At 32.6% G+C, this 67,383-nt stretch overlaps 6 protein-coding genes and 1 long non-coding RNA gene across 8 annotated transcripts; 5 read left to right on the forward strand and 2 right to left on the reverse strand.

Moving 5' to 3' along the window:
* The first annotated feature begins 4,297 nt into the window (after window positions 1–4,297).
* On the forward strand, window positions 4,298–6,405 carry LOC124532316. The gene is made up of 3 exons (XR_006966636.1): window positions 4,298–4,505; window positions 5,734–5,873; window positions 6,236–6,405. It is a non-coding gene; the product is annotated as an uncharacterized LOC124532316 (long non-coding RNA).
* A 307-nt stretch (window positions 6,406–6,712) lies between these two features.
* Window positions 6,713–10,057, forward strand: LOC124532438 (sphingomyelin phosphodiesterase-like). Its single transcript, XM_047107342.1, has 7 exons — window positions 6,713–6,877; window positions 6,962–7,324; window positions 7,711–7,886; window positions 8,110–8,304; window positions 8,620–8,790; window positions 9,161–9,338; window positions 9,683–10,057. Exons 1-7 carry the CDS (start codon window positions 6,713–6,715, stop codon window positions 10,028–10,030), a joined length of 1,596 nt encoding a protein of 531 aa, XP_046963298.1. The 3' UTR covers window positions 10,031–10,057.
* Window positions 10,058–10,749: 692 nt separating this feature from the next.
* On the reverse strand, window positions 10,750–13,307 carry LOC124532306 (ubiquinol-cytochrome-c reductase complex assembly factor 1). Of its 2 annotated transcripts, none has more exons than XM_047107154.1 (5): window positions 13,199–13,307; window positions 12,761–12,928; window positions 12,350–12,628; window positions 11,307–11,501; window positions 10,750–10,891 (listed from the first exon to the last, which is right to left on the reverse strand). In XM_047107154.1, exons 2-5 carry the CDS (start codon window positions 12,845–12,847, stop codon window positions 10,811–10,813), a joined length of 642 nt encoding a protein of 213 aa, XP_046963110.1. In that variant the 5' UTR covers window positions 12,848–12,928; window positions 13,199–13,307; the 3' UTR covers window positions 10,750–10,810. The 2 variants fall into 2 exon arrangements, with proteins under 2 accessions (XP_046963110.1, XP_046963109.1); XM_047107153.1 differs by having other exon boundaries at window positions 13,006–13,306.
* A 1,837-nt stretch (window positions 13,308–15,144) lies between these two features.
* On the forward strand, window positions 15,145–16,852 carry LOC124532628 (ATP synthase subunit beta, mitochondrial-like). The gene has a single exon (XM_047107650.1). It carries the CDS (start codon window positions 15,248–15,250, stop codon window positions 16,793–16,795), a length of 1,548 nt encoding a protein of 515 aa, XP_046963606.1. The 5' UTR covers window positions 15,145–15,247; the 3' UTR covers window positions 16,796–16,852.
* Window positions 16,853–17,898: 1,046 nt separating this feature from the next.
* Window positions 17,899–24,078, reverse strand: LOC124532629. Its single transcript, XM_047107651.1, has 10 exons — window positions 23,938–24,078; window positions 23,305–23,492; window positions 23,024–23,185; window positions 22,456–22,743; window positions 21,961–22,126; window positions 21,414–21,561; window positions 21,175–21,334; window positions 20,387–20,594; window positions 19,469–20,296; window positions 17,899–19,354 (listed from the first exon to the last, which is right to left on the reverse strand). Exons 2-10 carry the CDS (start codon window positions 23,482–23,484, stop codon window positions 18,015–18,017), a joined length of 3,480 nt encoding a protein of 1,159 aa, XP_046963607.1. The 5' UTR covers window positions 23,485–23,492; window positions 23,938–24,078; the 3' UTR covers window positions 17,899–18,014.
* A 158-nt stretch (window positions 24,079–24,236) lies between these two features.
* Window positions 24,237–27,457, forward strand: LOC124532528 (NEDD8-activating enzyme E1 catalytic subunit). The gene is made up of 7 exons (XM_047107463.1): window positions 24,237–24,340; window positions 24,470–24,877; window positions 24,957–25,117; window positions 25,407–25,575; window positions 25,874–26,123; window positions 26,664–26,883; window positions 27,174–27,457. Exons 2-7 carry the CDS (start codon window positions 24,540–24,542, stop codon window positions 27,386–27,388), a joined length of 1,353 nt encoding a protein of 450 aa, XP_046963419.1. The 5' UTR covers window positions 24,237–24,340; window positions 24,470–24,539; the 3' UTR covers window positions 27,389–27,457.
* Window positions 27,458–29,544: 2,087 nt separating this feature from the next.
* Window positions 29,545–31,769, forward strand: LOC124532556 (signal peptidase complex catalytic subunit SEC11A). Its single transcript, XM_047107512.1, has 4 exons — window positions 29,545–29,736; window positions 29,818–30,077; window positions 30,693–30,870; window positions 31,386–31,769. Exons 1-4 carry the CDS (start codon window positions 29,689–29,691, stop codon window positions 31,434–31,436), a joined length of 537 nt encoding a protein of 178 aa, XP_046963468.1. The 5' UTR covers window positions 29,545–29,688; the 3' UTR covers window positions 31,437–31,769.
* Window positions 31,770–67,383: the final 35,614 nt, after the last annotated feature.

Raw genomic sequence — 67,383 nt, forward strand, 5'->3', positions numbered from 1 at the left:
AAATATATTTATTTACTATAGCTTATTATCATGTCTGCTACATGCAAATTTCTTTTCATCCTTATTCTTCACAGCTATAGCATGACGGATTTGTAGAATTAGCCTTTCAATTTGAGCGGCATCCGTAGGTCATACATTGTTGCAGACAATTTGCCGCCAATTTTTACACACCATAAATTCATCCGATTTATAACGTCCTATCCAACTTGCAAAATTTATCCAAGATACCGGACATCAGAGCGGAGAGACCGCCGAAATCACAGAGCATGTACTCGGTTTTGGTTCCGTTCAGTTTCAAGCTTATACTCTCCAGCCTTTGCCACTACCTCTCGAAAATACTCTGAATCTTAATACCACTTTTGGCAATCGTTGTTATCGGCGAATATTACGTACCTCTTTTTCGAAGTCCGACTTCAAAGCGTCTAATGTCATGAAAAAGAGGTACCTACGTCCTCAACCTTCTATTTATAACGCATACAATTATTAAGCTTGTAGCAATTGTTATGGCTTATTTTTTTTAAACCTAAAAAGTGTACATACTCGATATTAAACAAGCCTGCAATCAGATAACAACTATACCTACTTTGTAGACAGCCATCTATGTTAATAGATATCATATGATCGTCCTGTTTATGACTGATGTGGTTTGTTATTGTTGTTGCTTGTTTCTCATTCAAAATTATGGAAGTATTTAGTGGCCACGTGGATTCTTCTTCAATATAGTACGTCCTGTACTTTTAACAATGTAAACTATAAGATAGCAAAGTTCAATACATCTTTTCAACACCAGTAGATTTGATGTTCTATATTATTCAGATTTCTCGGTATAATACTCAACGATACAAAGAATTCATTATTAAAATACGTAGTTTGCTGCATAGGCTCTTATCTCATGATGGAATATATAAAAATTGTAATTAAATATGACCTTAAAGTGTTGCCCTGATCACATCGAAAGTTTAATGTAGAAATATTATTGATAAACTTGTATTAGTGGCGCATTTTATATGTTTTTTCCTAATTAAATCTACAATACTATTATAAAGAGGAAAAATTTGTATTTTTGTGTGTGTGTGTGTATTTTTGTAATGAATAAACACAAAAACTACTGTGCCGCTTTCAAAAAATCTTTCACCACTGGAAAGCTACATTTACCTTGAGTATCGCAGGCTATGTTAATTGCTAGAAAAGATTAGGGACCCTAACTAAACTTAAGTTAAAACGTCTAGAACACCTCGTTACTAGAGATCGCTTAGTGTATCCGATAGTAACGGGAAACTGTTTTTGAGAAGCACGACTTGTATAAGCGTATAGTAACGACACAACTCAGATGTAGCATTGGTAAAATTCGTTAAACCGATCACATCTATCCGAAATTATCAATATTTATTTCTTATGTGAATGTGATCTTTACACAAACGTAATAACTTGTCATATCATACGACCTAAAATATTCGTCAATTTTACACGTCACTGACGCGAGAATCTATAGCGATGAATAGCGTCGAATGGCGCGATAGGGAGCTATTTCTATTGGTTGTGTAAATCGGCAGGAATCGGTTCTATTGAGTTTAAGTTATGTCATACTATATCTATCTGTAGTAAGCAATCTGTCCTACCGATGACGGGTGGCTAGTTTCAATGGGAAATGCTAACCGTCGATAGGTTATTGAAAAGAAAGTACGAGCAAAAGAACAGATTTGGCTATCTTTTTTTCTGAAATTAGGTACAAACGGTTAAATTGGGTGTAAAAGTTATTGAAAACGGCCGTTAACACGTTCACTGCCACCTAAATTTTTCCTATGCTTATAGCGATGCCGGCATACATAATGCCGCGAACACGCTAAGCGTGTCCCCGGCATCGCTAGATAAATTGTATGGACAAGCGTAGCGTGTCCACTGGCACAGGAACAAAAAAATTATTATTTTTTTGTTAAAACGGTCTTTGTTAGTTAATATTTCTTGTGTTATGCAATAATTAAGGTGTTTAGAATAATGTTGTCAGTGTTTTATCCTGGATTATGTCAAAAAACCGCTTTTATGGTAAGTAAACATCATAATGTAATCAGTGGTTGTAAAACTTTTTAATAAATTCCCACATATCATATTTATATTGGTGTCGAATTTGATATATACTTTTTATCGCGTTATGATTTAGTTCTTATTTCAATAAAAAAATTGTTCATGATATCTACTGTTACCTGTTATCTACTGTTGTATCCCTGCAAATGACGCGGGTCAGTTTGAAAGTAGCAAGGTATAATCAAATAAAATAAAATAGAACTTTCAATACAAATTAAAACAGAGTTTAAATTTCGCTTCATAAAATGTCCATAAAAATCCACCTTCTTTTTTTTGTTTTCTCAAATACATACTTATTAATTTCTAAAATCAATTTTTATCTCACTTGTTTCGTTCACTTTCTTATTAGTTGCTAGAAATGTTCAAAGGTCATAGGATATCGATTCGGTGCACATGTCTTGATATATAATAATAAAGAACAGTTAAATAAGTAATAATTAATAAACAAATAATTAAAAAATAATCAAGCTTCTTGTAAGCTAAATAGTCCAGGAATTTTAGCACCAAAAATCGGTCCGCTCTACATAAAATCCTTCTACGTGATTTTTCGATTGGATTAGGTCGGAGAGCATGAAATTTTCTACTAATTTTATATAAAACTTTTTGTACACACTTTTTTTACTAATTTTATACAAAAAATATTGATTTACTTTACAAAAACAAATAATTTGGTTTTTATTTACTTAAATATCTCGGAAAATATCAACAATAGAAGGAAAAGTTTGGTATGAAAGAGGTGGGAAATTTTGTTTTCTACAAGAAAGATCTCTTCGGTTTTTGACGTAAAACTTACCGTTTCCGAGATATATGCAAAAAAAACGTTGTTCAAGATGGCGGCTAACGCTCGCGGTTTCGGACGACAGAAACTCGATTTTATACTTGGGGGGCACCCTCCGACATAATCCAATCGAAAAATCACGTAGAAGGATTTTATGCAGAGCGGATATCTAAAATCTTGGACTAAAACTCGTTTTATTGTTTAATTACTTCAATTCTTGTAACACGAATTTGAAGTTGACATGAGTTTACATTTTTAAGGTAAATCAGCCTTATTTAGTGTTTAATTTTATATATTTGGTGTATGTATGTGGTAGTTAATGATTAATCGAACTAACATATAGGTACTTGTAATACATAATCAGTATCAGTATCAACATAACACAAAGTAAGACAGTTTACTATAAACTTTGTCATTAAATAGGAATGGCAGAATTACGGCTTATATAGTTTTACTACAAAGGTGTATAAATTTTTATAATAATAGATATTTGTACAAAAAAAAATGTAACAAAGTTCCGCAAATTTGAGAAAACAATAACAAAATTAGTTCAATTGTCACCAAATAAGCCATAAATAAAATGTGGTTTGTTGAAAAAACAGTTTGACAATCTATGATTATCCTTAATAAGTGAACAAGCCTAGCGTGTCGCCGGCATTACAAAAGACATTTTTTTTCTAAAATAAAAAAATATATTAATTTTAACGGACCACTTAAAAACTCAGTAGCTTATCGCTTGAAGATTGCACACAATTAGTTTGAATGAATAATTTAGCCTAGTTTTTAAGATATCACTGAAATTCTTAGAACAAGCCTAGCGTGTTCCCGGCGTGGCTATAGAAATTCGCATGAACACGCTAGGCGTGTCGCTGGCACTGAACGTGAAAATGTAAAGCGAATATAGTTTCGGTCAGTAGATTCTACAGAAAAGAAGCAGTAAGAAACTCAGTACGTACTCTTTTCCACCATTTTAATTAGAGTATGCCAAAAATACAATTAAATTTACCAATATCCTGCCTGGAAATCAACAAAGACCACGCTTCTTTATTATCAGAGGGTAAAGAAAAACATCTATAGTCTGATATTGCGTAATACGCCTTATTTATGTATATATTTTTTTAAATGAGGTTCAATTTATAATACGCCAAGTTAAAAACAATTGTAGAATCTTAATGTGGAAATAAACATCGTGCCCTAGGAAGGCTGAGGAAAATGACTTTACGAAAAGAGAAACCAGACATTTTTAATTTCCATTTCCTCCTTGTGTCTGTATGATCGTCACCGTTTCTTTCAAAAATATCATTGTGAACATACACGTGTAAGTATAAATATAAAAAAAAAAACAGATTTAATCGCACCAGTAAAGAAAACAATTTAAAAAAGATTTTGATTGCAGTATTTAAGAGATAATACATTGTTTGATTATATCAGATTAAATTCCGAAATACATAAGAAACGCTGCACACTGGCTTACTTACGATATACGATGAGATATCATTAATTGATACGATTTTTTTAAGTAGTTCTAACGTGTTTCAAATAAGAAAGAAATATACAATTGTGAGGACAACACTTACGATGAAAATATTTATTGGGGTACTGTTCATACTAAATTTTAGTGTTGCTACCAGACTTATAACCTCAGGTAAGTTGAAAATATTTCCAGTTTAGGATTGTATTAAAAATATTTTAATATGTTATATTAAAAATATATGTATCGATATATAAGGAAGCATTTGTAAATATTAATTAAACAAAAGAAAACTATAGTACCTGAAAAGAAAGAAAAGTGCTAGGTATAATATATTTAAACCTTGTTTTCATGTCATTATTTTTTACGTATAAGGTTTATGCAAATTAGTTTAGTAGTTCTTTTTAGTTAAAAACTCAAAAAAATATCTCACAATACAAAAACTTGAAAACAATATATAAATATTTATTATACTTTTAGAGTTCGTGTTCACACCGTAGTAAATATTGTTTTGTCTTGCTTTGAATAATATTGACTTCAAAAATAAGTAATTTAAAGGTTTTAGTTGAGCCTATTTTATATAATTTCTTTTTTTATACGCAAAACAGTGTTTACATTCTCAGTGTTGTTATACAATGTGTTATGCAAAATTTTTCAAAGTTCTTGAATCTGTATTACAATATTTTATATGTAATTTAATCAAGTTGATACAATAGGCCAACAGAGAATTTAAATTGCATCATCAACCAAGAAATAATGTATCTTGTACCAGCATTTTAGTCAACCTACTAAAGTATTGCTTCTTCCAGATAGCATACATGTTGAATGGATGGTACCTACTAACAGTAACTCGCACATAGTTCTCTCATTAATTAAACTAAATGCTTTCAAGAGTACATCAATTATAACTAGTTTCACAATTTCGGCTTTAACCTTATTTATATATGAAATTGTATCGAAATTCTTGATAATATGATAAGGATATCGTTCATACATGTTTTATCTTAGCTTCATTTTTATGTAAAGACAAAATATCAACAAATCTAGCAAGTTAATTTTAATCTACTATTAACTGTCGCGTCGATTATAAACTATAAAATAATTCATAGGGACATTTTCGTACAAAAATAAAACTAAGTAATGGTGCAAATTTAAGCATAAAGATCTTGGGATGATTTCGTAAATTGCATTATTTAAAAAAAAACAACTAAGGATCTATCATGTCCGTCCATATATTAGTGAAAAACTGACGGACTACTTCCAGAATTCAAGAAAGCAAACTTTTATATATTTAAAATAAGCCTTGAAACCCAGTGACGAATAAAATAGGTCTATCACAAAAAATCTTACATCGAAGACAAGAAAGTAAATTATTATCTTAATTTTTTTAAATTATTTTTAGACGCACTTCAAAATTTATTTCTTAAAGTAGTAAAGAACGAAACCACAGACACTGACTTGAAAACGATTCAAGATGTTTTCGAAATCTACAGACCGGCTTCTGCTGCTTTTGATACGGGATATGAAACAAATAGCAGATCAGTGAGTATTATTCAAAAGTACTTTTGAGGGAAAGATTATAATTACATTGTAAAATCGTCAAATCAAATCAAATTCATTTACATTAATCTCATTAGTTTCCACAAATAGTTCAATTCAAAAAGTCTGAAAAACAATGGACAGCCGACGATCAAGTCTAAATCGGTTATTTGGATGATAGGTTATTTGTGACGTAACAATCAACAAAGTTTTTTTTTCAGTACATTACAGTACAGTTTTGAAGTTCTATAGCCTTTAGATATTAAAAGATTCTAATTATTATTATTTATATTCTGTACACAATACATACATGCTTAGTGTTCTATCCACTGTATAATATCCAATTATATTTTCTTTTATTACAGAGTGTTATCTGTCTAATATGCAGTAGCGCATTTGCTGTACTGCAATATCTGGTTCAGGAAGGTAACACTGATGAAAATATTATAGAGACGTTTACACCTCTTTGCAATATAATTTTAATAATTAGTTATAAAAGTTGCTCAGGAATTATGAGACTAAATATCGTAAGTACTTTTTTTTATTACGATAAATAAATGTGAATGAGCCTGTAATATGTATTAAATATAATTAAATTGAAGTATTTGTTTGTAATATTATATATACATGGGACTTATATATTTTTTTTACAATTTTTGTCTGTCTGTCTGTTTCGGCTAATCTCTGAAACTCGTACACCGATTTTAATGGTAGATAGCTGATGTAATAAGGAGTTACTTAAATAAACAAATCAGTGATTAGAATTAATTATTTTAAATGAAAATCGTAGAAAAATAATATTACAGAGTGTTTGCTTTTAATAGCCTATAATATCACACATAATGAGGACAACGCCGGAGGCCGCGCCTAGAACATTTTGTGGCCTCCTGTTACAAACTGCCGATGATCCGAACACCTGTACTTTCAACGATCCTAGATTTGAATGGACAATCGACTTACCTGAAAATATTGCGATAAAAGATGACACAGCAAGTGATTATTTAAAGGTATTATCAGTATTAAATAGCTTAACAAAAAGTAATAAAAATGTCTTAAAAATCCTATTGTTCATTAGTGTATTTTGCACCTAGATTTCTACAAAAAGCAATGATCCATTGACAATAGCTCTGATCGCGGACACTCACGTCGATCCCTTATATGAAGCGTATGGCGTTGCTGATTGTAGCGAACTGACTTGCTGTAGAAAAGGCCAAACTCCAAGATCACATGATTATAACATTGATATAGCAGATTCAGTATTCAGGGATCGAATATTTGAAATTGGAGATGACTTTATATTGGATTTAGATCTAGCAAACGACATCAGAAATTTATCAAATGCCAAAAGAAGAATTAGAAATTCAGCGCCAGCTGGATATTGGGGAGACTACAGGCGTTGCGATACACCGCAATGGGCGTTTGATGATATCATTGAAACAGTTTCGAAACACAAGGTAAATAAAAATTTAGAAAAAATATACTATGAAAATTTTACTATATAACTAAATGCATTGTTAGTGTTGGTGCTGATGTAAAACTTCCTGAGTTAAATTCTGTGTCGAGCTAATGAAAGCTTAATGGTTTCCGAAAAGAAATTATCAGCAGCCACACATTCGAAAAGTTATTTGTCTTTTGTTTTTTGCGTTAAATACCAGCTACTTTATTATTAAATAAATAAATAGTGGGTAACACCACATACATTACTCTGATCCCAATGTACGTAGATGAAGCACTTGCGTTATAGAACATTTAGAAATAACAGCTGTACCACAAACTTCCACACCACTGTACACACTACTCGACCACGGAGGTCGTCTAACTTATTATACCTTTTTTTCAGGATATAAATATTGTTTACTACTTGGGAGATAATATCGACCATCACATATGGGAAACAACGTACGAACTTATCAATGAAGTTAACTCATACATTGTCGACAAGATGAGAAAAGAATTTGATGACAATGTTTTAATTGTACCTTGTATTGGAAATCATGAATCTCAACCTACGAACCAGTAAGATAATAATCAAAATAGAGATATAAAAAAATATTTTTGTTACTTCAATCAGTATCCAGATATTATTTAAATATTTAACTTTAAATGTAAACAGTCAAATTAGATTTTACGACAAGATGAAAACACTCAAAAGCCAACCATAAATTACAATTGATAAACCGATTTTTCAGTTTATTTCACAATTGATCAGCAAAGTGCATCATTAATACTTTCTTCGCAGATTTGCACCAAGTTCAATTAAAGACGACAAACTGAACACGACATGGTTATACGAATCCTTTGCTAGTAAATGGGATAGCTATTTGACAGAGGATGCTAAGGCCACAGTTCGGGAACACGGTGGCTTCTCTATGCTCGTCAGGCCTGGTTTACGAGTTATTTCTATTAACAACAATATTGCTTATAGGTATAATTGGTAAGTATGAATGATTTTTTTACATAAATGTAATGCATTATTAAATTTTAACTGTAACGCTATTCTGTAAGAGGTAACTCGAAACTCACCGCTCAGAATCGTAAACTATAAAAAGTGATATGTGACATTGTCGGTGTTTAATAGAAAAGATACAATTTATAAGATTTAAAGGTTCCAAATAGTCTTAACATTTTTCAAGATACGAAGTAAGTTTTTACAGAATAAATCTGTGTTTAAAGATTCTTATTACAAATAAAAGTCAGTTCGCTCAATTTTTGAAATTTTGTATAAAATTTTTTTGGGTTTCATTTACAGGTGGTTAGTCTACGATCCGTTAGATTCTAAAAGGCATCTGGAATGGCTTGTTCGCGAGCTACACAAAGCTGAATTAGCAGGTGAAAGTGTCCATATTCTGGCTCACATTCCGCCTGGAGTCCAAGACCTCATATATACATGGACCAGAGAATACAACAGAGTCGTTACTCGGTAAGGCCATATTTGCTTCTTGAAAGATTTGTTTGTCTATAATTTCTGTCAACATGTTGTCATTCTTGATATAATATGCTTACTTACTTTTACTTACGATAAATAATATGATGAAATATTATATGTTCCTTATGTTAAAAAAGGTCTTCACTACTATCGACAGTATGAACGTTATGATCAAAATTATAGGCAAAGGCGATAATACCAATTAATAACATACTTTCAGAAAAATTAATGCATTCTGTGTAATTTAAAATAATAAAATTTCTATTGTAGCTTGGCAGATATCCCATTTGTCTAATTATTACACAATCTACTAGACTCTAATAGATCGAACTTAAAAGTATAGTCGATTAATGTGTTCTTACAGTTTCTCGCGAACAATAAAAGGAGAATTCAACGGTCACACACATTCTGACTCATACAAGATATTCTACAGCACAGAAAACGGTTCACCCATTAATATAGCGTGGGTAACCGGCGCTGCTACTGCTTATTCGTTCTATAATATGAACTATAAGATAGCTACATTCGACCCAAAATCTTTTGTAAGTATAAAGCTCTTTGCGTTGGATGTTTTGAAATAGAAACTAAAGCAAACGTCTAATTAAAAACGATAATCTCAATTATCACTTATTACTTATTAGAATGGCTTTTAGTTATGTAGGCATAGAGTAAGACTCCATACGATAGAAGTGACAGATTAGGAAATTTCAATTAATTACTAGGAAAATTTAAAGTCTTTACAATCAAAGAGTGATAGGTTAGTCTCAAGAATCTGAAAAGTAAAATTTTTTGACGGCAGCTAAAAAGCTGCTTCACAAAAATTTTATATTTTAAACATACAGATGTAACCTGTGCATACCTTGTATATATCGTAAATATGTTTTAGGAATTGAATAATATTGTGAACTACGTATATAACCTCACCGAAGCTAACCTCACGCCACATAGAAGACCGCACTGGTTCCAACTTTACGACATGAAAAACAGTTTCGGAATCAACGACCTATCAGCTGCTACTATGAATGACTTAACTTATGATATGGTGACAACTAAACTAGACACATTAGATCTTTATTCAGCGTTTTTCTCAAAACTGAGTGACGAACGATGGCCGAATTGCGATAGTAATTGTAAAATTAACATTATATGCAGGACCGTTGTGACAGTTCTTTGGGAGCGTGAAAAGTGTGATGAACTACGTGAACTGTACTTTTCCCATAATAACATAACATAATTCTAATTAATAAATAAAATATATAATATAAAATCATCTATTTTTCTTTAATTTGATGTCTGCATGCGTTTTGTTCAGATTAAAAGATCATATAATAAATGTTGTACAATAGTAAGAATTCAATGCTCTGACGACCTCCATGGTCGTGTGGTGTGCACGCCGGTTTTCATGGGTACGCCACTCTGAGGTCCGGGTTCGATTCCCGGCCGAGTCGATGTAGATTACTATTAGTTTTCTATGTTATCTTGGGTCTGGGTGTTTGTGGTACTGTCGTTACTTCTGATTTCCATAACATGAGTGCTTCGGCTACTTACATTGGGATCAGAATAATGTATGTGATGTTGTCTCATATTTATTTATTTATTAAAATGCTGCACATTTTTATAAAATCTATTTTTTTTTAATTTATGTTATGTACAGTGACTTCAGCAAACTTTATACAATGACTAAAAATTATGACTTTTAAATTAAATATAAAAAAATTAATAATTTGCTTTTATGACTCAAAATCTAAATATGTCCACATATATTTTAATTTTAATCAAATTTCATAATTTATTTTACACTACCTAAAATACCCTACTAACAGTGTAGTAATTATATTACAGTAATTTTCGGCCAGGTGAAAAGTAAGAAAATACATAGATTTAAACCGGTCCATTATCTATTAAATAAGCTTTTTCATTATAAAGGGTTACATTTTGTAAATAAAATAACAATAGAGCTTCACTTACTTTATAACAGACTTCAACAAATATTTTTTAACAACCAATATTAATTTTAATGTTTCATTATACTCAACCAGTTGACTTCAGGTTTCCATCTCAATTTTTCACTAGAAATTTTATCTAATTCAGACAACTGAAACAACAAAAACATGATAAAAAGTCAATCCAAAACCATCCAAATTGCTATTAAAATACTTGGTTAGTTTGTCAAAACAGTAACTGAATTAACCTACTTGTTAAGAGCTAACAAACATTGTACAAACCAGAAGGTTTTTGACACTTAAATAATTAAAAACTGGCTGTGTTTGATTTCTTGTCCATATAGATAACACGTGTGTATGGGCGAGACTTGTGTGACATTGTGCAAACCTCAACAAGATTCAAGAATATTAGCATCACCAAGTTCAGGTGGATAGACGGCCTTAAACAAGGCAATCAAAAATATGACTGCGTTATGATTTGGCAAAAAAAGACAAACACAGATTGAATTATAAGAGTGCTTGATCAGATTGAGGCTATTTTGCTCTTTATATTCGTGTAGAAATTACCTGATGTCTTATGAAGTGAACAATTTTGACAACATTCTCTGCTTTTGTGTCTTCAGACAGCGAATAGAACCTCCTCCAGACAGCTGCAGCCATTACTTTGTCATCGCTAATTCCTTCATCATATCCAATTAATGCAGCTTGGAACTGTTCAGATAGTTCTGTAACTTGCTTTCTTGCTATTGCTGGATTTGCTCCCTAGAATTATTTCAAATATTGGAGCTTAACTTAATTAAAGTAAAAAAGTAAAGTAACAGCCTGTAAATTTCCCACTGCTGAGATAAGGCCTCCTCTTCCATTAAGGAGAGGGTTTGGAATGTATTCCACCACGCTGTTCCAATGCGGGTTGGTGGAATGCACATGTGGCAGAATTTTGATGAAATTAGACACATGCAGGTTTCCTCACGATGTTTTCCTTCACCGCCGAGCACGAGATGAATTATAAACACAATTAAGCACATATATATAGTGGTGCTTGCCTGGGTTTGAACCCGTAATCATCGGTTAAGATGCACGCATTCTAACCACTGGGCCATCTCAGCTCTCAACTTAATTACTTAAAATAAAATAATATATAAATATATTTTTAAATTTATAACAATATAAATCATGGCATCCTTGTATAGTATACTGTATGTTATTAATATTTTGTAAAATAAAAGGATTCTAAAAAGAATGAGTACACTGATCATACCAATGTGACCTCTATCATATAACTATATTAATCCAGTGCCATGCACTGATCCAGTGGCTTAGGCCAACCATGGGTACCCAATCATTATTGAACTATTCAATTTATTATTAAATTAATTAATATTATTCTTCACTTAAAATTAGACTTGTATCTATGACTATTACCTAATTGATGTTAATTATTTTTATCATAAAACAGTTCTAAATATTTGTAAATTTAATGAATTAATACATTAAATCAAATGACATACTAAATTTTTTAAATAGCGGTAGCTTAACTTTATATTGTTTGTTAAATCATGATTTAAAAGACTAACATTACTTAAAATGAAAGTTATTAAGCAGTTAATTACCTCCAATAATTTAATTCTATTTGCAACATCAGCCCATAGCGCTTCTATAATACAATTTCTGACAAAATGTCCATCACCTTTAACATATTTATTTTTTTGTCCACTTAATGAAGTTACATCTTCTGCCATATAACGTACAAGCAGTAACCACACATGAAGTTCAGTTATAATAAACCAGGATGCAAATGTGTCTGGGAGTTCTAGAATCTCAAACCATTCATTGTATGCAACTTTGAGAGGTACACATTCATAGAGAAAGTATCCGGTTAATTTTAAACGCTGAAAAAATACAAAATTGGAATCATTTTATTAAATTATTGTGAAAATTTTTTTTACTCTGAATGGAAAAATGTATCGGATCATTAAAAGTGAGGTTATATGAGCCTGTGCTGAGGTTGGGTTCTAACTTACTGTCCTATCTTGGTCCATCCATCCTACAGCATTCATAAATTTCTTAATATAACTTTCCTTGATCGCTACTGTGCCTTGTTCTCTCATATTTATTGAATTCGTACACAAACGAATTGCACTAGGTCTTGCATAATCGATTTTACTTATTGCTCCATGTCGCCATAATATCTAAAATTATTTATATGATTACAAATACTTTCGGTTTCTGATTCTTAACTATAATTATAACATAATTATATGCTTACTCGTGTTAAAATTCTATTTCGAAACATTATAATATTTAACACAATTTATCGCCACTAAAATATTTTTGTTTTAAACAACATGAAACATGTTGCAACTTTCGAAATATTAAGGAAAGTACGTTTAATATTAATATAAAATATTTTTTTTCCCTTAATTATTAATTATTTTAACATATAATATAAACAAACAAACTTTTAACTGTAAAGAAGACGAACTATTTTTTAAGATCTCTGCAAGATATTTTAGATTCTATTACAAGTAACTATGAACTAAAATAAGCAAGTACATATTCCCGAATTGTAATGACATTTAAAATACAGATCTTATAAGCAAAGCAAGTCATAAACATTGATATTTGATAAAATTGATATACATTTTTAGACATTATACATTATATAAGTCACAACACTTGTGGAAAACGCAAGAAAGGGGAAAGGTAAGGTGTAAGACTATTATTATGCCACTTTTTTTCTTCGTGGTAAATTATTGATAGTGATTTTATTACCTTTAAATTTAAAGAGCTCGGATTTAAAGGGGGGTAAACCTAGGTACGAGCCTGATGGGGCACCAAATCCACCAGTAGAAAGTTGTAATATTTTTGTGTTTTTTCGGTTTCTGTTTTTTAATTTGTTAAAGGATTATTTTTTTTAATAAATAGTCATAAATTTACTACTCCAACTACAATTACATTAATTGGCATTACAAACTTAACACTTTTTCCCAAACACTGATGGGAGAGGGCGCCACTTACAAGGTTTTGTCTCGGTTCCAAAATATCACAGATACGGACCTGGTAACTTTACCTTAAATTTATTTTGTAAAATGACCATGAGGTATAATAATTACGTTTAAGGTACGTAATAAGACACTAAGAAAACTGCTGAGCTATGGGGTAGTCCAATAATAGTATAAAAATCTACAATACAATACATCGCCCCATTTGTAAAGATTAATATCAAGCTGAAACTATACGAGTAACAATTTTTATGATTTTATATTAACTGGCCGATTTTCGGAATATAAATTTGTTACATACATAAATAATATACAAATAAAATGTAGTATGTAGAAAGGTTGAAGCACACCGTTACTTGAATACTTACTTTTTGGACTAAAGTGCGTTACATGAAAGACAAACTAAAATAAAGCCTGGTGTTTCAACTTATAAAGCACATCTTGTAAAGAATAAACATGACAATATCAAGTTATAGTTAACATGACATTGTCATGTTTTCAGAATTAGTTGTTTCAGTCATTTTAACTTTAAAGAAATCAATAAGATTTATGGGAATACGCCAGTGAAGCTATTACGGTTGTTGTTTGTTGCATGATAAATACTGCTGTGGATAAATCATTATTATGGAGTATTATAGTATTGCTTAGTTCCATAATAGTAAAATAGCCATTAGCCAGTGCAAAACAGAGTTTTTGCACTACATGAAAACATCACAACACATACTCAAAAAAACTGTTCTCAACAAAGTGTAAATTGAATTAAACAAATCATGTTTATTATATTTTGCAAGAATGCTTAATTATGTGTACCTAGTATAATGACTAGCTACACGGATAAATTTTCTTTTTACTTAATAAATCTATAATCGATTGATTAATAATTTTATAAAAAATAATATATGCGTCGACCTCCATATATTTCACATTATATCTTAATTACTTAGCCACTATTTTTAGGTAAAACATAGTATGCTTCAATTTTCACTATTTTGATGAAGTAATAATAGAATAAAGCTTTCCTATAAATCTTTGTAGACAGTTGGTTACTTATCATATCATAACACACTGATATACATTCACATTTTTGTGAATTATATTGTTATAGAAGTTAATTTTCTCGTAGATTGCGGCGATATTACCTACTTACAAATACTACATTAATGATAAATGTGTCTTTTAAATCAGACAAGACACTATCAACGATTTATACTGTAATTCGAAAAACACTACAAAAATACCTAAATTGTATTTTTGATGACTAATACATCATTTCAGCTTATTATTTTTTATCTAAGGATAGCTTCATTCGCTTCATCTGTATTAAATCTAATATTATTGATATTTTAATTGCGATTTTAGTTTTAACTCGTCTTAATTTTAATTTTTATCTGTGGTGTATTTTCACGTCGGCGAATGATCGACTGTACGACTAGATAATTTTATAGGTTACATAATTTTACTTAGCGACCGCCCGTACACTTTGCCCGTTTGCTCAATCTTAAAAAAATGTTAGGGGCTGTAAGTAGGGTTGGTGGCGGCTTTTTAGCCGCAAAATCAGTTGCCGAAAAAGCTCTAGCCGAGTGCGGCAAAATTGTTGCTGTTTCTGGAAACAAGAGGGATTATGCAGCAAAAGCCTCCGGAAAAGGGCAAGGTAAGGTGGTCGCAGTCATTGGTGCCGTAGTAGATGTACAATTCGAGGATGATCTACCTCCCATCCTCAATGCCCTCGAAGTCCAAAATCGTCAACCACGTCTGGTGCTCGAAGTGGCCCAGCACTTGGGTGAGAATACAGTACGTACCATTGCCATGGACGGTACAGAGGGTCTCATCCGTGGACAGGCTGTCCTCGACTCTGGCTCACCCATCCGTATTCCCGTTGGAGCTGAGACTCTCGGCCGTATCATCAACGTAATCGGAGAACCCATCGATGAGCGCGGTCCTATCCCTACCGACAAGACTGCCGCTATTCACGCCGAAGCGCCAGCGTTCGTCGACATGTCCGTAGAGCAAGAGATTCTGGTAACAGGAATCAAAGTCGTAGATCTGCTTGCGCCTTACGCCAAGGGAGGTAAGATCGGTCTTTTCGGCGGTGCTGGTGTCGGCAAGACTGTACTTATTATGGAACTGATCAACAACGTAGCCAAGGCCCACGGTGGTTACTCTGTATTCGCTGGTGTAGGCGAGCGCACTCGCGAAGGTAACGATTTGTACCACGAGATGATTGAATCAGGTGTAATTTCCCTGAAGGACAAGACATCCAAAGTAGCGCTTGTGTACGGTCAGATGAACGAGCCCCCTGGCGCACGTGCCCGTGTCGCTCTCACAGGTCTGACTGTTGCTGAATACTTCCGTGACCAGGAAGGACAAGATGTACTGCTTTTCATTGATAACATTTTCAGATTCACTCAGGCTGGTTCGGAGGTATCTGCCTTGTTGGGTCGTATTCCCTCTGCCGTAGGTTACCAACCCACCCTCGCCACTGACATGGGTACTATGCAGGAACGTATTACCACCACCAAGAAGGGATCTATTACCTCTGTGCAGGCTATTTATGTACCCGCCGATGACTTGACTGACCCCGCCCCTGCCACTACTTTCGCTCACTTGGATGCTACGACTGTATTGTCTCGTGCTATTGCTGAACTGGGTATCTACCCTGCTGTCGATCCTCTCGACTCTACCTCTCGTATCATGGACCCTAACATTATTGGTGCCGAGCACTACAATGTTGCACGTGGCGTTCAGAAAATTCTGCAAGATTACAAATCCCTACAGGACATTATCGCTATCTTGGGTATGGATGAGTTATCTGAAGAAGACAAGCTGACTGTAGCACGTGCACGTAAGATCCAGAGATTCCTCTCTCAACCCTTCCAAGTAGCTGAGGTGTTCACTGGTCATCCAGGAAAACTTGTACCTCTTGAGCAAACTATTAAGGGATTCTCTCAGATCCTTCAAGGAGAGTATGATCATTTACCAGAAGTTGCATTCTACATGGTTGGACCTATCGAAGAAGTTGTAGCTAAAGCAGAAACTTTGGCTAAAAATGTATAAATATGAAGCAAATGAAAGATTGTAATCTTATTTCATAATAAATTTAGCTGTAACTGATGTCTGTGTATTTATTGCTACAAATATTTTAATTATATGGTTCTATAATTTTCATATTACTAATTTCCTTTTAAAAATAAAATGGGTTTTTGAAAAATATTAAAAGAAGCTATTCATACAATATTATGTAAATATTCTACACTATAGAAAGTAAATAATATAAAAAATAATAACTTATGAAATCAGTGCATTCAAATGAGATTACTGATGATAATAAATGAATGATATTCTACATAAATATGAAAAAAAGCATTGTAAAGATATAATAATAGAAAATTGACAAGTAACTCAATGCATTTTTAAAAGATGTTAGGATCATATGTTTTATCTACAATACTTAAAAATAATTGATAATTGTTAATAAAAATTTCTTACCTTTTTAAAAAATATATGTGGTAGTATTTCACTAATAACCATTGCCTTAAGGAATTATTCTTTAAATTCTATTTAAATGCAATACTGTGGTTTCTTTTTCTGCTTTATTACAGCAAAATGCAGCAAATTACGAGGGCTGAAGTTTTATAATTCGAGTTATTTTTTTATTACATAAGTAAATGTCCAGTCTCTTTGCTTAAAGGTGTTACAGTAAATTTCTTTGAATTAATCTACAGTGGTCTTATGGCAGTTATTTAGATCCTTTACTTATTAATTTGAAACTTGGAGCATGTAGATGAGATTGTAATATTTATTTGAATTAAAACTAAATGTCTTTTTATTGGTATGGCGGGGTAGAAGCACAACTAATTGGCAAGCCTCGAATATATTTACGTAGACTGCCAGAAAATGTCTTGGTACCAAATCTTATTATAAAAGGAATCAACAGATTGTAATGGAGCACAACCCCACCAATAGAAATTGGCACATGTAATATTAATGCATAATGAGCCATCAACGGCTGCGAAACTGATTAACCATTGTTATGATAAATGCGTTTAGTAATTATGGAATCATTATTTTTATTTAATTAATGACATGATTATTTTCGTCCATAAGGGTTTGGTGGTGGTGTATTCATTTTTAGAATATTGGAATATTAAAAAAATTTAGAGGCTGGCAGCTTAAATTTTATTTTTTCTACCTAAACTTACAATATTAAGAACTGTACAAACATAAAATTATCTTCTCCAGAAAAAGAAATAATACTTTGCGAAAGCATTTAACTCTATACATTTGCTGTTGTATCATTATTAATAATCATTTCAGTTGTTTTAATAACAGATACATGAGGAGTGGGTTCACAGTCTATTTCTTTACAAGTATTTACATTATCTTCTAGTACACCTTCGTCATTTTCACTGGAAGTTGTGTCTAAAATGATTTCTTCATCACCAACAGGACTTTTGATTTCTTCAACACTTGCCGGACTTACGTTATTGACTATTATGTTGCTTGCAATTGTTTTAGTAACATTACAATCAACTTTAGGTACTTTAACTACAACCACTTGATCCTTTTTATCTTCATTTAAAGCTATACTTTTATTAGGATCTTTTAACTTAATAGTTTGAAATTTCAGTGGTGAATTTAATGCTTGAGTTCCATCTGAGTTTCTATTAATGGGTTTTATAACTAAAATTTTAGTTTTCATACCAGCTTTTGTAAAATCCGTTATATTTTTCTTTATTAAAGGATTTTTAATGACTTCTAAGCTTTGTCGACGAAATTTTATAGGCACCATAGGCACGTTCAAATTTGGTTTAGCTGAATCTATTACCGGAACTCCGGCAACTTTTATTGTTTCAGCACGTAATTTATCTTTGACTTCCTCTTTATTAGAATCAACTTTAATCGTATCGTTACTGTATACTTTAATAGACGTGTCTTGTAACTCTTTACTTATTTCTGGTTCACCAGTTTTAGACTTTTTATTTAGAGAATCTGTACTAGGAATTTCATTGTCAGGAACGACTTTAGTTAAACTAGGCAAGTTACATGTTTCTAATACTTTATTTACAATAGGTGTATCCTTCAATTCTTTTTCTTCTTTCTTTGGGGATATTTTATCACTTCTGGTAACTTTCGGTATCATTGGCCGAGCAAAAACAGACGATGATCGTGTTTCTTTAGGATTATTAAATAAATCAAGAGTTTTCATATGACTTTGTGCATTTTCCACTGACTTACGGGATAGCGTTGTTAATGCCCCGCAACAATCTTTATTTATTAGATCATAGTTATTTTGAACGTCTTGCTGTATTTTCTTTTTACTTTGTGCTGGTTTACTAGTTACCGGCTGATAATCACGATACCCTTGCGCCTCCAGTTTTAATAAGTTAGACAAGTCGTATTCAAAATCTTCATTTTTCGGTTTTGTTTTCTTACGGACAGGTCTACGAGAAGTTACAGTAGCTAATTCAATCTGATGTCGTTTTGTGGTTTTCTCATCAAGTTCATCCATGTCAGAAGAATTCTCTTCAAATATTTTAGGATTCGACGGAGAATCATTTTCTATGACAATAACTTCTTTTAAACTTTCATCTGCTTTTTGATCATCAACGTCATCTGAAATATAATAAAATAAACTGTTAACATTATCAGTGAGATTTAATAATCTTAATATGCTAAAATAAAAATATTGTTTCATGTTCATTTCAAATTATTCTTAAAAATACAAACCTGAAATGAAAGTTTCTTTCTTTTTCTTTAAATTATTCTTATAACGGTTGGCTTTTCGTTTTCGAGACCCAACCTCGACTACTCTTGTACTGCTACTAGAGCTATCATCAGATATCCGACTAGAATCACTGGAACACCTGCTAGGGCGCCTTGAATCTGGACTGATTTCATTTGCAACAATCACATCATCAGTTGTTTCTGCAAGCTCTAAAGCTTCAGCTCCATCAATTGCCTTAACTGTGCTATAGTAAAAATCGGTATTGCCTTTAAGTTTATGGACAACTTTCACATGTTCTAGAAGGTTATCAAAATTGAAATGTTTGAAGTTACATAATTTACAGGCATATCGCACCCATTTATAATGTGCACCCATATGATCAAAGAGATCAAGGAATTCATTGAATTTGTTAGAACATTTTTTACAAAGCAGCTGGTCTATATCTGTATCTATTTGCATTTTTTGTTTAAGAGCATTCAAATTACTTTTTTCAGCTTGCTGAGCAAATGGCAATTTATTCATCAATGTACTGTCGTAAAAGAATGGTATATTTTGGACAGTAGTATTATCAATTTCCATTTCTTTAGTGTCATCATCCTGTTCCCGTTTCTCCTCTATGATTGTCATGACCGCTTCAGTTAGTTGATCTTCATCTTTGTCTTTTTTCATTTTAAGTTCATTTTTATCTTTTTCGTCATTTCTATCTTTTTCTTCTTGTTCATCTTTGTTTTCATATTTCTCCTTTTCTTCATTTTTATCCTTTACCTCAATTTTGACATTTTCTTCAGTTTTTTCTTCTATTTCAACATCTTCAACAACTGTTGCAGAATCTAAAAAAGGAAAAAAAATCATGTCATTACAAACAAGATAACGAAATGTTTGAGCAGTTTTCCAACGAAATTGAGGCGTTAAGAACGTACCTGCGACAGAAGCGATACGAGGTTGAGGCAGGTACGGATTGTGTTGCGTCTTGTCGTAATCTTTCCGAATCTGTATCTGAATACGGCGACGATGCCTGCGCGCACATGTGTGGGCGTGCGCTGCAAGTGCAGCGCGACGCTCGAAGGTTCGTCCGCAACCGCCACAGCGTCGGCCATCACCTTCGCCGTCCAACTGCTCCAACCACGCCTGCGATATTATTATAGCTTTTATAATATATATGTATGTGCCAAAATCCATATAGACAGAAATAGGCATTGTATACATAGCCAATACACCACCAACTTTGGGAAGTCAGATTTTATGTCCCTTGTGATTGAAGTTACATTGGCTTATTCATCTTTCAAACCAGAACATAATAAATACTAGGTGTTACTATTAGTCGAGATGGCCCAGTGGTTAGAACATGTGCATCTTAACCGATGATTGCGTGTTCAAACCGAGCAAGCACCGCAGATTCATGTCCTTAATTTGTCTTTATAATTCTCATCTTCTCGTGCTAAGCGGTGAAGGAAAACATCGTGAGGAAACCTGCATGTGACAAATTTCACAAAAATTCTGCCACATGTGTATTCCACCAACCCGAATTGGAACAGCGTGGTGGAATATGTTCCAAACCTTCTCCTCGAAGGGAGAGGAGGCCTTTAGCCCAGCAGTGGGAATTTACAGGCTGTTGTTGTTGTTGTATTACTATGGCAGTAGAATATCTGATCAGTTACGGACAAAGTAAACTCCATTCTTAATCATTGGTATTCTTAATGTTAGGTACCTGATTTTCCTGATCAAGTCTTTCCTCCTCAGTTATTTTCTGGGGAGCAACATTCTTTGGAATTGTCTTTCGCTTTTCATAAAATGCTGGCGGATTATTCATTCGGAATGCCTTTGCTTGTATTGACTCGCGAAGCCTACGAATTTGAGCAGCTGTTTTTCTGAAAATAATTATTTTATATTACATTATGAACATCTGGCAAAAGAATAAAAGAAGACAGAGACAAAGTATGTCCTTACCTATGAACTTTAAATAAGTGTCGGTATACACTCCAAGATGTTGAAAATATATCCAAGCAATCTGGACAAGGGTAGACCAGCCTACTTTCCAGGTGTTTGTATTTCATGTGGAACTTTAATGTTTTTTGAGTAGAAAATTGAAGATCACCTGAAGATTTAGATTTAAAGAATTGTTAATCCAAAACTATACATAGATTTGACATATTCAATGAAACAATTTAATTCACCCATGTTGAAAACATGCTTTGAAAAAAAAACATAAAATTTTATTCCCTTATAAAATTGAAGCTCAGTGGTTAGAGACGAAAATCCATTGAATTTTGTTTGTTGCAAGATATTAGTTTGTGTTCACAATTCTAGTAATGGTACACAGTGAAAGGAACGCTGTAAGTTTGTGCATCCTCTAGCAGCAAATGGAATAAGTGGTGGAGTAACTTACATTTAAAAGGTAACAATTTGAATATAGATAATAGACATATAATATTACTTAATATCAGTTTTTAATGCATACATAACAAATAGATATTTTTGATAAGACACTACTCACAGATTCTACATTTAAGCTCATCCATATCTTCATTTTCTTCATCGTCACTTATTTGTATTACATTGTCCACATTTGAAGACACATTGTTATTACTTTGTACTTTAAATGTTCCATCGCTTTGTAGAATTGCATTTTCTTGTGATAAAATATTATCCAATTCTTTTACCTGCAATTAATCATAAAATTATATTTTTAATTATATACTAATAAGTTAATAGCCTCGTTCAAGCTGAAAGCCATAAGAATAAGTCCTACGAATCTTTACCAAAGGTAGCGATAATTAAGTTATGTTTATAGTCATCATGATTTTTGTGTAATAGAAAATGTGTCAATGTAACTAGCATACCTTTGGTGAAATGTACAAGCATTGGGATATTATGGTAAGCTTCATCTCATCTTAAAAATAGAGAAGACTTTTACCATATACAAGATGTTATTGATACTGTCAGTCAGCATTAAGAAACTAGGATTAATTTTAAGATGGCAAAAACATACTTGGAGCTGCATACTATCACTGCTGGTTTCATCATCTATACCAGCAATGTTTTGGTAAACGGCCACAGAACTCTTCGGAATTTTCTGGAAAACCAATTGTTGCTCTTGAAGTTTTTCTTCCTGAACTCCCTTGTGTTTAACTATTCTTTCGACTACTTCGGTTATGTCTTTAGATATGGGAATCCGCTTGTCACAGTCATCATCCTTTATGCTGTTTGAATCATTTATATCCTTCAAAGATTCTTGATAACTTTCCTCTAACTTCCTTATTTTTAACACCTCCTGTATCTGTAAGCGGAAATTAATATTTAACTAGTTAATTTAACAAATGTAATTACTTTAGATATTAAGTGTTACATAATGTTTTTCAAAAAAAATTAAAATTATGTGAGCCTTATTGATACAGTTTTTCACACAATAGTTTTCAATTTTAAAAAATAACAAGTAAAAATATATAGTACTGTTAACTTTGAACATGTGTTCGTTTAAAAATATTCTACCACTGAGTCTTACAATTAAAATAAATATTCTAATATTTTATTATAAATATTCCTATGTAAATACTCACGGAACATGTTTCTTTAAAGAAATGGCCATGAATAGATGAGTTAAATTTCTCTTTACAATACACACGTTTATGTGATATAAAATTTGCCAAACTCCTAAATATATTCCGGCACACCTTACATTCATATAAAAGATCACATTCATTAGTCAGCAAACTTTTTAGCTGAAATATAACACAAAATAAATTATCAACATTTATTGAAATTTAAATAAAAAATCATTTATAAATAATTCAATTACACTCTATTTCATGAAAATTTATATTTGAAATCAAATTTGTACCTCTTCAGTTGCTTGGTCAAAAATTTTCCTAGCCTGAGAAAATCCAGTTATATTTGTCTGTATGGGTTTTCTGAGTAATGAAAAATCTGTTTCTTCATTTTCTTCAATTGATTGTCCACTTAATCTGTTGGCCTTATTTTTATCTTCTTTTTTCTTAGTGTTTATTTTATTACCAGCCATTTTGACATCTATAAATATCACAATTATTATAAACACGTAAATGAAATGTATACAAATGATTTAATTGATTTATAGCTTTTCTGAAGTTTGGAAATCGCATTTCAACACATAAGATAATAAATTGGCAATGTTACGATTAACGCCGACCATCCAAGGTAACTATACAAACTTACTATTTACAAAGGATCTATTATCTAATAAACACTATTGAAGGACTGAATCGACATCATGTTCTAAAGAGAGCTTTTTTATTTAATCCGGAAGACTACCGGTGAAACTTTGTCAAAGCATGGTTTTTAATCACGAGGTATACGTGCTATAAGATGTTCACAGTCTGACAGTCTCTCCCTTGAATTTCGACGAAAACGTTGATCCTCATCTCAAAAAAACACGTCCGACTAATATTGAATTTTATGCAGAAAACTAACCAAGTATTTAAACCTTGGAACTTACAAGGAAATCTTGAAAACTGCGAACTTGAAAATCCTTATGTTTCGACAAATTCACCACCATCACGCCATTTTTAACAAATGAATACATATCAAACGATATAGCTAACCAGCCATCTACTAACACATTTGTATGTATTTATATCTGTCAATAATAAAATTAAAAAAAATATACCTTATATTTGTAAATCAATTTAAAAATAAAATCATACTTATTAAAAATTATAATTATTTTCTTAGATTTTTATTTTCACAAAATATTTTAAGACGTAGTAATTCAAATCAGTGTTTGCATATGTCATTCTTCGCAGGTTCGATTTTGACATATACGAATTTTCAGAAGACTCAAGACAATAGTCAATAATTATTTATGAAGAATTTAAAAAACATAAGTTAGAAGGTTAATGGTAGGTAGAGTAATTGTACTTTTATTGTGTTTTTAAAAAGTTCTAGTGTTAGACTTCATGTTTTATACAACTTATATGGGAGTTAGCGGTATATTTGTAGTTTTTGTGTTTAATTTTTTTTTTATGCAGATTACGGATCGCCGGTAAAAATACTCAAGTTAAAATTTACTCTTGTTAGTGTTAAATCATAACAAAAAATATGGCAGATGGAGAATCTCAAACCCTTGATTACCAGCAGAGAAGATGGCATAACATAAGAAAATTGTTAGAGAGATCTGGTCCTTTCTGTCATCCTGATTTTGAACCCTCGGCTGAAATACTGGATTTCATAATGAATTCTTGCAAAGTTTTGATAGTTGGGGCTGGTGGTCTTGGTTGCGAATTACTAAAGGACTTGTCTCTTATGGGTTTTAAGAAGATTCATATTGTGGATATGGATACTATAGAACTATCAAATCTTAATAGGCAGTTTTTATTTCGTAAAAATGATATTGGATTATCTAAAGCCAAATGTGCAGTTGAATTTGTAAATAAAAGGTAATAAAATAATTTAAAAATAGTATTCTCATTTTATATTAGTAATAAGTACTGTAACAAATATTATTATATATTTTAGGGTTCCAGGGTGTGAAGCAGTAGCACATCATTGTGCCATCCAGGACCTAGATGAAGGATTTTATCGCCAGTTTCATATTGTAGTTTGTGGACTTGACTCAATTGTTGCAAGACGTTGGCTGAATGGAATGCTAGTGTCTTTGCTGCAATACAATGATGATAGTAATACTTTTTTGTCCCATAATATAATAAAATCTATTCAAATATACATTGCTAATTTAGCTAGACAAACCTAAGGCCTTCAAGTTTTAATATAGTTTCTTGTCAATATTATATCATTAGATATTTAGAAATTTTATCAGATCTATCACTATTCTATTATTATGTTGTTAATAAAAGACTATTATTGACATTTCTTGTAATCTAAAGGAAGCATTATCTCAGTAGTAAAATTTTAGTAACACTATTGATATTTGTTGATTCGTAAGTAATGAACAATTCTTGTTGACAGGGAGTCTAGATCAAAGTAGTGTTATTCCATTGGTTGATGGAGGTACAGAGGGATTCAAAGGAAACGCAAGAGTCATCCTCCCAGGAATGAGTGCTTGTATCGAATGCACTCTGGACCTTTACCCACCACAGAAGACTTTCCCACTCTGCACTATTGCTAACACTCCAAGGTATGTTCTAGTGAGATCATATAGTATAATGACATATCTGCATTTTTTTCGAATTTGGTAGTACTGTTTTAAAAATTTGATTAATATAGGTACTGCTGACTATTCAGATGGTTTTTGGAATAAAGTTACCATACTACCATTCATGGATTATCATTTTAGGTATAATTATATATATATGTATATGTAAAAATAATTATTTGTTATGTCATTTATGACATTAAATGATACACTATGACTTATGTATATGTACGATATAAAATAAAAAATTACTATCTTATTATATATTTATTTCTTGCAGATTACCAGAGCATTGTATTGAGTATGTTAAAGTTTTACAATGGGCAAAAGAAAATCCCTGGGGAAGTTCCACTACACTTGATGGTGACGATCCACAGCATGTTGCCTGGGTGTATGAGAAAGCGCAGGAAAGAGCCATGAAGTATGGTATTACCTCAGTTACATATAGGTTAACTCAGGGTGTGTTAAAGAATATTATACCAGCTGTAGCCAGTACCAATGCTGCAATTGCTGCGACTTGTGCAACTGAGGTAAATAATAATTGTAAACACATGTATATAAATAAGTTATTGATGAATGTCACATAACAGACGCATTGACGACCTCCCTGGTTGAGTGGTGTGTACACCGGTTTTCATGGGTACACCACTCTGAGGTCCTGGGTTCAATTCCCGCCCGAGTCTATGTAGATTACCATAAGTTTTCTATGTTGTCTTGTGTCTGGGTGTATGTGGTACCTTAGTTACTTCTAATCTTCCATAACACAAGTGCTTTAGCTACTTAAATTGGGATCAGAGTAATGTATTTGATGTTGTCTCATATTTATATTTATTTATATTATATATAATAATTTGCTATAATACATATTAACTGTTTATTTCATATTGTTGCAACGTCATATGAAGATTACATGTTAATTAGTTTAATATAATTTATAAAAGAGATTCCAATATCAATTATAATAGATTTTGTTAAGAATGTTTATTATATACACCTTCCCTGTTCAGATAATAGATAATATATATTATTTTATACATATACTTTAAAGGTATATGAATTGATTGTTCCAGGTTTTCAAGTTAGCTTCTTCCTGCTGCACTAATATGAACAACTATATGGTCCTCAATATGTCCGAAGGAGTGTATACCTATACATTTGGGGCTGAGAAACGTCAAGATTGTGTTGCTTGTAGTAATACTACCAGAGTAATGGAAATTGAATCTGATGCAACATTGCAGGCAATCTATGATAAATTGTGTGAAGATAAAGGATATTTAATGAAAAGTCCAGGTTAGCTCACATTTTTTTGTTCCAAAATTTCAAATTCAGATCTTGGCATAATTATATTTATTTGAAAAAAAATCCATTTTGTGTATAGAGAGATTTACTTATGTGGGTTTTCCATTATTGCCGTACAAGTTGTATTATATGCATTTAATCCCATGAAAAGTGAGGCATGCTTAGAATTTAACCTTGAATTGAAATCCATATACTCATGTCACTCATTATCGGATAATGTTTAATAGGATATCTCTAATTCTATACCTACAAGTAATCTTTTAATACTTTTTTTTTTCAAGGAATCACAACAATTATCAATGGTCGCAACAAAACTTTGTACATGTCATCAATCAAAAGTATTGAAGAAAAAACAAGAGATAATTTAAAAAAGAAAATTACGGAGCTAGGACTATACAATGGATGTGATATACTTGTAGCGGATGCCACAACTCCTAACACTTTAACAATTAAATTAAAATTTTCGGAAAATGCTGATGTTGATATGGGGCGATAAAAGACTAATTTCTATTTAGTTCTTTAAATTGCTGAATGCTATGAATGGTATTCACTTGCTTTTGTATTATTTACATAAGAAGTTAAATAAATTATTTTAAAATTGTTTCTGTAAGTTTTATTTGAAAAAGAAATATTTTTAAATAACCTATATATTATTAATGTATAATTTAAACAAGTAATATAGATAGCCTATATAGTAGGAATGCAGATTTATTTAATATAATCGAAACAAATTATTCCTTATGATGGATTGTAATCCATCATAAGGAATAATTTTTATTATTTCTTTGATTATATAAAAAAATTCTGATTAAATTAATGGTCATTAATGCACAACCAGAAAAAAACAAAAGAAAGAAGGATTAATACAATGATGTTATAGTAAACAGATATGTTATTAACGCGCAAAAAGTGAAGACTAGAAAACGTCCTTGCCTTGGGGGTTGAAAAATAAGAAACATCATTCTTCCTTTGGCTTCTGCTTATAGCATAGACTAGCGACTCGCCCCGGCTATGCCCGGGGTACATACATACTTACCAAAACCTTGCTCAAGAATTGCTCTATATATAGTTGAAAACTGCATCAAAATCCGTTGTGTGGTTTTAAAGATTTAAGCATATTTACCCACATACAGACACCGGGAAGCGACTTTGTTTTATATTATGTAGTGATAGTGATTTAGTTGTACACAAATAGTATCGCTTTACAATTTAGACTTACCTCCAGTTCCTATGTTACTATGCTGCAATTCTATGTTGCTTGTGGAGGGTGAACAAGTTTCTTGTGCAAGTATCTCTTCTATTAATGATGCACGCTGCCTTTTTATTACTGCAGACCGAGGCATAGTTGTACCTGTTCTCTTCAAACGATCAGGTTGACATTCAAATTTAGTAGGTACACATGATGGTTTCATTCTTATTGCTGAGACAAAGCCCTTAATATGGTACTCCATATAATTTTCCATGTCATTTGGCAGCTGTAATAAAACAAACAAGTATTATTTATATGGAAAATACTAACTTCACAAGTAATTTTATTTTAAAGTTATTTGGTATTTATCAATATAATACCAGTATTTGTCGACTAAGTAAATGAATAATACTCACATCAAAATGGTCCTCGCAAAAATAAATTGAAGATTTAGGTGATACAGTGGACGGATCGCGTCGTGCTAATTGCAGCCACTTTTTACGAAGAGGCCCCGATTGTGGCACATGAATAAATAATTTATTGGGATTTTTTATTGTTGTACTTGTACAGCAAGGAACTGTGCAAACTTTGTATGATGCCATTTCTTCGAGATTTCAAGAAAAACAAGAGAAAAACAGTTTACACAGGATCATTCACTTAACTGTTTATTGAATCATGACGTCACGGCCCAATTTGTCACGTGACTTGCTGTTTTGGCAGGAATTTTGAATCGTATTATTTAAAATGACTGTTTTTGTTATAAATTAACTTTAAAACAGAAATAAACAATTATTAAACGTATCTTTAGTGTCCTAAGAATACAATAAAATTGTCAAACACCCAATTGGGACGTTTCCCTTTAGTTGTTTTACGTAGTAATACGTTATAATACATCATAGTTACGTAGTAATACGTTTTGCGTAATTAAAACATCTAGTTATCCCTTTTACTTATTGTTTTTATCAAGCTATCCTTTTTACTTTTAACGAAATGTTAAAATAAACTTAAATAAACGGTCCCCGGCACGGCACACTTTTTTCTGTTGTTTAGTATGGATATAAAATATCTGTTTATTAGAATATCATTGGATTAATAGAAAAATTTAACTTTGAAGTAGTGACATTGGGAGGTGTAATTTTATATTAATTTTACCTATGGACGCCGGAGAGCTATGTATTATGTTAATAATTATCTTTTTACAGATTATTTTTATTAAGTTTTATTTAAATATTCGCAGTCTTGCATTCCTATACTCCTTACTTTTATAATGTTGTACATTATTTAAATCACAATAATGAAATATCTTCATAAAATGATTTTGGTTTCACACTTCATAAAATATCCTAAGAGCCCGATAAATAATCGATTGATTATTTAGCGTTTAAATAAGCCACGAAGCATAGCTAATCAATATAACCCAATAAATACCGTTCACGCCTTACGGTGACATATTTTTTATCTGTTAGCTTGGATGTTTTGAAGTTTTGTTTCTGACGTGGTGCTGTCGAGCTGTCGAATCAGAAACTTACCTTTCCTTTACATTAAGGATAACCAAAACGTACAATTTATATTTTCTTTAGAACCCTTGAAAAAGGCAAGAAACAAAAATGTTGGACAGTTTATTTGACGATGTTAAGCGAATGAACAAGAGACAGGTGACTTTCATTGATTATTTTAATGTATAGATGACGTGAACATGTACCGGTCCTTTATTCATGATATTTTTTTCATTCCAGTTTATTTACCAAGTTCTTAGCTTTGGTATGATAGTATCGTCAGCTCTTATGATATGGAAGGGATTGATGGTCGTAACAGGTAGTGAGAGTCCTATTGTTGTTGTGCTCTCAGGAAGTATGGAACCAGCTTTTCATAGAGGAGATTTATTGTTTCTCACTAACTATCCCGATGAACCAGTGCGTGTCGGTGAAATCGTAGTTTTTAAAGTAGAGGGCCGTGACATTCCGATTGTACACAGAGTTTTGAAGCTTCATGAAAAGTAAGTGTGCTGAAACAAAACAAGTCAAATACTGACAAATGTTAATGTTAAAATATTACATACATACTCTTCTCATTTACAGCTTTTCAATGCATGATGTAATTATGCTTATATATTTAATGTATTAAGCATTTTAAAGTGCTCTTAATACATAAATGGGTTTTTGTTATAATATTTGTTTATTAAAATATTATCTTGTTTACTGCGTAAGTAGCAGGTTAGATGCTTATCTCACAAATATACAGCATCAAGTATTTAATTCAACACTTGATATTTTCAACAACATTCCTTATCTTTGCATGAGTTTATAAATATAATTATTAACTAAATCCAAGCACTCATCCAAATATTTATTTATTAAAATTAATATAAGTATAGTAGTAAATTTAAATTATACATGTTTTCTTAAATACTATAATACAAAAAAGTTAAACTGCTTTGTAAAACATGATTAACACTAACATATTACATTTAAATCAAGCCTATTTTAACTTATATGAAATAGCTATTTTAGATTGCAATATTATTTTATACATTTGTAACACAGATATATTTAAATGTTTAATATGGTTTACAGAAGAATTGATATAAATTTGAAAAAAATTTTTTTTTTAGGAACAATGGAACTGTTAAATTTTTGACTAAAGGCGACAATAACAGTGTTGATGATCGAGGTCTCTACGCTCAGGGTCAGCTTTGGCTGACTAAGAAGGATGTTGTTGGTCGTACTAGAGGATTTTTACCTTATGTCGGAATGGTCACAATTTATATGAACGAATATCCTAAGTTTAAGGTAATTTGAAGTTAACTTTCTAAGTTAATAAGTTATCTTTCTAACGAAGTTAATCTTCGATTGAGATGTTAGACTTTCATAAGAAGAAAATCCATTTTATGTATTGTATTTTTGCTGGAGATATAATTTTGATTGTTTGTGCAAGCTCACCTGGTAAGCTATTATAAATTATTCTAATATCAAAAAACATGGTAATATTAATTACTACTAATATCACTTGGTAGTAGGCTTTTGTACCACCCACTTAACATACATTCTACTGTCAAACGAAAATACATAGTTTTTAGGGACATAACATCTTAACTCCCAAGGTTGGTGGCACATTAGTGTAACATAACAACTCATAAGTACCTCAGTATAATATCCAACTATATAGGTTATAATGTGCTAAATCCTATCATTTGTGAAAAATTGATGGTGTGAGGACCTTCCTTGTACTAGCTAAATAGCCTCTAAATTTCTATTACAAAGATTGGAGATTATAATAATATTTAATTGTTTTTTTCATATTTCAGTTTGCTGTGCTGGGCTGTTTAGCGATTTATGTACTAGTACATAGAGAGTGAAGTTGTAATTTGATCTGACGGAGTGAAGAGTATGTTTGTAATAAGTAATATTGGACTTTCAGATGTATTTCCTCTTTTTTAAATGGAGTTCTCTCTAGAGTGAATATTATATTTATTTTGGTTTAATAAATCTGTTTTTCTTTATAAAACATAAATATTGTGAGAGCTAAAATTTTTTTAGAACACACTTAGATGTAAAGTTTCCTCTGTTTCATATATATACACAAAAAAAGAAAATTTATACAACAAATGCATTTATTACGTCTACATGAACATATTGTGAAAGGTAAAAGTAAAGTATGTTAAAATAAAATGTACTTAATTTGAAAACAACTTTAAATTTTGCCTTAAACATCCAAGAACATGATCAAAAAATTTATATAACATCTGTGAAAGCAGATGTTTTCTTACTTATTTAACTTTAAATATTGGTACTATTGTGATATAGCAATAAAAAGGTAAAGTTTTTATTTATTTCCCATCACCAAATCGCAGGAAACCACAAGACTTATATCAAAATTGTTGGTGAATCTGTGCACTCTTACATTAATTAGCCATTGTGAAAGTGATGTGATATTAGTTACTCGTAATTAAAAACAAATTACTCCTGGAGAGATAACAAGACTTCTAGATGTTTTGTTTTCGATAGCGATGCATTTTGCTATGTATACAAAGAGGACAGTTTAAAAAAATAAGCACACCACATCTACAGCAATACATTTATTTCATATTAAAATTATGCTGAGATGGCCCAGTGGTTAGAACGCGTGCATCTTAACCGATGATTGCGGGTTCAAACCCAGGCAAGCACCACTATATATATGTGCTTAATTGTGTTTATAATTCATCTCGTGCTCGGCGGTGAAGGAAAACATCGTGAGGAAACCTGCATGTGTCTAATTTCATCGAAATTCTGTCACATGTGCATTCCACCAACCCGCATTGGAACAGCGTGGTGGAATATGTTCCAATCTCTCTCCTTAATGGAAGAGGAGGCCTTATCTCAGCACTGGGAAACTTTACTTTACTTTTTACTTTAAAATTATTATGTTAAAAGTAAAGTTCGCAACGTAGATTTTTCCGAGAAGAATAATTTTTTTCAACATTTGAAATCCTACACAGTACACATTATGTTACTTAAATACTGCCACAAAAAATATTCTGCTCGAAAGTAAACAAGTATTAATCTTGTTTTGTGTTTAGCTTGTTATTCTTTTGTTTTGTTTATTTTTTAATTTTAATCTTAAACCTAGTTATTACATTGGTTTACCTATGAAGGGCTGCTCTGATTATAATTATAATATCGGCTCGCATTAGCAAATATAATTTAATTAGTTTTTTTACTGTCAAGCATCAAATGCATTATTAAATTTTCCTCCGCTGCGCACAATGATGTTTTAGTAAACAGACATGTTAGACTAGAAAACGTCCTAATTGCCTTTAGTCGTTTTACGTAGTAATACGTTATAATACATCATAATTACGTAGTAATACGTTTTGCGTAATTAAAACATCTAGTTATCCCTTTTACTTATTGTTTTTATCAAGCTATCCTTTTTACTTTTAACGAAATGTAAAACTAAACTAAAATAAACGGTCCCCGGCGCGGCACACTTTTTTCTGTTGTTTAGTATGAATATATCATATCTGTTTATTAGAATATCATTGGGTGCGCATCAATAACTAATCAATAATTAATTATACCACGAATTGACTTTTCAATAGAATTATTTCTTTTCTAAAAAATGCACAGGCTATTTGACTGGTTTTTAAAATCTATTTTACATTATTTAGTAGAATTTAAGGAATCCAGTAAAAGTTGTTTTTTATTTCTAGTACATATTTGCCGAAAAATATCATACTAAAATTTCCATATTTAAATAGCGAGCGAAAACGCTACTTGGACAATATGGCGCTGAAATGGGGTCGGTGACGTCACTTGCCAGTATTGTAATCAGTGGTACATACAGTAGGCAATCAAGGTTATCAAGCAAGTTACTTCATCATAAGCCCGACCAAACAGGAGGGTTTTGTGTCACGTGAAAAACGTTTAAAATATTGCATTTTTATTTATGGATTTTTTAATTAATTAAGTATTATTTTCAACTTTCGTTAATAAATTACCATTTTTAAACTCATAATAAAAACCGATTACAATATTATAATTGATCCTTCATTTTTCGCGTTGTCAAATAGCCCATATATACTTTTTAGTTTGTGTTAGCTGCCAGGAATTGAAATTATGTATTCATTAATTCGTGGTAGGGCAGCAAACCATTCTGGCTAAGTACGACTCATTCATCAATTATTCTTATTATTCACACTGTGGCAACTTTCAGAACCTGAAATTTTGAAACCGGCTTATGTGTGATTATTAAATCTTACTACCACAGCCATACGTCTTCAGCACGGATAGGTAGGAGAGTATTGGCCCCACTGTGTCGGTCTGGGTCTCAGTGGTGACTGATTTTGCTTCAGCTCTGATCTAATTTATCAATTGTTCTGATTAAAACAACAATCAATTGTATTATTGATGTGAACCGGGTAGAAGGTTGTAACCATTCTATGGAATGGGGAGCTTAGTTAGCTGAAATCATCAGCTTTATAAAAGTCTAAATTGCCAACTAGCAGAATGAAAAATTGCGGGTGAATTCATTATAAAACGTACGTAATTAAGCTAAGAAATTATATTTAAAATTCATCTCCTTAACGGATTGAATGGGCGATGAGACTTTGTATGGAAATACGTCATTTCTGATTTCAGAAATATGGAAATCGATATTTGGAAACCTTAACGTGTTTTTGAATTATAAAAAAAGGTTATGATTTTCGGGAAATTCTTTACAAGACGGTAAAACTTGGATGAAAGTTCGGCATTTCTGACGTCAGACCTATAAGAATCGGTATTTATATTTCTATTTCTATCTATAAATAAAATCCAACAGTTACAGCATATTTGGAAATTTGTCATTAAAAAATGTAATATTGGAGATGAAATTTGTTTCGATAATCGCTGTTTTTATATTGAAATATGGATAGTAATAGTAAATAATAATAAATAAAATAAGGTCTAAGAGCTTGTTTTAAGAACTCTCAGCAGAAAGTCAATTAGTTGACAGTGCCGACAGTGGCAAGTGTCCTTAGTCGGTTTTACGCTTGAATCGTAACTCGATCATGTCGGATTTATTTCATGTGTCAAAATATTCGTCAAGGGTCAGGACGTATTCGCTGAAAAAAATCGAGGTTGCCCAGTGATGAGAACGCGTTCATATTGACCGATGATTTATAATGACCGAAATTCTGCCATATGTGTATCCAGGTCCGCCGCTAGCTGTTTTATCGCCCGCGTGCAATACTTATTATGCCGCCCTTTATTTGCTGCAAAACGCATAACGCTTTTCCTCCATATGAGGTGGGGACACATTAAAAAACCAGCGGTATCCTCCCACTCCGTCTTTTCCGGGGTCGTCACGAGATCGTTTGTGACGTCCTAACCGTAGGCTGTCTTCTGTGAGACTCCACTTCCTAGGCAGTTCTCGGAGTACAGAGATCCCTAATCGCGGTACACTTATGGCGGAAGGAGAAGACGTCCAATACGACCTTCTCCCGGCCTTCTTCGGCAAAGCGAGTCACCAGCACTATTCCCACGGTCCCGTAAGATGAGAGCCTTGTTACCAGCATTGAGGGAGTCTACCCAAATGGATGCTCTATATAATGCCAAAAGGCGCACGCAGGCAAGGTGTTTCCGGTCCTGTTCTGTTGGTATTGATGAGCTTCAAGATGACTTGGACAAAATGTCGTCCGAGACTCCTGGAGGGCGATAGACAATCCTCGAGGGGACCTCAGCGAGGACCGTGGGTTAGTAGGGCCTCCGTTTTAGTTACAAAGACCCTCAAGCCCAGCATCTCGATTCGATCCACCGTGAACGACACTCCGACCTCAGCTAGGCCTAGGCCTAGGCCTAGGACCACCTTCTGAAAGGTTCGCTCCGTCGCCGTGATGAGGGCGTCGTCTGCGTAGGACAATACTACCATCCCGAGCAAGGTCAGCGCCCGCAGGAGCCAGTCAAAACAAACGTTCCACAGTATTAAACCGATAACGGAAGCAGCTTTTTAGACGCCGGACAAGCCCTCTCCCAAAGTATCACCCGATCCATGGGGGCATGCCCCAACGGCTTTCTGAGATAGGAAGGCGAGTCGTGATATCGAAGTACATCCCCTAAACAGGACGACGGCGAGCTTGAAATCCAGCGAAGATCTGCTGATAATAAGAAAATATATAAAACGCCAAAATGTATAAATATAAAAGGCCATCATTACAACATCCACGGGCAACTGTGAACCCGTGGATCTTGTAAATTAAAGTAAAAAAAAAAGAAAGGTAGACTCTAGAAGACGTTTGCCACGTTTGGTGATACCGCTAGGACTACGTTTCCTTGGGCCACCGCCTCCGTTGTCCGGGTCTTCAGGTAGTTTTAGCCCTGTTTTTTCTTAAATAGCTCTCCGACCAGTCGCAGAAGATCTAGCGGTAGTGATTCCGTAACAGGAGCGCCGTGTATCTGGAACTTCCCTCGCAAACCACGATAGGGGTTCAAGCCCATTAAAAGCTCTTCCTTTGATCTCTGTTTACTTATCGCATTTTCTAGTTCCTCTTTCAACTGGCGATGTGCGGCCCACAGCTGTCCCTCTAAGTTTGCGTTGAGCCCAGCGAACGTATAACCTTTGCGCCCGGTTCGATGTCACCCGTAGCTCTACTATTTCCAGCGACCACCAATATACCTGACGGTGCGATACCCTTCAAGCCGCCCTACGACAACGCCCTACTACAAGTAACTGATACCTAATCTACCAATTGAGAAGGAAGCTTAAAGGGGATTCTCTTAATCTTTTTCATAGGATAACAGACGACGGACTTTTGAAAGACGAAAAACGGCTGATGAAAGATTTTATTTCTACCATAAATACGTACCTGAAATATTGTCGACATAGAAAGTATAATTTCAGAATTATTCCATAAAGTTGTCTGTCATAAAATTATTCGCTGGCCTTAAGCTATATCTTTAAAATTAAACTCTTCGATTAATGGCTCATGAAAGAACGATAAACCAGTAAACACATGTTTATCACAATAGAAATAATTTTGACAATGATATTTCATTGTCAACTACTAAAACCGACTCTTGTCCTCTCTTGTCCGAATCCTCAACAAAAAAAATGCACAGTTTTTTTGGTTGAGGATGAAGAAAATTTTATAACCACAATATATAAAATTTAAAAAAAGATTTTTTAATCATTTTTGAAGTCGGTGTTGGTAATTACATATATTGTCATCATTTTCAAGTTTTTAATGAAAGAATCTACTGCATATTTCAAGTCGATTGTGTCTAATAAAAATGTTGTTATTCAATACTTACCTATCTAAATAAAGCGCTACTCAAATAAGACAACGTCGCATACAAGTAACAGAGTTGTCGTCCGTACTATTCTTATGAGTCGATGTTTTCTTCATAATTTAAACAAAAGAATCAGCGAAAACATCGAGTATTTTATTACTACTTACTTCGCGTTTGAAGTCGGCTAGAAAAATAAATAAAGCAGTAGTATGATAGAGGTATACCTATTTACGATTTCTAACATTATCTGGAATATTTCCTACAAAGATTGATTACTATTAGATCCGTAATCGACACATTCTAGATCCGGGATTTTCGTAATGATACGGACCATTGATGTGTCTAATAAAATTGTTGTTATTCAATACTTACCTATCTAAATAAAGCGCTACTCAAATAAGACAACGTCGCATACAAGTAACAGAGTTGTCGTCCGTACTATTCTTATGAGTCGATGTTTTCTTCATAATTTAAACAAAAGAATCAGCGAAAACATCGAGTATTTTATTACTACTTACTTCGCGTTTGAAGTCGGCTAGAAAAATAAATAAAGCAGTAGTATGATAGAGGTATACCTATTTACGATTTCTAACATTATCTGGAATATTTCCTACAAAGATTGATTACTATTAGATCCGTAATCGACACATTCTAGATCCGGGATTTTCGTAATGATACGGACCATTGATGTGGCCCAAATCATCTTTAAAAGGAAAGCGCTTCATCATTACTTAGGTTTAAACGTTCAAAGGTTATATAGTAACCGTGATTCATGATGTATAATTTAAACCTAGATTTTCTTATAAATAACTTCTTATATTTATTGATTTAGTCCATAGAGACTATTTGGAATCAATGAAATAGTAATCGGTCTAAAAACTTTCTAAGTATAACTAGCCTTTATTGACTGGTTATAGACTACGACGACTTTCTTAGTCGGATCCTTTTACTCAAACTTTATTAGAATATTTGAGACAGTATAATAGTTACATTATATTGTAATTATTTTAATAGCTGTTAATGTTCTATATCAGATATCTATTTTAATAAGGTAAATATTCGTAATTAGTGTACTCGAATACTGCTTTACTTAAATTTCTAATTGGCGATCCTTAATGATAATATCGATGTTTTGATGATCTTCAAGAAAAGTTTGTAGATGTGGTTTTTCAAGTTCCGTTTAGTAGCTATTAAAAAAATCTTTCTAGTGACTATTATCTAAAGACTATAGTCTATAATTACTATAGACGTATGAAGAGCGTTAAAGTAGTATGGAAGCAACCAGGCCTGCGATGATAGTGCGAACGGTGCACCAATTATTATTTTGAATGTTAATGTTGGGTATAAGATTATATATTAAAATAATACTCTTTATATTTATATAAAGAACTGAACTTCACATAACTCCTCTTGCAAAGGCATATCTTTTTCATTATTTTATTACAAGCTAACTTAATGTATAGTTACTACTTGTTATTTATTTACAGATTATAAATAATTATACTATTCCATGGGAGTACAGATCCTGCAAAAATATTATAACAGCAGATGGCGATGGAAATTTTAAATGGCAAACGGGTCGTTTGGTGTCTACGACGTTCCGCCGTCAGATATTCAGCTAAAATATATTTATTTAAAATACTTTTCTTACTGTCCGCAATAAAAAATAACACGCTATCTTCTCCGTACCTATATATATATAATAAAAATCGCTTGTAATATTAAAATAATCATTTTTTACGATTTTTTTAATTTTTTTTATTTTTATAGTATATGTTGGCGGACGAGCATATGGGCCCCCTGATGGTAAGTGGTTACCATCATCCATAAACAATGACGCTGTAAGAAATATTAACTATTTCTTACATCGTCAGTGTGCCACTAAACTTGGGAACTAAGATGTTATGTCCCTTGTGCCTGTAGTTACACTGGCTCACTCACCCTTCAAACCGGAACACAACAATACTGAGTACTGTTATTTGGTGGTAGAATAACTGATGAGTGGGTGGTACCTACTCAGACGGGCCTGCACAAAGCACTACAACCAAGTAAACTAAATGCATATTGTGTGTACTCAGTATATATGCCAAAAAATATGGAACAGCTGGACCGATTTTAACGAGACAAAGGTTTAACTTAAACCACTTATTTTAAAAGTATATATAAGATAATAATAAAGTCACGCTGCATTTCCAAATACTGTCCACCACCGCACGCAGCCTTCGCGCATTCCACCACTCCGCTGTAATATCGGGTGCCTCCAAGTAACGATTTAGTATCACAAATGCTGCCTAATACAAAATAATAAGTTGTAGTGAAATCTGCGAAGTTAACAATGATACTTTTGGTAAATTCAGACACGCACGAAGACGCGGGCGAAGCTAGTATCATACATAACTTAAATTTGCAACCTACTAAGGTCCGTAATAATAAAATAGGATGGCATTGAAAGCGCGTTTGAATAACCTTAGACTGAACGAATAATATTTTGATCTCATTGGTTTATCAAAAGAAGAATCAGTTGTAAATGTATGCTCAACGTCGTTTAAAACTGACAACTTCGCATTATGACTTTTATGTTTAGTGCAGTTAGAACGACACGTCCATGCCCCGTGGTTGTACGTTGCAGTACAAAACTACTAGCGTGAGAAACTTTTTATGTGTTTGCTTTACGTGCAGCAGTAAAGAAGTTCCTGTTTAATGGGGTTATTTAAACTTTTAACAGTATTCTATCGGTATATCAAAAGTCTAGGATATCGTTGTATGTAGATTAAATAAACGTACCGCCCCTACTTAGCCAAGGAGGTTTTTATAAAGATTTGTTTTCGATTACCGTAAATTAAATTTTACTACAACATTTTCTACTGTTAACACTATTTTGGTCTTATATTTGAGCAACAAACTTTTATTGATAGTATGTATTAATTAATGCTCGAGAGATTGTTTGTCTTTTTTAACATGCAAAACTCAAAATGTATAAGTTCGATTACGTTTTGATAGCCCATTGATTGAGAAATTTTATAGACTGTATAAATTACATTTATTTCTGATAATATAATGTGAAACTACGATACGCAGAAGCGAAACAGTAACGGCTTACGCATTTGAACCGAACGGATCGAGTTTATATACGTATTATATCTTTGCTAAGATTTATAAGAGGCATATTATAAGGTACTTTTGTGCATAGGTGTTGCTGTTTATAATTTAGATAACACTCTATACCAATTGAAGAAGGAATAAAGATAAATATAACTTATATTTACGAATTTCATACGATTTCTCATGGCTCTAATATATTATTCCCTACTAACAGTTCTTGATTTATATGTCTTTATTACAGTAAATACAACCCTATTTAAATAAACATTTATATACACTTTTTTAGTTAGAACGTTAGAACGCGTGCATCTTAACCGATGATTGCAGGTTCAAACACAGGCAAGCACCACTGTATAAATGTGTTTAATTGTGTTTATAATTCATCTCGCGCTCGTCGGCGAAGGAAAACATCGTGAGGAAACCTGCTTGTGTCTAATTTCATCTAAATTCTGCCACATGTGCATTCCTACAGCCCGCATTGGAACAGCGTGGTGGAATATGTTCAGAGCCCTCTCCTTAATGGAAGAGGAGGCCTTATCTCAGCGGTCATATTTTCAAAGTGTTCATAATAGCTGCAAATACGCATTAAAACTACATTTGAATATCAAAGATTATTCAAGCTTTCGACCAATGACATCTCGGCAATTTGATGTAAAATATTGTTTATATTGCTTTCATCTATTTGAGGTTAGTATAGACAAACATATTTTTGGTAATATCGAGAAAAGTATTTATTAAAAGTCATAACTAAGTTAATATGGCGCTAAATATAAGTCTGGGTAGTGGGTAGATCAGTTGCCTAACAGTAGTGAGGTGCTTGGTTACTTATGGTACCATAAAATATCCAGATGGAGCCTAAATTATTTGCTGTATTACTTTTGATGTAATAGTTTGTACACCCTATTATTAAAGCCATTATTGACACATATAGTGTTGGAAAATTATTATAGTAAATATTACTTAATAAAATTTAAATTGAAACAGAATCAAATCATCACAAATTAACTGAATTTCTATCGACGACATAATCCGCGTGAGAGGTATTTGTCAGGTACTTTATGTCTTTTTATGTTCCTTCGAGTACATGTATGAAAAATTTCATGTTGTTCGATTAAGAAATTAACGCAAAGCAAAACAAATGAACAAACTCAAACAAATTAGTTCGTATATAGTTAGTTAGTTTATAATTCACAATAGACAATTATGTATACTTATTACATGCCTTACTACTTATGAGAAATAAAAATATATATGTTTGAATACTATTAAACTATTTTCCTCTGTTATAAATGTATTTACATATAACAATTGTGGTTTCACTTTTTTATGATATTGCCACCTGATGGTAAGTGGTTGGTTACATTAACCATTGCTTTCATCGCCAATGCACCAAGATGCTCCTTGTGCCTGTAGTTACACTGGCTCACCCTTCAAACCAAAATACAACAATACCAAGTAGTGTTGTTTGGCGGTAGAATTTGTGATGAGTGGGTAGTACCTACCCAGACGAGCTTGCACAAAGTCCTATTAGAATTTATATAATTTTACGTTTCTAATATTTTACGCGTGAGATACAAATTGAGTTTTTACAGAATAACACCGCAGTTCGATGAAGCTATATAAACAAAGAATACTTGAACGCTTCCACCGCATTACTTGCGTTCTAATCTCTATTGCTGTCATTTATGTTCTTACCCCCAATAAGCGCAATAAAGCGATTTCACATCGAGTTCGTTTGCCAAAAGTCTCATATTGATAGTGGCCGGCTTTGGCCCTCCCGGCGCTATAAATACAGAAAAACTTTGCTGCCAAACTTTCCCTGCACTTGTTTATGAATATGACTTCCACCCAGGGACCGAACATGCATGATGAAGTGGGCTATTTCAGTGCGGTTAGTAAAAGTTTTTAATAAATCAATTTTAGCTCTCGTGAAGTGATGATTTACATTATCGTTAGCTTAATAACTTTTTATTACGTCATCATATTTATTTGTTGACTGATACTCGATAAAATTGGTTTTTCCTAAAATAATATTGGACATATGCGATGAGGAGGACTATAAGAGGAATATGAAAAAATGTAGTGACGTAAATGTATTGGACTTTTGTAAATTGAAAAAATGTTTGATTTTATCTAGAAGTTTACGGCTCTTGTTATATGGAACTTTAAAGTGTCCCTTTATGGTATATGAAAAGTACTGAAATCTCGCATGGCTGGTCAAGAAACAAATTCATAGCAAGAAAGTATATTTCCCCAGCGGCCTTTTACAAAGTTAACAAGCTGTAACTTGGGAAATAAACACGAAAAAGCGACGATTAATATTAAAAATTCGCACCCACATTTTGACAAAAAAAATTATCTAATTTTTAGTAAAGGTGATATTTTTTCGCAATTCATGATTTATTGAATTACTAAGTAAATTGGGTGAATTTTATGGTGTAATCTTGTTAATAAACCTTTAATTATTTTGTATTAGCCTTTAAATGCTAAGAAAATTGTGTGGGGATGCGGCGAGGGGCACTCGTTTGCTCCTGAGGCATTTCGTGGTTAACATTTCACTGGCCCATTAACTATGTCTCAGGCGTTAAACAAATTATTACGGCTGTGCGTTACGTACGCCCTATTTCGGAATGAGGGTTTAAACTGTCCTCATTTGTTTTACGATAAATATTTAATGAAGAGTTTTGTTTCAGTCTTTTGCATAAATTATGACACTTCTTGCGTTTGTCAGAATTATAAATACAGTCTCTCCTTAAATCTCTACGTTATAAAGTTTACATGCAAATAATTTTGAAAGAATATTAGTAAAATAACTATATACTAAACTCTTATTAAGAATATTTTTTATAAATAATAAGTCATCGATAAATAACAATAATACATCTAATTACACTTATTTTAATTGTAACTTATTAGCACAACTTATTACTATATAAGACAGAAGAAATCTAATATATTTTTCATTTCTATTAAATAAATAAAGATTTCATTAATATCTATATCTAGGAAACTTCATAAGAAAACAAGTTATTTAATAATCTAGTTATATTTCAGAATATAATCAAACATTCTGATAGTAATCGCTGAAGTGGAAAATCCGACGTAGCGTGACCAAATATACCTCGTCAACCTAATATTATGCGAAATGAGAAAGTCCAAATGAGTCCCCTAATGTAATACCAGCTTATTATTTCTTGAAATAGCATTATTGGCAGCAGGAACACGAAAGAATTTAACTAACTAAACAAAAAAATTGTTGGCCTATGTAAATGCTAACGATCTTTCCCGCTATTATACTTTTCCGGTAAATAACATTAAGGAGAAAATTGAAAAAGCGACAGGAGTCTTCTTTTATATTAATTTCCAGAACGGGATCAGTTTTGTTAATCAAGCTAGATAGGATTTTGTATACTTTGTTTGATTCTGTGCAAGTAGGAAAAATTAGCAGTCTGTAAATTTCTCAAAGCTGAGCTAACTCAAGTCTCCTCTCTCTTTGAAGAGAAGGTTTGGAACATATGCCACCCTGCTTCAATGCGGGTTGGTGAATGCATTTATGGAATTTTAATTTTTGATCTAAGATTTCCACTACTCTCGAAAATGTTTGGATCTTGATGCTCTCTAATGGGATCTTGTATGTGTTGTGTGATTAATAATATCCGTGAAAGCGTAACGGACAGACAGACGGCGTAACTTTTACATTTTTAATACAAATTTAATTATTCCTATTATTATTTATTTTCTCTCATATAATATTACATTTTTAAATATAAAATACAAACATATAAAATATATTTAAAAATATAAAATACAGAGGCCAACCAGTGGCGGGAACAGGGTCCAAGCCACCGGTGGTCAGGGCTCCAGAGAGAGGAACTTCCTCACAATACGAGCCGTGCCGAGGAGTACTGCCTTCTGCATCAGGCCCTTGATCCAGCTACCTAGCGAGAGCCTCTTAAGGTGTTGGTCGAGGCTCTTGGCCATTAGGCCATTCGCTGAAACAACTATCGGCACAATAACTGCTGTATCCACATCCCACATGTCGACAACCTCGTGAACTAAGTCAAGATATTTTATTTGTTTATCTTTCTCAGCCTTCACGAGATTCTCGTCATGAGGGATGGTGATGTCAACAATTATCGTGCGGCGCTCTGACCGATCTATCACCACTATATCAGGCTTGTTGGCGACAACAGTCCTGTCAGTGATTATAGATCGGTCCCAGTACAGTGTGATATGACCATTCTCGAGAACTGGGTCGGGCACATACCCGTAGTATGGTACCTCTGTTACCACAAGACCGTATCGAAGTGCAAGTTGTTGATGAATAATCTTGGCCACTTGATTATGTCTGTACAAATACTCTCCTTTAGCAAGACGAGAACAACCGGAAATAATATGTCTAAGGGATTCGCCCGGAGTGTGACACGCCCGACATATGTCCACCGTGCCATTCCTCACAATATACTTCCGGTAATTGTTCGTCATGATAACTTCGTCCATAATCGCACTGACAAAACCTTCGGTTTCACCAAATAGGTTACCAAACCGTAGCCAAGATACGGACGCCATAAAGTCCACATCGGGTCCATGAAGGGCCCGATAGAAGCGTCCGTGTAACTCCTTGCTCTTCCATACCTCCTTGCGGTTCTCAGTACTTAGTACTACAGGCTTGCGCCAGTTATTTTTACCTAAGGAGAGCGGAGTTAGCCCCTTGTCCATTATAACTACATCTCGGTGTATATCCAAGTCAGTGTGGAGGAAATACTCCCTGAGTTTGTATACCTCATGGTTATGTAGGGTCTTGGCATTTAAAAAGCCACGGCCACCATATCTCCGTGGAATATACAATCTCATCACCGAAGACCGAGGATGATGCATTCGATATGCAGTCAGCAGGACACGGACTCTCCTATCCAAGGCGTCTAGTTCTTTTTGAGTCCACTTGGGTATGCCGAAAGAGTACATCAAGACCGGCATGACCCAACCATTGAAGGCGCGAACCTTATTGCCACCTGATAAAAGACTTTTGAGTACTTTTTTCAGGCGACCAAAGAAACGCTCCCGCAATGATTGTTTCATGTCGGTCACATTGATGCCTAACGCTTCCGACATACCCAAGTATTTGTATGATTCGTTTGCGGACAGTGATTTAAAGTTTATGGAATCTGAAAGTTGTAATCCGTCAGATTCCATAATCTCTCCTCGTTTTACATGCATAACCGCGCATTTGTCAACTCCAAATTCCATTCTAATAGAATTACTAAAAGTTTCTGTTACCTTTAGTAACTCCACTAGTTGTGAACATGAAGGTGTAAAGAGCTTTAAGTCATCCATGTAAAGTAGGTGGGATATTACTTTACCTCCTCTCCGCAAACGATAGCCTAGTCTTGAACCCTCCAACAGAGTACTTAGAGGGTTCAAGGCTAAACAAAACCACAGTGGACTCAAACTATCGCCCTGGAATATTCCCCGCTCAATCCTTATTGGTTCGTCATCACCATGAATCGTTCGGCATCCTGGATAGCGAAGAACTGTCCGCCATTGCCTCATACATGATCTCAAGAAACTGCATAGAGTTGTATCTAATTTATACAACTCCAGCACCCTCAAGAGCCATGTATGCGGCACGGAATCATAGGCCTTCTTGTAATCTATCCAGCATGTCAACAGACTCTTTCGAAAACGACGAACCTGTTGGCTAATGGTCATATCAATGAGGAGTAGCTCCTTAGTGCCTCGTGATCCACTCCCACATCCATTCTGAGAGACAGACAAAATACTATTATTCTGTATGTGACTATTAATCTTATCTCTCAGAATGGAGGTAAGGAGCTTATAGACCGTCGGTAAACAAGTAATCGGTCTATAATTTTTAGGATCGGTTGCACTACCTGACTTATGGAGCAGGTGGGTGACTCCGGTGGTAAGGAACTGTGGAAGCGACCCAGACTCTAGAACTGACTGGAACTGAAATGCCAAGCATTCATGCGAGCTGCGCAGCCGTTTAAGCCAGAAGCTATGCAGTCCGTCCGGTCCCAGAGACTTCCAGTTGGGAACAGAGCGAACTGCGGCGGCTACATCTTCAGAAGCGATGGAAATTTTTCCCATCACTTCCAAAGGCTCGCACGCTTGCCTGACCTCCAGCATCCAATCACCTTCAATGTGGTCGACGGGCACCGACCAGATGTTGCGCCAAAATGTATTCGTGGCATCATCATCTGGGCGACACCCTTCGCTCACACCCTGGTTGAGTCGCTCCCATGTTCTGTACACCCACCTTTGATCGCTTTGGAACTTGCGATTCAAGTAATAACGGTCCACTCGCCGCCTGTACCGACGAATGCGGCTTGCCCATGCATAAACTTTTTGTTTAAGGAAGTCAATACGCTCCACCACATGGGATGGATACTCCTGCGGACCGATACCAGTCCCCAAGAATGCCCGCCCCACGAAACGCATTACACGTGGACGCGTATTCCCTTCCTTAAAACAATATAGTTTTCCAATGAGCACTCTGGTCTCACTAATTCGCTTCTCAATCCTGCTCTGCCAGGCTGGTACAGCAGCCTTTGGTCGTGTAGCTCGTTCGGTGTCTTCAAATGTAACACCGGCTACACGACATGCTGCAACAGCCGCACAAAACAGAATTGAGTGCGTATCCTCGAGATTTTCACTGCTCTCAAAATAACCTGCGAGCAGTGAATCCAAAGTGCACACTAGGTCCCTATTCCGTTTAGACATGGGCAAACGTGGCAACCGTGGCCTAAGCTCGGCGGAAGTGTTACGATACTCCCGAATCGCATCCCTCAATGCGCTCCTCAATTGATCACTGTACTTACTTGTTGTAATAGCCATGTCACCACCGTCCTCATCATCATGTTCTGGGCCCTGTGGTATTGCAGGAAGTGGTTCCTCAACCACGGGCGTTGACAGGCCGGAAGTTACACTGCTATTACACGTTTCTGAGCGAATCCGATCAAGCACGGTGTCACTCAGCCTGTTTCACGTTACGCAGAATGACCCGCACCTGATCCGACAGTCGTTGAGCCGAGACGTTGATAGCTGGTTCAAGCGCCTGAAGCAGAGAGAGCATCCTAACACGGTACGCTGTGAGGTTAGTTCCCCCCTCTGTAGCCCCATAGTATGCGCGCATGACATTTTCATTAATGGATTGTGTCCATCGCATGCGCTGCACACCACCACCGGAAGCGGGGACCCTGTTCGAGACCGGTTGGCCTCTGGCTCCCAAGCCCGTCGGTGGCCGGCGTCTCCCCGCTCGACGTACAGGTGTTGGCGACGTCGGCGGGGAGAAGTACTCGTCGCTCGAACTCGACGCAGCTGCAGACACCAGACTACTTCCTTGTGCGGGGTCCTGTGCCTGCGAGGCGGAGCTGAGCGGCGGGTCCGGGGATGGATAATTGTGCGCTCGTTTTCTGGCTCTTGTCAACATTTTTCTGGGGTTTTATACATTATTTATTTTAGTTTGACAGTGTCACTTTCATTTTCGGTGGAATTGTTATTATATATATGATAGTATATTTGTTTATTTTGTAGGATTTTGTTGTTGTATTTTATTATTAATGGTCTAAAAATATATGTTTACACTCTTTTAGATTATTATAGATATTTTTAAATTAATTTATTTATATAATTTTATGACAGCCCATTTTTTTTCATGTTGACTTATTAGTTGGTTGCCAGTTTCTAAAAAAATTTAATTTATTATTATAAATACATAATAGGACTGTATACTGAATTATATGCAATATATACATTAAAATAAGACCGTTTTATTGAGAAACTCTCTTATACTTTAACTTGGATGAACGCCAGGAATCTCACTTAAAACCAAAATCTATTCATAAGATTATAAGTGTAATCATTCACTGTTATGTCAAAAGCATATTATTGCAAATATAAACTGAAGTTCCGACTTTAAATTGTCCTATAATATGGCTTATTATATTTTATTTGGTTATTTATATAAGGAAAATCGTATATACATTTATTTACCATTGATTTGTATATACATAGATGTATTAGTTAAAACAAAGTATAAAAGTTTACTTTGTAAGTGAAATAAAGGAAATAGAAAAACGCTTCGCTTGAATTAAATATATAATTATGTATGTATTACTAGAATCGCGTGTAGAATCATGAAAGTTGGATTCAAGACGCAAAATTGTTCGAAATAAAATATTCATAGATTTTAATAGTATAATTTAAATTTTAGGTTACTGCATTTTTTTCCACATGAATATTATGCATCCCAAATTTTACACTGCACCCGCTTAACAAGGGGACCATTGCTTCACGTATTAATATCTATCTATCTTTATCTATCAATAAATGTCTATGCTTAAGATCTTCTGAACTCTTAAGTAACCAATTAATGTCTCTGAGTCAGTCTTAAATATGTCACTTAATGGAGTCGGTCGGTTAATGTTTAGATTTTTTTATTTTTAACCAAAAGTAACGTGAATAGTCAGTTCCACAACGAACCCATTGATTAGTGGACGGAACACTGTCATTGGATTTGATTGGTCATCAGCCGCTGTTTGTAATTCTTTAACAACTTAATGTATAAGTTATCATTCCAATATAATGGAGTCTATCAGTATAATATATAAGCTGCTAGAATTTCTTATTTACTTGTAATATGCGCCTACTTCAGTATTTTGGATGTCGCACAGACAAGCACTCCAACGATTTGTTTACAAGTACAGCTGGCTGATTTTTCTCAAATGACTGTCGGATCATTAGGCGAGAAGCCTGAACTGAGGGGGATCAAAGGGATGTTCACGAGACGTCCACTCATCCTGAGAGGCTGTTACCCTCCGGAGTAAGCCCTTTACTTTGACTTTCCTGTTTAAAACTCGGAAAAGCTAAATTCGATTAACATGGTAATACCTACCTTTTTGACTTCGTTATATACATTTAATTAAGTTTATGTAATATGCATATTTTGTAATTATTTTATTTAAATAAATTCGAGTCTCTTTTATTTTTAATACAAATTTTATTATTCCATAGACTAAAACGAATACATTTTTGTATTACATTTTATTTGGTTGGGTAAAAAGTGTATACAAATTTTATTTCAATCGGTTCGATAGGACTAGTTTAAAATTCAGTTGCTAGAAAACCTGTACCAATCAACATGTTGATATTCAATTAAAGCTTGTTTTCATATAGTTCGTACGCACATGAATACTAGATGACCAAATATTTTTTTACTTTTAAGATTTTTGTATTCATTCATTTGCATCTTAGTTTTCATTTATTAAGATTCTATATGTAACGATTATTTCTCATAATAAGACTTTTGCATTCATATCTTAGTATTCATTTAATACGATTCTATATGTATAGATTATTTCTCATAATAAGACTTTTGCATTTATATCTTAGTATTCATTTAATAAGATTCTATATGTAAAGATTATTTCTCATAATAAGACTTTTGCATTCATATCTTAGTATTCATTTAATAAGATTCTATATGTAAAGATTATTTCTTATAATAAGACTTTTGCATTCATATCTTAGTATTCATTTAATAAGATTCTATATGTAAAGATTATTTCTCATAATAAGACTTTTGCATTCATATCTTAGTATTCATTTAATAAGATTCTATATGTATAGATTATTACTCATAATAAGAAAAACACTCTTTAAAAGTAATTGGAGCTGCCATCATCATACTGATATCATTTTTTAGAGTTTAATAACTATTTAGCGGCGGTTTAAAATATAGTAAGGAGTCAATTACGCTACAGCGTAGTTGACTCCTTAATTTACTACAGTAACAAGCTGTAAATGTTACATTGATAGGCTAAGTTTTCATAAGAAGAAAGGGCTTGGTGTAAGTGGTGGCAAATGCCTCAATGCTGATTGGCGCACAAAGCGACAGATTTACATACGGCACAAGTTTTCTCAGGAAGTTTTTCGTCCATCAGCAAGCATGGGAGCATTTTTAATTCATATAAACGCTAAATAAGAGGATATTGTTGACTTTGATCGATTTGTTGTTAACGATAAACATTGAGTCATGTCGCACTGATGTACATAGGTAATAAACGAAAAAAAAAAACCTTCAATTTATTAAAAAAACCGTTTTGTAAAAAATATCTGAATAATATGTTCCTGATATATTACTTAACTTGTCAAGTAAATACAAAATCTTCTGGTACTTAGGAATTTTATATCCTTATAAAAAAAATCCTTTGCATACTTATTACTAATTGTCTTATTTTTTTAGAGAATAAATGAAAATGGATGCGATTTAGGCTAACAAATATTTCATTAATAGTTTCCGGTAACAATTATTGTTGAGATATAAGAAATCAATGTAATTTGAAGTTTTGTAATGTCCTACTTTCTCATAATATTATTTACATCTAACTATTGGACTATCGTATAATATAATTGTTCAATTAATTTAATTTAAACGGTGTTCTCATCTGCAAATATCACAAAACGCAAAACTTTTGACGACTTTTAAACGTAAAATCATATAGTAACAAATTAAAACGAAAATGTTTACAAAATGTATAATTTCACGCTATGTCTATATTACTCATAAAATTATAGGAAACTAATACGCTATTATTAATTATGCCTGAATTATTATATTTATTTATGCATTCAAAATGTTATATTAAACAACTCAATATTTGATTAATAGGTACGTGTTGCCGTATTTGCATTACGATTCAATAATTTAGTTATTAGTTGTATATGGAATATGTATGTAAATCAAATATATGTTTACTTTTGTAATTTATACTAAGAAGAAAATAGGGGTAAGATATAAATATATTTTTTAAACATAGAATATATAAAAGGAAGATGTACGAGAGGCCGCCTTATCGATAATCTCGCTAAAGCTCGAACGACCTTAAGATAGGGGAAAGAAAAAGATATGTTATTGCATAATGAATTATATATATCGGCGTGTTTATGAAAATAGTATTACTGGAAATATAACGGAGCATCGGGTCTATGGTAGCGAGGTTGTCTTTTTGATTAAGATGAAATCGAAAGGGCACAAGCTCATCATTACAGCGGAAACTCGCTATGTACTATTCGACTATTAGAAGATTGTAATACTTTGTTCATGTAAAGATTAGTGTCATCCTGGAATTTTTATAGATGAATATAAATATATGGTACGGAAACATATTCGAATATCTATTGCTTATTTCAATTGAAGAACCAATGGATATAAACAAAACCATAAATTTATGTAGTCCATGCTATAGCACAGCTATATTGTGCGCTACTAACATCCTTGATTAATATGAATTTGTTTATTATACAACACTATTATACTTAAGTAATTATCACTTTTCCGACAATTCGTAATTAATATTATTGTTTATTACAGATGCTCTTAATCAATGCTATCGTATATTATATTACATTAATTGTTGTATCTTTGCCTTTAGTCCTCTTTTTAAATAAAATTATGTTATTAAATAAAAGTGAAGTATAGCAAACTAGGAGAAGTAAAACTGAAAGTAATATAGAAAAGATGATAAGGGGTAGAACTGTCCGTATTCAGTTATGTTTCTGTGTTCTAGCTCCTAAAATATATAAGTCGTATAATATGTAAAACATGTCGTTTCCAAAAATCTTCTCAGTGTCTTGGCAATCATAAGTTTTATGAGACATAATATAAAAATATAAATTTAAGAGAATTCGAACTTTTTTTAATTAAAAAATTGACAGTAGTACGGCTGAAAATATTTTAGACATGAGAGCAATTTGTATGTACATATGTACCCACTTGTGCCTCAGTAGGCACGTAAAGTGGTTTCAGCGCCTGAATTCTTACCGATCGTATTAGATTTTCCGTCCAATCAGATTATTAGAGTGAGGGAATGTAGAGTGTAGAGTGTATCTGTGTTTGCGCACACGCTTGTACTTTATAATTTGTCTCAAGCAGTCGATTAGTTTCACCTAAGTATGCCACCGTGTCCCAAAAAATGTAGATTATCGTGTAGATACGAAAGAAGAATAGGAAACTTTTCGAAACAACCAGGTAGACCTTCACGAACATCACGATAAAAAGTACACAAGTACATTGTGCAATGCATTTAGCAATGGCATTTTTTTATGTTATTGGTTGGCGGAAGAGCATATGGGCCATCTGATTGTAAATCGACACCACCGCCCATAGACAATGGCGCTGTAAGAAACATTAACCATTCCTTTCATCACCAATGCGCCATTAAACTTCGGGACTAAGGTGTTATGTCACTCGTTCCTTGTGCCTATAGTTATACTGGCTCACTCACCTTTCAAACTGGAACACAACAATACCAAGTACTGTTGTTTGACGGCACAATGTCTGATGAGTATGTGGTACCTTCCCAGACGGGCATGCACAAAGCCCTACCAACAAGTGCATATTGGAATTTATATAATTTTATATATATAAAAAATAGAGTAGAATAGTTTATTAGTAGAAATAATACAGCAAAAATAGTCAATATTAGATAACCATTTGCTACATCCTTAAAAAAAAACCAAAATACTAATGTCAGAAAGCAGAGAAAAGATATAAGAAAAAAGGAGAACAAATTAGAAATAAAGGAACTTATATGTCTCGAAACAGTTGTGATTGTATCGTTATTGGAACATATATTAATAGTTGAACTGGCTAACTTGGCCAAAGTAAAATATCAATATAAAATCTTCATAGACTTGTACGTTATGAAGATAACGTACATATATACGCTATGTGTTATATATAAAACGTTATATGTTACGATTACATATGGTAAACTTTTATTAATACAAGAATTAATAACCTGAAGTGCTTAAATACGTATGTATTTACAAACATAAAAAACAAATAGTAATTTTATATATGGTTAATACCAGACATGCTCGTTACACTAAAAAGTCCCAAAATAGACACCAAAAATTACAAAATAAATACTACAACTCGCAAGTAACAAGTTTAAAGAAACTGTTATTTTATTAATAATTTTTTTTTGCTTTTCAAAATCAAAATCAAAATAATCTTTATTCAAGTGGGCTTTTACAAGCACTTTTGAATCGTCAATTAACAATTTAGTGAAGCTACCATCGGTTCGGAAAGTAGATTCTACCGAGAAGAAAATCCATCTACAAAATCTTGTATCGAGTAATACGCCTTTTTTACCAATGTTTTACATGTTAGACCCAATATCTACTTATACATGTGTGTACAAATTATAAATAAAATATACATTTTATTTATTCTATCTACTAATTAAGAATTCCAATAGAGAGTTGACTCGTACGTTCGCCGTTACGTTCAGTTCTTGTTCTCTTGTCATTAATATACATAAAACACTGTTAAAAGAAAATTGTCTTTTGCGGAATTCTTTCGCAGTGGCCTCTTTATTTTAACGAGCACATTTTAATACTATGCAATTTAGTGCAAGACTTTATAAAGGGAATTTTCTAGAAATTGTGAAAGAATGTCTAATGGATGTGTAAAGCGGGTTTTCCATTTCGGACTTAGCGGATAGAAGGTCTTTTGTCCAGATGAAAATGTTTTAAACTGTATAACAAATGTAATGTATAATCTATGTATTTTTCTTTTAGCTAACTACGGAAGGCGAAATAAAAATACATTTAAAAAGCAATAGAACTTTAAAACAAGTTCCTCATTGTTTTAATATTTATAATTGTACTCTCTGAAAACAAACTTTTATTTTGTAGTAGTCTATAATTAGAACATAAAAGTTAAAATTATATTTTTATCAAAGCAAGTAAGTTTATGATTATAATATTGTAAGTTGAACTCCGGAGCCTTTAAGAGTAGAGTGAACAGGTTTCTTTTGGATAGGCGTCTTCATCTACACTTTCCATCAGGTAAGATGGAAGACAAACGCCTATTCCATATATATATGTAAAAAAGAAAAAAATGTATTTTTTTGTAAAATTTTCTTAAGCATGTACTGATTAGTTTATCAACATTTTAAAGATTATGCTTCCTGCTTCCTTGCAACGTAAAAATCGAATACACATAGATAAGTATTGAAAAAATCTTAAGTAGTGTTGGCCTCGAACTGGCGTACTGAGGATCCTATTTCTGTACTACCTCCTCTGATTAATCCATATAAATAATTATCAAGAATCAGATTAAGCAAGCAACGATAATTTTATTCATAGCTTAAAAAAAATTGCACATTTTTTTAAAACAAATTTCGTAATTTTCTTTTAATTTTTATAATGCAAGTTTTTCATACTCGCTTCGTGCAGCTATTTTATTCGGGTACGTGCCTGCTAATAATTGTCAAGCCGCAGTCGACTGACCGCTAACGTAAAACAAACCCACAACACAATACCACTCAAGTTATGGAAACACACTTTTGAATTTTGTCAGACCTTTTGTTACTAAGATACATTTTAACACTGAAATATTTTCAATATTTCAAATGCGTTCTGTAATAATTTAAATCAACGAAAAAAATGCAAATAAAGGTTACGATTTATTTTTATGTTATTACTTATATACAAATTGCTTTGGGCATTAAGTTAATTGTTACGAAATCATTACTGTTAACATAATTTCCGTTCGTAAATACATAAACGTTTTTTAACAACCAAACGTTTTTTGAAAAAGTTAGTACACGTTTAAAGATATATTTTCATAACCTGCGATAGATTCTTGACATTATTTTTAAATAAACTTTCGATCGGTTTGAAGTAACAACTAGACATCGTTTTGCAATTATCATCATCATTATTATCATTATATTGTATGAAACAAATCTATCCCTATGTATGCTTTGATCTTTAAAATTACAAAACAGATACTGGCGCAATCAATATTACTATATAAGATATATAAGAAAGAAGAAAAAAACTGTTGTGTATTTAGTATCAGCAAAGCACAAATGCGAAGCCGGTGCGGTTCGCTAGTATCTTATAAGTCTTAAGCGTTGTATTTGATATCGAAGGTAGTAAAAATTTGTGTCGCCCCGGGGGCATTGGGATATAATTCACGCGATCTCGCGCTTTGGCAGCAGTTCCGGTCGGTTATGTCTTTGCTGTTTCGTTTATTTGTTCCTATTGCTTTTAAATATCGTATTTTGTGGCTGAATTTTTAACTGTTTGCATCGCTCCTGTTAGTTTTATTCTTTTTAAGAGATAGAGGTTATTTGTATGTTCAAAGTTGATACTGTTGTTTTCTTTTTTTATATAACCCAGTTGGCTAATTGTTTTGCTGCAGTAATAGGATTTCAGATAATAATTAATTAACCTACGTTTAATACAATAATGTATAATACATTGTATTTTTTTTGTAAATTATTTTATCCATAAGTTTACCTTTTATTCCGTTTTTATATACATACGTAATGATTTCAAATGACTTCCATGATTATTACTTCCAAATCTCTAATAACACTTTACTGTAATCTAGATGCTTCTAGAATCATCGTGAATCTTTAAATCTGCAATTGTCTATAGATTATAAATTATTTATTGTTTCAGTACATTCATAAAATGTGTATTTCTAACACGAATGTCTGATCCCGTAGTCGGGGGAGTCGTAAAAAGAGATTGGTTCAATTGACGCCGGTTTATTGACTTATTAAATCGATCTCAGCTCGACTATTTACTTGGGCGAGAACATTCTCGTCGGATTACACTACAATAACAAAATATTTGTTAATGGCTCTTTCAGGAAGTTATAACAAGGCGAACTTCGCTTTCGGATGTGACACTTTATTGCTGTTTATGCATAAATTAATTCAGTGATCAAAGCTTGTTTTATCATTGAACGATATATTAATATTTTTTTTTAAATATTTAATTAGAAAATTAGAAATCGCAGTATGGTAGGCTCTCTTAGTTTTTTTCAAAGGTAGGCAGCGCTCTGTTGTGGGGCCGATTTTTATGCCGCCATAGCGCTACTTACCTATCTATCTTATCTACATGTGTTCCACCAAACAGCAATACTTAGTATTGTCGTGTTTTATGTGGGATGAGTGAGCCAGTTAATCTGGCACAATATTAGGCATTAAAGATACGAGGGATATAACGTCTTTGTTCCAATGGTTGGCAGAGTACTGGTCATAAAAGGAATGATTTTTATTTCTTTCAGTACCAACGCCTATTGACAATGAAGACCACTTACCATCAGATAGTCCATTTGGCAGTTCGCTTACCAATATGAAACAATAAAGATTTTTGCTAATATATTTTATTAATTAAAGTGTTTATATACTAGTTTAACGATAAAATCGTTTGGTCCTTACAGGGTATTTAAAACCGCTCTGATTTTCAATAATAATAAAAGTGAAAATAGCAATCAACGAATTCCAAATTACTGTGTAAAATAATGCATGGTGAAGTTCCTTCTTAAGTTGATTTCAAGATCTGGTCAGAGATTAGATGCTGCAAGCGATTCGTGTGATTGCAAAACAAGTTCGAAGTTTCAATCTAGTCTACGTTAAGGAAACCTCAAACCAAATACAGTTAGTACTTAGACGTACTTAGTCTTGAGAGATGAAGAATTAGTTTAACTTCAGTAATCGAAGTTTATAACTTCACTGAAATCTGTCATAATCAGCTGTTGTTTCATCTTTCTCACTATCCCATCAAAATATGTGTTTCCTTATTTGACATTCATCAACATCGTTCTTAGTATAAAATTATTACTTTGACTTAATTAATAATACTTCAATATTTAATGCATGACAATAAATAAAATTTAAATGAAAATGAATCAGAAAATCATCTAAATACTGAAAAACAAAACACAAATTTATACTGATAAGCAAATACAAAAAGCTTTTATAACTAACAATTATAAGCGCAATGAGAATAAGAATTAATTAATAATTACTAATAATAAATTTATAAAGATGAATTTGTTGGATAAACATATAATAGAATAAAAAAACCATTGCTTCTACCATGTATTATAATTTATAGAAATACTAAAAAAATACCTACAACTTGGTAGGGCTTTGTGCATGGTCGTTTGGGTGGTCACGAGACACTCACCCACAATATTTAGTATTGTTGTATTCCTGTTTGAATAGCGAACAAGCCAGTATAAAGTAACAGAAACATGGACATGAAATCTTAGTTCTCAAGATTGGTGATGCTTTGTAAGGAATTGTTAATATAATATATCTTAGAATTTCTTAGTCTTGATTAAATGCTCAGTTTCAGTCCACCGGGTGGTTTATTTGCTAATCTGTCTACCTATTTGAAATTTTAATAAAAATATAGTGTAGTTTTTGACCAACAATACCATTAAAATTTAACAAGAGCCAATCTTTGTATGTGATATAGTAATAAAAATAATTTCGTACTGTGTAATCTAAATCATGTTTAATCTGTATAAAATAATTTAAAAAAAAACATTTGCTTATAAAGTTTGGCACGAACAAAATATGACGAATTAAGAGAGGATTAAGGCTTAGGGGGTTGTGGCGATCCAGTCAGGTGAAATATTAAATGCTGGGCCAGAAGGTAATTAATAATTCGCTCTCATCTGCGGACTGCGGTGCTGGTTGGTTTGCTGGATATAATGAAAAAATTGCCGGATCAAGCAGGAGCTCACTTAAAATTCTGTTAGCAGTTTTAGAGTAGGTAAATATATTAGAGTCATACTGGCTTTAGGCGGATACGCTTCGATCCCGGACGATGAATACTTAAACACCGATTCAATGTTTTACATGGTTTGATTTAATTTAAGTAAACTTGTTAATATAAGAATTAACAACATTAAATGCTTAAATATATATACAAATATGAACTAAAACTAGTTACTGTATAAATCTTGACCGCGTGGAATGGTGGCAAGAATGCTAGCAGCATTTCCCCGTTGAATCAAAGTTGAATAAACTGAATCAAAATAAGATATTAATTTACAAAAATGTCTTGACAAGCTCCTCACCGATCATCTCAAGCTTAGAGTATAAGACAGAGGCTTGAAAATTTCAGGAGATTTTTGTTTCGTTATGTCACCTTACGTTTTAATAATACGTAATAAGAACATTTTGATTTTTCGTTCCTTTTTAGTTGAGCCTGCTTAATCAAACTCTATTCAATTAGAATAATAAATATCATTATTATTAACACGGATGATGTAACTGTTTAATTCTCAACACTTTAGTCAATGCATGAATTAAATCATAACATATATTTTAAAACAGGTCAAAATTGACATTGAACCTAATTTTCAATAAAGATCTAATCGAACGATGTATAGAACGCGAATGAACGCGTTTATAAAGTTTGAACACTACTGGTTTTTCATGTGTTCATTTGAATTTATATTGAAAGTCACTAGTTTAAGTAGCCATTCAATTAAAAGCCTAGCCTGTTAAAGCGCAGTTCAATCACATTCAGCTTCAGGATTTATAGATCGGGATCATTTGCTTTGCTGAAAATAGACCTAGTCGTACTTAAAATGCTATTTATAATTCATCTCGTGCTCGATATGTTATCGATAAGGATAAGCGTGGTATAAGCTTTAAATCTCCACCTTATGAGGAGAGGACCTTTCCCTTCAATTTCTATTTAAGGGAACGGGTTAAGATTGTTTGTTGTACATACCAAGATACTTTTTTTTTCATAAAAATTATATTGAATATATATTTATAATATGTTATAACTTGTATTTCTTTATATCCCTGATGTTCGTGCGCTATGTAATACGCATCAGGTTTATAGTATATGTTGCATCGATCTAACTGGAGCGCTCTCGAATGCAATATCCGTTTTTAAACGAGTTTTTGGTCCAAAAACTATTTCTCTCTACCTCAGGTATTTTTACATGCGGGCTCATTCTAAGTGTAAATTTATAAGACCACGCTTCCAACCAATTCTCTGCTCTTTATAAATTTTAAATCATATGATTAAATTTTGCCTAAAGTAATAAATTGTTTTTTTTTTTTTACAGTTAAAAAGAGGTTACATATCTAACAATATGCATTGTAAAATATTGTATACAGCTGTGTAAAAATACCCGATGTTTTTATTAATTTGAAGTGAAGGTGAGGCTTCTGTGTAGATGCCACGGACTCATTAATTATTTTATCACATTTATATTGCTTTATTGCGTTTAAAAGGGTGAGTAAACCAAGGTAATTAAACACTTCCTCCACCTTGCTTTTGTTGAGAACAAAATATGATACAGATAATTGTTTCCGCCCGATAAGTGATAGCATCATAAATATTGGATCAAGTGAAAATAAAAAATATTGTACGAATAAATCTGCGAAAAAAAGGTTTAATTTAAAAGATAACTTCAATTTATTCGCCACGCAGTTTTAATCCTTATAAACAACATTTTCATTTCAAGTGTATTGTTATTACAATTACAGTTCACAATATGGACCAGATCTTTTCATTAGGCTTAGAAAATTGTTTATGCTGAAAAAGAGTAACTACTGTGTTTCTTGCCGGTTCTTCTCGGTGGAGTCTACTTTCCGAACCGGTGGTAGCTTCACTTAATATAATAGTTAAATGACGATTCAATCTACTTGAATAAAGTGTATTTTGATTTGATTTGACTGATTGGTATTCATGTTTTTATCGTATTACTTCATAATATTATATTTATTTATTTTGATAGGTCATATCTTTGCTTAGATGCTGAGAGACACTATAATAAATGTTAATTCTTATTCACAAATAGTACTTGTAACTATTTTAAAACAATCAATTGTGTCGCTGTACTGAGAAAAAAGATATTCACAAAATCTTGGTCCGACGGACATAATTTATTAATACATTTTTTATTTACCCGTAACAAACAAAGTGAACATGTTGCGTAATCTAAATACAGAGAAGACAAGAGCCGAAAGCTAGTAATATAATATATTTTACATTTCCAATATACTTTTGATATAATTGACAGGTTGATTGACCTGTCGAAAGAACTGTATAAAAGTTAGAAAGTTTTTTTATAAATAATATATAATGATTTGCAGATCATAAATGTCTTTGACGTATAATTCATTGATCAAATATTTGAGTTACTTTGATATAAAAACATAAGAAATAGTATTTATCTTAAATAAGAGTGTGTTTGAGTGCCGTTTTGGTAACAATTTTTTTAATGATATTGTCAATATATCAGAAGTGTAGTGCTGTTTAAAATGGACCTAACGATATTGTAATAGAGTATCATTTTCATTGCTTTAATCAGATGTATAATATGACATGTAAATTAATTGGTAAATAAAAAAAAATATATTTAGCATCCGTTGAGTCAATATTGATTCTACGCTTTTGTGGTTATTCGACTACATCTTTTCGTATGTGTGGGCAACACCAACTTATTACTTATTAATTTATTCGACAACACTAATAATTAGTACAATAAAAATATAAAATAAGATAAACATTAATTGCCTACTTGTGTTTTGTTGTGTACTTTAATTCTAAAATCCTTGAAAATCTAAGTAACTGATAAGAATAGAAGAATCAAAAATAAAAGAAAAAAAGAAGAAAAATAAAAATAATTAAAATATTCAAATAATTTAAATTGATATAATTTGTCAATAGATTAAAAATAATTTAATTTTTTAAATTTATAATACCGACTTAAAATAATATGTTTGAATTTTTCACATAGTAAAACAGAACATTTATAATATAAATCAGTAAGTATCGTAACTGTCATTAATTCAGACATCAATTTTTCATACGAGTTGCTTATGTCACTAAATAGGGGTAAATATTTAGTAATTTAGAGTGACCAAATTTTATTTGAGGGTGAGCAGACGGAATACGTAGCAGCTTGTTAGCAATGTATCGTTAATTTCATGGAGCTTGACAACGATCACGTGACTTCGTTACATGGAAAGGGAAATGAAAATACTATTGACTCAAACCTGGCAACAATCAAACAACCGTTATACGATATCACTATATTAGTTTAAAAATCATTCATGTTTCTCAGTTACGTACTGACTTATATGACAAACCATTTATCAACTGTAAATCCTTAGTTATGTATACTGCGGTTATGACTTTTCTTGTATATAAAATAATTATATCTATTTTTTGTGATTATATGTACATGTCGAGCTCGGCGGTGAAGGAAAACATCTTGAGGAAGCCTACATATGTCTAATTTCATAGAAATTCTGGCACATGTGTATTCCACCAGTGCGAGTTGCATTGTAACAGCTAGGTGGAATATGTTCCAAACTTTCTCCTCAAAGGGAGAGGAGACCTTAGCCCAGCAGTGAGTACTTTATAGGTTGTTGTTGTTATGTAATATGTTGTAATTATAAATTAAAAATTATAAAGGAAGTACTCAAACTTTCGTTCAAACGCCAGTTTGTATAAATGTGCCGTGATAAAACCGTTTAATGTATAATATATTTTTATTATATATTATATATTTTTATTATATATTGTCGCATATCTAAGCTTCATGAACATTATATTCGTACGGAATCAGGTCAGATGCTGGACCAATGTCTTTTCATACTAGCATACTACATTTTTAGACACCGGTGTGTTTTCGATTATTTTCCAAACTCCACATTTAAGACTGTAATATTTTTGCCGCAATATTTTCCTGGCCCGAAACCCAGCACCTCGGTATCAGAGGTCGTATAAGCGAACTGCTAGACCATCGAGATAGTCAACACTTGTAATTGCTAATGAACTTAACAAGTACTTAAGTATTGGGGAGACTGTTTATTGCCTCGTTGGTGTTTCTCTTGACGCGTGATCGTAAAATTTTTTACGCCGCGATTGAATGGTCCGCCCTAAGCTAAAGCAGGTTGTAAACTTTCATGATTCCACTTTATAGCGCCATTCGTGTTCATTTTATAAATGATGCGCTTGAGCTATTGTCCTGTAGTATTGCCTTTTGTTAATGTTCAAACTTTAGCTTTATTATTATTATTATTGATAAATTAAATGAGTGAATGGCACTTGAAGGTAAGGAGTACTTTACAAAATCCTTATATGCCTACATTGGTCGATCGATTCTTTTGGACGAAAAGTAAACTTTAAAGTTTGAAGGGATGCGATTTGCCTCAACTAAAATCTTTAAATAAGTCAACACAGTCACCTTCTCAAATAAATTTGCTGTTAATTAGAGTTTATTTATTAAAAAAAAATAGATTAGGTCTCTGCACTTCGAGACCAGAGTAATATACATCATACGAATTTAATTTTATACTTATTAGTAAATTTAATTAAATAATTGTCAATTCAGATTTGAATTAAAACGATCGATGTGATGTTAACACTGAACATGAGACGTATAGAGATTTATGAGTTATAAACAGATTAAATAAAAGCAACTCGTGATTAAAAACGAGTATCCTATACAAAACAAAGATTTTTTTAGGAAACAGTTGTAAGAAAGCGCGCCGTTTTGTTATAAATGCAATACGATTTCAATATAACTTTATACACGTTAGACTATTACCAGGTAAAGTTTTTAATACCTTGCAGTGAGCGAGTGAAACAAATAAATACCTTACGATAGCGGAACATGTCTTGCGAGTTAAAATACACTGAGTAGAAAAGTACTAAAGCATACATAGCGATGCTGAAGTTAGTTTTATCAGATGTTAATTTGTATTAGAGAATTCGATTCGATTTTCAATGTCTTATTTTTCATTCGAAGTTATATAAATACTTTTTGGTAAGGTTTTATTCTATATTGTCAAGATAAAGCTATTTTTTAATAGGTGACATAAAATTTTATTTTCCAAGGATGGTTAAGCATTGGCGATGTAAGGAAGGATTGATTTATTTTGTTACACCTATGCCTATGAGCAGCGGTGACCACTTATCATCAGGTGGTCTATTTGCCTGTTCGCCTACCTATGTCATAAAAAATAAAAAAAAATTTATTGTCTTTTGTTGGTAACAAATTGTTTATCCACCTATTAGTACAATAAATTAAAATAAAATAAGGAAGAACTGTTAATTCCATTATAGAAAGCACAGCAATGACTAATATATCATTATTGTGATAAATTCTGCGGGTAATCAGTTGAGGACTGCCACTGATTCTTCGCCTAAAGTTGCGCGTCTATGCATCGTGGTACGATGTCTGAATATCACCTTATATCCTCTTGAGCTTGGAAGCTAATACCTCTGTACCACTTTAATGGAGGTATGTGTACCTAGACTTCTAATGATATTTACAGGCTACAAATGCATTCAATTTCCCCCTTAGGGGGTAAAATTTGATATAAGAGTTTTTGGGTCGATAGCTTCAATACCCATATATGGTTACATAGTCTTTAGACAACAAGTCCTAAATATGACTACAAATCAAATTCCTCGCGTGTTTAACTAGTGTATTAACTCGTGTAATTAATTATTCGTTTCTATGTAGTCTTGTACACATTCATGTTAAATATAAAAGTTTTCTATGTATCGTACGTAAAAGTGGATAGATCTGACAGACGCTAATGATTGTTTTTTCTTACTTCTGAACCGAACTGGAAAAGTATCACCTCAATGACGTGATTATGCAACGACGTGGACTCCCTTCGAACATTTCCGAAAGGACACCATCAATTACGAGCATTCCTTTTACCAAGAAGACAAAATGGGCTAAATCAGATATCACGTAGCCGGTTTATTGCGAGTTCGTCTCCCTCCGTGACCCGGTCTTCCAATATACGTGTTCGATTGACCGTGTAACTGTTGTACCCGACAGACTTTCATATCAAAGGGCCTTGTTAAATGTTGTAATTTTAGTAATACGGCTTTATCCACTGGCGTTATTAATATTATTTTATGTTAAGCGAAAAAAGTTAAGTCATTTATGACTTCAAATAAGTAGCCTATTCATGAATGTTTATTTTTATCTGACTGTATTTTTGTTAGTTTATACTTAATATTATAAATGTGAAAGGAACTCTGTCTATCTGTCTGTCTGTCGCTCTTTCAATATAAAACAAATCAACCAATTTTGATGAAATTGAGTATGAAGTAAATTTGAACTCAAAGTAAGGACATGGGCTACTTTCTTCCTTGATGCACAGATAACCCCCTAAAACAGGAGCAATGCCGCGGGCGATATCTAGTTTATTATACGAATACAAATAGTTGAAACAAATTAGATGTCACAACATTTTTATGAAGTCACTAGGCACATGTATTCCAAAATATCTAATCAGGGACTAGATGATTTCTTTAGGGGTGTATGAGAGACAGTGAAACGTTCAAAATTTTCAATAAATTTTGTCCAGAAACTCTATAGGAACCTCCAACTAAATCAATAAATGTCACTAGAATATTGGCTTGGATTTATATGTATAACTTAATTTGAAAACGGTTTATCCATCTGTATTAATAAAAATTTAACAAAAGACTCCTATTAGTGAAGATCGGTGACTTCAATTTATATCATATTAATGTTGTGGTTGAGTGAAATGCAAATCATAATAAAACAATTTGATGACAATATTCATGAATAGAATGAGCGAAGTTTCTGAGAAAAACAGATTAATAATTTTTCATTTATTTTGTATACAAATAATATAAAGAAAGAACTAGATTTTGGGTAAATACATCGTCTATATCCACAATCAAATTCAACATAATTTTGAGTTGTTTTCGAATATGAATCATTTTAACTGATTATGTTCCTATCATTAGTATTCCTCTGAAGTATATTCCTATGTTTAAATAAATTATTTATAACGAATGAATCGCGTATATTAATTATTTCATCCGTTATAAATAGTTTTATTTAAATGTGTAATAATCGCGAAAATTTAAGACAACATTATATTCCTATGTTTTAACATTTTTTCTATCTATATAGGTAAGTATTTTTTTTTTTAATATTTTATGTAATTATTTTATTTACTATATTTATTTTGTTTTCTTTTTTATTTATACATAGACACAGATATTTCGTCATAATAATGTTGTAATGGATCCGAGAATTAATGAAGTTCAATTATTTTATACAGAAGATATAAACTATTCACAAATAATTTTAAAAACTTTTTAACGCTTAGTTTTATTATTATTGTTACCCAGTAAAAAATATATGCTATTTGGATATTATTCAATACAAAGTAAATAAAGTAAATTTTCTCGGTTCAGTAAAGACAAAGGTTTTGAATATTTCGTCCCATTTTATCCCACAGAATCTTTCGTACCTATATATATTTAAAGTAGGGAGATTATCGTGGGTAATATATGTAATTTACCAAGATTGTACATAAGCTAAGTCTTACGTTTTATGTACGAATGAACATCATTCAAATTTATATTTAATAACTAAATATGACAATAATGTGACTACGCAAAACAAATGTAATCTTTTTTAAAGTCGAATCAATAAATAAATACGTCATTTTTTTTCAAAAACTCAGATACACATAGGTATATAGGTATGTATATGTGCCTCATGTTGGCGAATACTATTAGTGTTATCAAAGGATGAATATTATGTTTCGATGAAGATTTAAAAATTGCGGTGTCGCAATCGGAAATTGCAGTACGGGGCGTTAGAAACGAACGAAGAAATTCTGCTTCCTTGTAGCATTTTGTTATATACATTATACTCAGGAGCTGAAATGAATCAGTGGTAGGAACACATTAATCTTATCCTAATATTGATTGTTCGTATCCGGGAAAGCACCTCAGAGGTTTCATGTGCTTCATTTGTGTTTATAATTCATCACGTGGTCGGCGGTAAAAGAAAACATCCCGAGAAAACTGATGTGTGTTTGATGTAATGATATCAGTTTTGCATAATATATTTTCAAGAGGACAGGAGATCTAAGCTGAGCAATGATACCTTTAATGACTGATAATTTGAATGTTGAAATTACTGTCGAAAAACAAAGAACATACACTGGTGTCCATTCATCACGCCATAGTAACATGTTTTTGTCGACTTCTGTGCTATTTTTTAATAACAATACATATGAAAGCGTTTTTCATATTGAAGTTGTAGTAATGTAGTTGTCTGTAAGTAAGTGTAAGGCCTGCAAAGGTAGGCCAACCTAAAGAGACGGGGTGAGAGCGCTAATTTTTAGTGGGTTTCTGGTGAATTTGAGCACAATAGGCGAGTTCCACATAGCCTCCCATGTACGCGTTTATCGTCATAGGATAACTTATTGCGCCTGTAATACAAAACATATTAATCTAATAAAATAATATTATATTAGGAATTTAAATACTTCCGATATTCGTACAAATTAAACAAAATATTCTCGTAAATATAATTGAATTCGATTTCTTTATATTTTCTTTGTCATTTGAACTGTACATTTGCAACAAAAAAGAAATAATTGTTTTTTTTTTTATAACGAGCTCAATCACTTCCTACACTACATGACGCACTTTATTTTTTTAAATATTTATATTTACTCCAATTACAAATATTTTCTTATAATTTTCAAATTTATTTGTATACAATATATTATTTTATTTTATCCATAAAGGAAAACTTTATTCGTAACCTTCCCCTCGAAAAGGAGCGGATACTTCCAGGCTGTTTTAACGGATATTTACATTACTGAGATTGGGTTACCAAAATTGTTTGTGAATACCAAATTCTCACAATTACAGTCAAATAGTTACGGAGCAAATTGATCGTGAATTATGGTGCTATAGACTCATGAGAGTTATTCTATAAGGGTTCCATTTGTATTAAGTATTTATTCGAAGTTCTAAATTCTAAAATTCTTAAAGCTTAAATCTTGAGAGCCGGAGTAATTATTAGTATTTAGTGAAACAAATAGACCGCTAAAAACACATTCAGTCTAATAATTTGTTTTGCTTTTGAAATATTTTATCGAAACAAACATAAAGGCCGACACGATGCCTAGAAGCGCGTGCTCGTTCACCCAAAAATAAATTAATTGCCATTGGTTACGTCCAAGTGTCGTAATTGCTTTGTTTTCACGAGGGACGACCGATCAAGTAAGAAAAAATAATTGATTTGTAAATGCTTTCTCGATATTAATCACTTCATTTTCACACTTTTAACTAAAAGCTACGTATCTTTTCTCCATTTTATTCACAAAAATGTTCGTGTATTATTTGTAATTATTTTATTAAATGATTGTTTTTTTTTATTGATACTAACGTTTACAGGTTATTTTTATATTATTGTCGTGTTATTGTTCGACATATTGCCGATACTACGAAATAGATTTAAATATAGGACCTTTTTATGACAAAGATATGACGGGTAAATGGGCCTCCTGTTTTAATACATCTCCAATGCGCCACTGACCTTGGGAATTAAAATGTTGTGTCTCTTGTGCCTGTAGTGGCTCACTCATCCGAACACAATATTCCCGAACATAGTACAACTCTGCAATCAAGTGGAACTCATTTTAGTTATAACTAAAACCTACATGGATATGTCACCTTCATATAGTGTATCTTGATATATAATAATTTATAATAAACATTAGTTATGTAAGTAAGATGTAGCTGGAGATAAGTTCAAAATTGGTTTGCTTT

Source organism: Vanessa cardui, chromosome 9 (genome assembly GCF_905220365.1).
Source record: "Vanessa cardui chromosome 9, ilVanCard2.1, whole genome shotgun sequence".
NCBI classification, from domain to species: domain Eukaryota; kingdom Metazoa; phylum Arthropoda; class Insecta; order Lepidoptera; family Nymphalidae; genus Vanessa; species Vanessa cardui.

Coding starts and splice junctions, on each gene's coding strand:
- LOC124532628 (XM_047107650.1), top strand. CDS start 15,248: ATGTTAGGGGCTGTAAGTAGGGTTGGTGGCGGCTTTTTAGCCGCAAAA.
- LOC124532438 (XM_047107342.1), top strand. CDS start 6,713: ATGAGGACAACGCCGGAGGCCGCGCCTAGAACATTTTGTGGCCTCCTG. Junction 8,791..9,160: donor TACAACAGAGTCGTTACTCG/GTAAGGCCATAT, acceptor GTGTTCTTACAG/TTTCTCGCGAACAATAAAAG. Junction 9,339..9,682: donor CATTCGACCCAAAATCTTTT/GTAAGTATAAAG, acceptor AATATGTTTTAG/GAATTGAATAATATTGTGAA.
- LOC124532629 (XM_047107651.1), bottom strand. CDS start 23,484: ATGGCTGGTAATAAAATAAACACTAAGAAAAAAGAAGATAAAAATAAG. Junction 21,335..21,413: donor CACTTATTTAAAGTTCATAG/GTAAGGACATAC, acceptor AATTATTTTCAG/AAAAACAGCTGCTCAAATTC. Junction 20,297..20,386: donor TCGTATCGCTTCTGTCGCAG/GTACGTTCTTAA, acceptor TTCCTTTTTTAG/ATTCTGCAACAGTTGTTGAA.
- LOC124532556 (XM_047107512.1), top strand. CDS start 29,689: ATGTTGGACAGTTTATTTGACGATGTTAAGCGAATGAACAAGAGACAG. Junction 29,737..29,817: donor AGCGAATGAACAAGAGACAG/GTGACTTTCATT, acceptor TTTTCATTCCAG/TTTATTTACCAAGTTCTTAG. Junction 30,078..30,692: donor GTTTTGAAGCTTCATGAAAA/GTAAGTGTGCTG, acceptor TTTTTTTTTTAG/GAACAATGGAACTGTTAAAT.
- LOC124532528 (XM_047107463.1), top strand. CDS start 24,540: ATGGCAGATGGAGAATCTCAAACCCTTGATTACCAGCAGAGAAGATGG. Junction 25,118..25,406: donor GCTGCAATACAATGATGATA/GTAATACTTTTT, acceptor TCTTGTTGACAG/GGAGTCTAGATCAAAGTAGT. Junction 25,576..25,873: donor ACTATTGCTAACACTCCAAG/GTATGTTCTAGT, acceptor TATTTCTTGCAG/ATTACCAGAGCATTGTATTG.
- LOC124532306 (XM_047107153.1), bottom strand. CDS start 13,032: ATGTTTCGAAATAGAATTTTAACACGA. Junction 12,629..12,760: donor GGATGGACCAAGATAGGACA/GTAAGTTAGAAC, acceptor GTATTTTTTCAG/CGTTTAAAATTAACCGGATA. Junction 11,502..12,349: donor ATAGAATTAAATTATTGGAG/GTAATTAACTGC, acceptor AAATAATTCTAG/GGAGCAAATCCAGCAATAGC.